This window comes from Pongo pygmaeus, chromosome 13, assembly GCF_028885625.2.
Source record: "Pongo pygmaeus isolate AG05252 chromosome 13, NHGRI_mPonPyg2-v2.0_pri, whole genome shotgun sequence".
NCBI classification, from domain to species: domain Eukaryota; kingdom Metazoa; phylum Chordata; class Mammalia; order Primates; family Hominidae; genus Pongo; species Pongo pygmaeus.
Genome location: NC_072386.2, coordinates 35,336,075 through 35,397,719, shown reverse-complemented (window position 1 = coordinate 35,397,719; position 61,645 = coordinate 35,336,075). Strand labels below are relative to the sequence as shown.

The 61,645-nt window shown below is 38.3% G+C and overlaps 2 protein-coding genes and 1 long non-coding RNA gene across 3 annotated transcripts; 1 reads left to right on the top strand and 2 right to left on the bottom strand.

Moving 5' to 3' along the window:
* Window positions 1-3,358: 3,358 nt before the first annotated feature.
* On the bottom strand, window positions 3,359-10,561 carry CDKN2B (cyclin dependent kinase inhibitor 2B). The gene is made up of 2 exons (XM_054500591.1): window positions 9,278-10,561; window positions 3,359-6,704 (listed from the first exon to the last, which is right to left on the bottom strand). The coding sequence occupies exons 1-2, from the start codon at window positions 9,428-9,430 to the stop codon at window positions 6,444-6,446; spliced, it is 414 nt and encodes a 137-aa protein (XP_054356566.1). The 5' UTR covers window positions 9,431-10,561; the 3' UTR covers window positions 3,359-6,443.
* Window positions 10,562-10,592: 31 nt separating this feature from the next.
* On the top strand, window positions 10,593-13,294 carry LOC129043709 (ubiquitin-like). Its single transcript, XM_054500595.2, is given in 2 exon segments — window positions 10,593-10,731; window positions 12,576-13,294. A coding segment is annotated over 1 exon segment (387 nt). The 5' UTR covers window positions 10,593-10,731; window positions 12,576-12,602; the 3' UTR covers window positions 12,990-13,294.
* An 11,881-nt stretch (window positions 13,295-25,175) lies between these two features.
* LOC134737996 (uncharacterized) lies at window positions 25,176-58,966 on the bottom strand. The gene is made up of 3 exons (XR_010123471.1): window positions 58,860-58,966; window positions 56,941-56,994; window positions 25,176-25,359 (listed from the first exon to the last, which is right to left on the bottom strand). It is a non-coding gene; the product is annotated as an uncharacterized LOC134737996 (long non-coding RNA).
* Window positions 58,967-61,645: the final 2,679 nt, after the last annotated feature.

Here is a 61,645-nt window from a genome sequence, read left to right as displayed (position 1 = left end):
ATATATGGATAGATTTTATACCCACAGACACATTTAGATATGTAACTTCAGCTAAAGCAATTCACTCCTATATAAATTGCTACAGATAACTTGTATAAGTATGCAGAAATGTTTCTTTGTAGCAGTGTGTATTAGCAAACAAAGTGCAAGAAAGAGAAAAACGATTGACATGCTTGTGAGGAGACTGTTTTTTTTGTTGTTGTTAGGGCTCATTCACAAAATATAAAACTGTGCAGCCATAAACAATAATGAAGTACATCTATATGCACTGACAATGGAAGTTGTCAAAGATCTATTGCTAATTAAAGAAAGCAAATGACAGAATAGTATGATCCCATTCATGTTTTCCAAATATGCATGCTGGGGGAGAGATGTTTGCAATTACATGTACTTATATTTCTGGAAGGATAATTAAATATTTGTAATAGTGGTTACGTTTGGGTAGTAAGAATGAGGGTGGGAAAAATTTCAGATTTTTGCTTACTACTTTTTGCTTTCTGGACTGTTTGAAAGTTTACCATGAGCAAGAATTATTAAATAACAACCACAGCAATACTGGGGCTCAAACCTAGAGATTCTAATTTTGTAGACCTGTAGCTGATCAACAAGTCTAAATGTTAAAACATCCTCATGGGTGATTCTGACATGGAGCCAGGATTGAGAAACAATTTTCTCAAATGGAAGGGGTTTTAAACTTGTTGCCCTCAAATGACTACTGAGGCAAACACCATTCTTATAGACATAAAACATACTTGGGAGCAAATGTATAATAAAGTGATATGCTTCCCTAGAAAGGGGACGATCTTAAATCTGTTTATGGTGGTATTTAAACATATTAGAAACTATTAATTTTGGAATAGTCTTACTGTGATAAGTCTAACTATCAAAGGCGGTCCAGAGATTAGCAAATAATAGAGGATGATCAAATGTTTTTCAGAAAATATTATAGGTGGCACTTTGGCAGGAGATTCTGAGAATGGTGTAAGGGCAACTCTGAGCCCTAGGAAAGGTGATAGAGCTTAGAAACTCAGAACTCAGATGGAATGAGGAGCCATGCCATATACATCTTTCCAACAGTCACCCTCCAGAAGAAAACTCTGTGTTGACAATAATCTGCTGACTTGTCTGTGGGTTTGTGAACAGAATAAACTGTTTCTTCTTTTATGTTTGTGTATTATTGCTTATAAATATATTCTAAAATATATAATAACAAACAATAACAGTACTTGCAGCTTAATTAAAGAAAAAATGCAAGTATCTTATTTATACTGAGAGAAGAGAGAAACCTGAAGAACAATGGATTATCCTTACATATTTGGTTTGGGATTACATTGAGAGCTACCTAAATACCAGACACTCATTCTTGGTCCTGACTCCTACTCTGTTATCCATAGCTCAGTACCTAGTATCTGGTGCAGAAAGAAGTGGACTGGAATTATCAGGAAGACCCAGTTTTTAGCCAAGACTAAAAGGTTTTAGCCAAGGGGATGGAAGAATTTGTGCATAGATAGAAGGCAGATGGGAATTTGTTTAAAATGGAATGGAGACCCAGAGGTCACATAAGACAGGGTTCAGAGGAAGTAGCCCCAGCAGCATAATAATAGAGAACATTGATAATGAGAGGATAGATAGATTATGCATTTGGGGAGGAGGCCAAATATAAGAAATAAGACATGGTTTACTTACTGTAATTGGTCTTAAAGTTTTGAGTGGAACTCTGTTGTAAAATATTTTCTGTGCCAGAGCTGACTCCATATATCTACTGGAAGTCTAATGCCAGGGGCTTCTGAGTGTGAAGTGGATTAATAGGTGTTTGGGGTCCTTTGTAAACTTCTAGTGTAATGTGAATAGCTGTGAGGTAGTCAGCGTGTCATCTTAATACATTGTTCTTAGTTCTTTTTCCAGCAAACTATTTGTTTTACATTTAGTTCACACCGCAAATTAGTAAGTCAGGCTTGGTGCTTTTTGACCCATACATTAATTTACATTACTGTGCTTAATGTACAATCCGTGCCAATTACATATTATTAATTAGTGGCACTAGTATTAGTTCAAATTTTCTTTTATTATGTAATTAATAGGGCCTATATGTGAAAGTTACTGTGTTTCTGTAAAATGAAGTATTTTTTTCCTTATGCAAAGAATGACATTAAAATCTTCTGAGTAGGGAATTTAAGAGGCAAGAAAGGAGTAATTTCATTTGGATAGCTGAAATTGAGAAAAGTTTTATAGCAACTTTTCAGGTATGAAGGATAGTAGTAGAGATGTTACGTGAGTTAGCACTCATATATTGAATTAGTTAAGGAACCAATGTGGGAATCTAGGTCTTCTATCTTCCAGTCAAGTCCTAGTTTCACTTTTCTTCATTCCCTGTTTCTTTCCTGTCGTTATAAGTAGAATAGGAAGATATGGAAAGTATTGAGGCTCAACTGTTGTTGCCCCTTCAAGTAATTTCTAAAATTAAAATTGTCTTATTTTCATATATATGTGATTGTGTATCTAGGTATCTCTTTGTAGCTTAGTAATTGAACACTGTGAACTACACCAACCTAAGCATTATTCTCCAAGTTTTCCTCAAATAACTAGACAGTTTCTGTTAATACTGAAAATCTAGTAAACGTGTCAGAATTTGGTTATGATTAGTTGCTGACATAAAACATGAGGGCAGACCTCACTGTACTTGCTAAGATACTGGCTTTCACATTTGCCCCAGAAGGCAGTTCACATGAGTGCTTCTTCAGATAATGTCTGTAAGTTTTGCATATCATTAGTTCTACTTGCTCCACTTTTGATAGAGTGGCAATGTATTGAACATTGTAAAAATTATGCTCTATGATTTAAAAAATCCATCTCTGGTAAAGCATAAAAAGAAAATGAGTATATGTTTCACTGTTTAAAATAATTGAGGGAGTAATTATACAATCAGCAAAAAGAAAAAAAGAACCCTACTGACTATTACATATCAATGCACACAGTGTGTTAATATTTTCAAAAAAGGGAGGGCAATCTCAATGTAAGTGTAAATGAAATTAGTTTTTGTATGTATTTGCTGAAGATCAGTTACCTAGCTTCATACGATAAATTATTTGGTGCTGGTCACAATATTGTGCTTGCCATATTAGGGAAATAAAATATCATGAAAGTATTCCTAAGTATACATTTTCCCAGAGGCGTTTGGAGTTTTATCAGTCTTGAGCTCTCCTCTTGAAACTGTTTCATTCCTTAGTTATGAAATTACTAATTTTAACCATTTAAGGCACAGGAAATTTTACATAGATTTTGCTTTAACAGCAAAACATCCTTTAAAAAATTCATCCACTTAGGTGAAAAATAAAAGACAAAAATGAAGCCAAATGAATGTTATTAAATTTATAAATTTATTTAACTTTCTAGATCTTCTTGGAATAAAATGTCAGGTAGTAGAATTTGTACAAACCTTGGTAATGTCTTAGGTTTAGATACGAACTTAACAGGTATATTTAATTTTCTGTAATTCCACAATGGAGCCAGAAGCAGGACTCATGAAATAGTAACTATATGTTTTTGCATGTATCCTTCAAAGTGAAATCCTTAACAAATTTAACAGTATATATTAGGCTGCTGATGAAACAGCTAAACCTGTCTGCCAGGTGGCTTCGAAAATGGAATTAATTTTTACATGGCACTGGTAAGTTACTATTTCAATACAACCAGGTGGTAATTGATACCCAATAATGTTTTAGGTTTGCTTTATATCAAAAAAACTAACAAAAACAACAAAAAAAAACAGTGTAATATAGTACTGCGGGATCCACAATAACATTTTCTTTAGTTTCCCTTAATATCAAGTTGTCATTAGGAAAGATTCCACAAGTTATTTAAACTAGAAATGAAGTAACATGTTTCATATCTATTTCAAGGGATAATTTTTCATGACCCAGTATAATGCAACTAGCAAATTTAAACATCTTGGAATTTAAGATATAGAGGTCAAATTAAGGGATTTTATAAACCAAATGGGAGACTTTAAATTATCAACTGACTTCTTTTATATAGAATGTTTTCTAGTAATTGTAAAATACTAGAACTTTAAAAATATTATTCTTGTAGCCTCTAATGGTTGAGTGCTTAAGTGATAACTAGAAATATATTTTCTGTCCCTGTGTTTCAGTTTGAAAATGGAGGTTCCATTATCTTTGTTCCAAAAATTTGGGTTTTTATAGGTGTGTTGGGGGGGGGGTGTTATTCTCCATATTGTTGACATTTTAAAATAGTTTTCAAACAAGCTGTTTACATTTACTAGAAGTTAGAGAAAGAAAAGCCACCTTAGGAACTTACAAGGGAGATCAGTGTGTATTTCTGCTTTTTTTTTTTTAAAGTTATCTTCATGTGTATCATTCATGATTTTGGAGGACAAGCTGGTGCAATGGGAAGAAAAGAAAGACAACCATAATCAGCTTTGGAACTAGATGCACTTACTTTGTGCATCCATGGAATGAATATCTTGTAACCTTTGGCAAGTTACTTGATATTTCTTTGCCTCATTGTCCTCATCTGGGAAACAATAGCTATCTCTCAGGTTTAAATATTAAATTAACAAATATATTTTAATGCATACCTGGTACAGATTATGTGTCAATAAACATATCCTTTCCCCAATAACATATGCTCTGATTCTCAACGAATTTTCCCCAGTAATATGTTCATTTTGGGAATAGGAATTGGTGGAGAAGTAAAGATTTGTGTATTCAACTCAAATGTACTCCTTCTTATAAGTCTCCACTCTCAAATTACTTGTTTCTGTTCCTTTTTTCTCTTTTAAATGTGTATCTAGTAGAATGAGCATTTAGAAGCATAATATATGTATACATTTTGTGTTTAATTTTCTATGGCATAAGTAAGCAGTTTTTATGAATTGCTGGTATTGCTTATGAGCAATTATTACAAACGTTGAGAGAAGGGAACCCCTGTGAACTTTTAACATTTTTCAGGAGTTAGTGGTAAATCCATGAACATGTATTTTTAAACCAAATTACCCACCTCTTGGAGTTCAATCTCTGTTAATTCTTTATTAAAGCAGTGAAGTATCAGTTGTTCCAATGATATAATGATCAAGCAACCCTGGAAATTAAATCCCAAAGCAGTGCACCTTTAGTTTGTTCAGTGATAGTAGGACATCCCATGAGCCATCATATATTTTCAAGTTTTTATACTCACTCTATTTTTTCAGCAATCTTTTGGGAAATATCCCAAGATAATTTACTGCATAAGTGCATCTATCTTCTAAAAGACATTTGGAATATTTCTTAGTCTGACCTCTGCACCCTGAGACACTCTATAAAGAAAACAATCAGAAAAATTTAACAAAGAAATAAATAGGTTAAGAAGAAAGCAATCTAGGCGTTTGCACTGAGTTTGCAACAGTGCCACTGCTACATTTAAGAGCTGTAGTTCTTCACATTTTAACTGAGAGCCACTAGTTATAATGTTACCTAAAATCTCCCCATTAAATAAGACAGTTGCTGAACAACTAAAAAGTACAAAATATCACAAAATCAAAAAGTAGCAAGTCATAAGGGGATTTCCGCATCCTAGCATGTGTATGTGTGTGTGTGTGTATGAAAGAAAACGTTACAGTTAACCGTTACAATTGCTCTCACTCCACTCCACCACCTCATCCTGTGTAGTCTGCCTCCGGAACCGGCGGGAATCTCTCCTCAGTGTAGTAAGAGCAAAGGCCAGCACCCTGTGCAAAGGTGCTCTGCAGTGTCGTGATCCAGGGATTTTAGCATCTGTCGTCGCTTGCACATCCTCTCTAACCCCTCTGCTATCTGGTGGAGTTGGGCGCGGGTCTCCAGGGCTTCCAGAGAGTGTCGTTTCGCATGTGACTTGCCATGCGCTCAAACTAAAGCGCCGCCGGGGACTTACTGAAGCCCACCTCGGCCCTCGTCCACTTTGCCCTCAGTCTTCAGGTTTTCCTTTCTGCCGCTAGGGCCTAAGTTGTGGGTTCACCATAACTCCTCAGCAAACATTGGAGTGAACGCATCGACTGCCCTCACCCAAGTGCTAATCACTGCCTTCTCCCACTCAGCGCTGGAGTGGGAGATTCATCCATCGGAAGATTTGTAGCCACCAGGGCCGGTCAAGGATTTCCTATGCACTTTCCCTCAGAAAACCCTGAAAAGCAAACGACCCCTGGAATGTCACACACTCCTAAATATCCCTGGAAATCCGCTTCTCTGTGTTTCGCTTCATGGTGAGTGTCGAGGGCCAGACAAGACAAAGAAAAATATGTATGGAAGGTTATTCCCGGTCGGCTCCTCCTTCCTGTGAGTCTCAGACAGGCTTGCAGGCTTACAGGCTTTCCGCCACTCCCCGTTGGCAGCCTTCATCGAATTAGGTGGGTGGGAGTGGGAAATTGGGTAAGAAAATAAAGTCGTCGTGGGCGGCTGGGGAACCTGGCGTCAGTCCCCCGTGGCCGCCCGCAGGTACCCTGCAACGTCGCGGTGGCCCCGCTCCTCAGCCAGGTCCACGGGCAGACGACCCCAGGCATCGCGCACGTCCAGCCGCGCCCCGGCCCGGTGCAGCACCACCAGCGTGTCCAGGAAGCCCTCCCGGGCAGCATCATGCACTGGTCGGGTAAGAGTGGCGGGGTCTGCGCAGTTGGGCTCCGCGCCGTGGAGCAGCAGCAGCTCCGCCACACGGGCGCTGCCCATCATCATGACCTGCCAGAGAGAGCAGAGTGGTCAGAGCCAGGGTGGGGGCAGGTATGGGAGATGCCGGCCGGGGCAAGGCAGGTGGAGCCATTTAAAGAAACACCTATTTGTAAAGTTTTCACCCAGTGCAGAGGTGTTCAGGTCTCTGGTGTCTGGTGTTTCTTCATTTGCTGATGCAGTCCGTTTTCCCACCCCACCTTCAGGTTATACTCTACTCAGTACAAATTAAATGCCATTTTATTCTCTAAACGTGCAGAGACAAGAAAGTTGATGGTAAAGTGATGATCATCATTATGGAAAAACGAATCTTGATTTCCATTGGAACATGGGAATCTATTTTGTTAAATGATTTATGGGCAGAGTTAAATTTATTCGGCTTTTAAAGTTTTAAATTATTTGCCTTGCTGACCCCTCCTCCATAATCCAGGTCTACAGATATTTATTAGGTAGTCAACTACTGTTTTTTAGAAGTTGGGAGTAATGGTTTAGGGGAGAAAATAAACAACTAAGTTTTTTTTTCTTTCTTTCTTTTTTTTTTTAATTTATTTAGTTCTCATAGCAAATCCCGTGTGGAAGGCTTTTGTTTGTCATGTGTCTGTGCTCATAACTGGATTGTAGTGTGATAATTTGAGCCAAAGTTGGAGATTAGAAGGGGAAAGTAAATTAAATCATGCAAAATCTTATAAAATTATAATAAATGATTTTTCCTTAACAGTTCATTTTAAATTTAGACTGTAATATTTTTAATGTAACATAAAACTAACTGTATTTATACACTACAGGATTTTATAATAGCTAAGATTTAAAAATGTTAAACAGTAAATATTTTGCTATATAAAAAGAGCTTGGGCCAGGCACAGTGGCTTATACCTGTAATCCCAGCACTTTGGGAGGCCAAAGCAGGCAGATCACCTGAGGTCAGGAGTTCGAGACCAGCCTGGCCAACATGGTGAAATCCCTCTCTACTACAAAAAAAAAAAAAAAAAAAAAATTAGCTGGGCACAGTGGGGCGTGCCTGTAGTCCCAGCAACTCAGGAGGCTGAGGCAGGAGAATCGCTTGCATGCTGGAAGAGGTTGCAGTGAGCTGAGATTGCACCACTGCACTCCAGCTTGTCCGACAGAGTGAGGCCTCATCTCAAAAAAATAAAATAAAATAAAATAAATAAATAAATAAATAGAGCTCAGATGTTAGCAGTCAATCAGGATGATACATAACTTAGAAAAAATGATGTTTTGCAGGAGTAATCCTATAGCAGCCATTTGTGTACATGAACATTATGAAAACATTTGCTGTCATATTTTAAGTTAATTATAAGACAATTTTTGGTAACTAAATGTCTAAAATCGAGTTATCTGTTATGGGTTTATGTACTTTAAAATATACCATTTAATTGAAAGGCAGTATACTTCTCATGTTTTGTTGGCTTGTTTCATTAATATTAGAAATGTTCATTTCATCTCTTAAAAACCATGATAAGTTATATCTACTAGTGATGTAAGGATATTTTACATAGAAAAAAGAGGGGAAAATAGCTGTTCTTAGTATTTCAGAAAATGGTGAATTACATATATAACTTGTTTTTATAATTATTAATAGAATTTTAAGTTTTTTAAGAAGCACTTTACAATATTTTTGTTCCTTTAAAAATCCCTTGTTATACCATTATTCTAAGAATTCAAAAGAAATGAACACTTCTTTAAAATCTACACTATTAACAAGATCCCTTAATATTAGCTTAGTTTTGGAGGGTGATAGTGAGGTGAGTACTGAATATGACCAATAGCCAACGGTAAAGTACAAAAGCGTTGTCCTAGATTGTAAAAGAAATAAAAAATATCAGTACTAATTAAAGCAGGATTCATAGTTAAACTTGAGTAAGTGTATTTTAACAGTGAAGATAAGGATGCATTATTTATGAAGATCCTTTGTCATTCAAAAAGGACCTAACAGTTGCTGCAGGAATATTTTTGTAATCTGGGCACTGAGTATGATAATTAAAGAATGAGAAACCTATAGAACTATATATTTTTTCTCTTCTGCATCACTCATAAGACACTGCTAACATAAAAGGAACTAAGTACTGTGGTTGAGGAATCCCGTCTCATTCTCAATTAGCCTCTATGAGAAAACAATACAACAGATTTCATATAGTAGCTTAGAAGTTTACATTGATTTTTTCCATGTACTATGATTTTGTAGAATTCCTTAAATCCAATCTAGAATGTGTAACTTATAGTTTACTTATCTTTATCGTTGAAAGCAGACAGACAAGATAATCTTCCTCGCTAAATAACCTTTCCTTTTCTCCTTTTCTCCCCAATTCAGTCTATTCCTTGCATCCCTGATCATGAGATGGCAGAACAAAAACCACTAAAAAAAGCTTAAAGAGTGGGTTTTTCAATGTCTCTCTTTAGGATTTTTGCTGGGTCAAAGCCTGTTTTACGCATGGAATGCACACCTCCGGCCAACGGAGACTCCTGTACAAATCTACATCGGCGATCTAGGTTCCAGCCCCGATCCGCGGAGGCCGCGCCCCGCATTCGCGCGCCCCCTGCCGGCGAGGCCCTGGGGCCCCAGCTACCTGGATCGCGCGCCTCCCGAAGCGGTTGACTACGTTGGGATCCGCGCCGGCTTCCAGGAGCTGTCGCACCTTCTCCACTAGTCCCCGCGCCGCGGCGCTGGCCAGGCCCTCATCGCCGCCCCCACTGGGCATGCCCTTGTTCTCCTCGCGCATTCCGCAGCCCCCAGACGCGCAGCGGCCCGGATAATCCACTGTTGGCTGTAAACTTAACGACACTCCTCCTTCTTTCCCACGCTGCTCCGGCGCACTCTCTCCTTCCTAAGAGAGCTGGGCTCAGCTTCATTACCCTCCCGTCGTCCTTTTGCGGCTTGGGGCCCCGTGCAATGGCCGAGCGGCCGGTCGTTAGCTCCGGGCTTTTCCTGGCGCTCAAGAACCAGCGGGCGCGCCTGGATTGCTTCTGGGAAAAAGCGCCTAGCGCGGCCGCAGCCGAGCCGCTCTGGCCGCAGGGTGCGGACGCGTCGCGGAGTGCTCACTGCCCCGCCTCGCTGTGGCAGAGTGGGGAGCCAGCCGGCAAAGAATTCCGTTTTCAGCTGGGCCAAGGGGCCGGCGTCTCCCCACCCCCTTAGGCTCCGCCCCCTGTCCGCTGTGCTCGCCGGGAGGCCAGGCCCTGGCCGACGCGTCACGAGGGCGGGGAAGCCGGCCCAAAGGTGCTGGGACGCATGCGCCAGAGACTGGGCCACTGAGCCGCCAGGAATGCCGGCTGCACTTCTGGCTGGATGTCCAGTAAAGCCAAGGATAATATTTTGGGAATGTTGACCACTGCCCTCAGCTCCTAATCCCCAGTAGGCGGAGCAGAGGATTTCTGTTCCTTCAGCCTTAGGCCAGTTGGTTTCACTGTGGAGACGTTGGTGGCTCCCTTGTGGCCGAGAGAAAGGCATTCAAAAGAACTCCGTCTTTCTTAAGATGTCTGAAAGCGACAGCTCTGCACCTGTCATACAAGTTAAATTCATCCCCAGGCGGAACTTTGGCTTCACAAGTTTCATAAGTTGTATCAACCTTAGCAATTTTCTCTTGGATGTGTCTTTCTATTTGAATTAGTCAACCATAAAAATAGAGAAAAATCCCGAGAATCATGTTTTGCATGTGCTTTTTAATTCTTTCCATTTTTGCATTATGGATACAACCCTTAAAAGAGAAAAACACTAGTTCGAGATTGAGAGTGGCAATCTGGCGCACATAAGACAAAAAAAATTATACTTTAAGAATCTGAGATCCCAGTTTCATCATATTTGTACAGTAAATCTTTGTTTGCACTCTTACCTATTTAAACCCACTTTGTCAAGTATCTTATTTTTATTTATCATGAGTAATAAAGCAAATTTATGCAGTAATAATGAAACATCATAAGAGAGGGGTGTGGTGCTGCGCTTGTCATTAAACAGGCTGAACCTGTCATTAAATTCTCTTCTGAAGATTAAATGCCAAGTGCTTTTTTTCCTTCCTAATCTTCCTAGGTGAGTTTGAATCAACATTTATTACTTTAAATACTTAAAACATTTCAGCGGATGCTACATTGGATAGAAAGAGAACCACAAGTTACGGATTTGCTGCCTAAAAACTTTGGTGAGGAACTACATAAGTGGACCTCTCCTAAAAGTGAACAATTTTTGTTTACAGAATCATTTTGTTTCGGAGTGCTGAGGAAGACAAAGTCTTAACAGGAGGGCAATTGCTTGTATATTGCAAAATGAGAGTCTTCACATGTTTTTTTTTAGGATACCTTAGCTCTGACTCCTCATCCCCCAAATCCCTGTAGAATTAAAAAAAGCTCTTTCTTTTAAAGGCAGTGGGGCCCATGGAAGTGGTGGTTAGGGCTGAAAATCTACTGACAGAGCCTCAACAGAGCTGAAATTCACCTGGACAGGGAAGGGAACCGGGTAGCATTAATAACAATTTCTTTTTCTTTCCTCTCCAACCCCCATTTCCTAGTCTTCAGTTTCTTAATTTCTCTACCTTTTACTCTTATGCTCTTGCTTTGACCTTTGAGTTTCTCTGAAATTTATCAGAAAAGTTAGGACCAGATAGTCTGAGCCAATTCCTGAGCCATTTTCTTAGGTAGTAAATATGTCTGAAAAATGAAAGCTGTTTGGAGTTGATAAGGAAATGGAAGATAATGTTTTTCTTTGAGGGGGACATAAAGAATGGTGATAGGGAAAGAACAAATGACTAAGTAGAATGACTGAGAATCTTCCATGAGGCAGATGTGTGCGCTTCGCGAAGCAAGTTGACTGAATGAAAAACAACTTTGGGTAGGGAAAATGTTGCTGGGGGCATTCGCGCTTACTAGCACCACGGACAGCGCTTTGCTTATACGCATGCCTGGGTGGTCCTAACCAGCTCCAGACAGAATTCTAAAGCTTCACACTTGATCTTCCAAAGCCCCTTTTCTCCCTTCAAATAGAAAGGACATTGTGGAAGCTCAATGAATTTCTTTGAAAAACCAACCTGCTCAACCTGGTTTTCAAATATGATTGGATTTTATCTAATATTCTCTGTATAAAGAATATTATATAGTCTATATTTGGAAGAAGAGAAATCAAACTTATTGTGTACTCTGTACCAAGTGCTGTACAACTGTTGTTTCATTTAACACTCATAAAACTCCTCTGTGGCATGTGTCCATATTTCAATTTTACAGACAAGCCAAAAGGATCAGAGAAGTTGAGTGACTTGTATACTAGCTAATCATTGTTGGAGGTGGGTATAACTTTTGCGACTTCAGAGTCTTTTTACCCTTTATACTACATAGTGGTTTTTTTTTTTTAGCAGCTGTCATGGTAGGCTTAACTGGAAAAAAGTAATAAACTGGCTTATAATTATTTTTCAGTCTACACTGTGTTTTCCAGATGGCTCACCTCACAGCACACCCTTAACAGACTTCAAAGATGACATTTCACATGTAATACAATAGCACATTTGTCTTGGACAATAGAGTGAGATAATGAAACATTTTACCTCTCTTTGAAACCCAGCTGTCTCTAGGGTGAAACACAACCTGTTGTTAATGCTTTAAACACATTTAAAAGACGAAGCGGATGGGAACATAGTGGGCAGCTGAAACTTGGAATTGTCAGAGCCATGTCTTTTAATAAGGTGGAGAATTTATAATTGAGAAGAAAGAGAAAGTTAATGGTAAATTGGCATAGAATTTTGGAGGTCAGTAGAAGGGAATGAGTGGTATCCATTCCAATGTTGCACGTAACTCAGATCACTAGTTTTATATTCTAGTTGGTGAAATTGTCTGTATATGACCTTGATATAAAAGTATGAATAGATCCGCCATCCTCTTTTTCTTCAGCGAGGCAGCCAAGCTGCAGACACAGAGATGCAGATCTTTGTGAAGACCCTCACGGGCAAGACCATCACCCTTGAGGTCGAGCCCAGTGACACCATTGAGAATGTCAATGCCAAAATTCAAGACAAGGAGGGTATCCCACCTGACCAGCAGCGTCTGATATTTGCTGGCAAACAGCTGGAGGATGGCTGCACTCTCTCAGACTACAACATCCAGAAACAGCCCACCCTGCACCTGGTGCTGTGCCTGCGAGGTGGCATTATTGAGCCTTCACTCTGCCAGCTTGCCTAGAAATACAACTGAAACAAGATGATCTGCCATAAGTGCTATGCTCGCCTGTACCCCTGTGCTGTCAATTGCCGCAAGAAGAAGTGTGGCCACACCAACAACCTGCGCCCCAAGAAGAAGGTCAAATAAGGCTCTTCCTTCCTCAGAGGGCAGCCTCCTGCCCAGGCCCCATGGCCCTGGAGCCTCAATAAAGTGTCCCTTTCAGTGACTGGAAAAAAAAATGTATGAATAGAACTAGTTGACTGGCCAAGAGAAACAGCGACCTAAACTTGCCCTCATTTATGTGCACTTTTGCATATGGTTAGGTCTAAGATAGTATTTATAAGTGAGAAGAGAAGGAAATTCATAATCACTTTTGGGGCTTTTTCAAATTTTTTATGACACATCTTCCCACCAGGAGGTTTGATTTTCTCCATTTTATGAGTTGGGATTTATTGCTCTGTGATCCACAGTATATCCACTTCTAAATTCCCATGTGTTTTTCAAGATTAATTAAATGGTGGACTTGTTCATCATTTTAGTATCCATATTAGTTTGCTAGGACTGCCATAACAAAATACAACAGACTGAGTAGCCTAAACAACAAATATTTATTTTCTCAGAGTTTTAACTTCTCCTGAGGCCTTTCTTCTTGACTTGCACATGGCCATCCTACTGCTGCCTCTTCACATAGTCATCCCTTTGTGCACACATGCCCCTGGATCTCTTGTGTGTGTCCAAATTTCCTCCTCTTTTGAGGACACCAGTCAGATTGGATTAGGGCCCACCCCAATGGTCTTATTTTAACTTAGTCACTTCTTTAAGGGCTCTATTTCCAAATACAGTCAAATTGTGAGGTATTGGGCTTAGGACTTTAACATAAAAATTTTGAGGTGACAGAATTTAACCCATAACAACAGCATCTTAATTTTTACACATTTTACTTTTCATTTCTTTTAAAACTGTTATTAATAATTTATTCATTTGAATAAGGATTAAAATAAGGCTAGGACATTGAAATTGGTTGAAATTGCTACCAGTCTCTTGTATCTCTCTCTCTCTCTTTTTTTTTCTTATAAGAGACAGGTTTCATTCACCTTGTCAACCAGGCTGGAGTGCAGTACTGTGAGCAAGGGTCACTGCTGCCTCAAATTCCTGGGCTTAAGGGATCCTCCTGCCTCAGCCTCCAGAGTAGCTGGGACTACAGGTGTTGACCACCATGACTGGCTAATATTTTTGCTTTTTTGAAGAGATGAAGTCTTGCCATCTGGCCTAGGCTGGTCTCGAACTCCTGGGCTTACATAATTCTTTCACCTCAGCCTCCCAAAGTGCTGGATTGCAAGTGTGAACCACTGCACATGGCCCCTTGTTTCCTCTTAATCTACAATTTCCCCCTTTCATCCTTCTTTTTTTTTTCTTTCAATTTATCTATTGCAGAAATTAGCTTTATCTGTAGTTTTCTAAAGCTTGGATTTTGCTGAATGCTTCTTTATAATGACACTTAACATTTTTCTTTGCCATTTGTATTTCTCATAATTTATTATTTAGGCCTAGAGTCTGTATGTGATTCAGGTTTGATATTTTGGGCAAAAGTACTTAATAAGTGGGATTATGTACTTTCACCAAGAGACACATAATATGGTTGTCTCTTTCTATGATTCTAGCAGCCATGGATAATTATTTCATAGATTATTATTTTCTTGGGGATGGCAAAATGGTGATATTCTAATTTTACTATCCCTTCATTTACTAGCTGGAATATCTTTTTAAATTATTTATTTATTTATTTATTATTTGAGACAGTCTTGCACTGTCACCCAGGCTGGAGTGCAGTGGTGTGATCATAGCTCACTGCAACCTGCAACTCCCAGGCTCAAGTGATCCTCCCACCTCAGCTTCCCCAATAGCTAGTACTACAGGCACACATCACCTGGCTAATTTTTAAATTTTTTGTAGAGACGAGGGCCTTGCTTTTTTGCCCAGGCTGGTCTCTAACTCCTGGGCTCAGCCTCCTAAGCTCCTCCTGCTTCAGCCTCCCAAGCTCCTCCTGCTTCAGCCTCCCAAAGTTTTGGGATTACAGACATAAGCCACTGTGCCTGGCCTGGAATATTTCTATATAGAAAGTTCTCTTCATTATCTACTTCATTGCTTTCAGGTATATGTAAGAAAGACAGGATAAACCACTAGATTTTGAAATGTATTTATAAATTTTCAAAATAATGAGTTGAGTCTCTAGCATCCTTCAAAGGTGACTAATGATTTTAACATTATTACTATAAACCTATAGATTTAAACATAATTGCTATGTTTCAACCCATTATAGTTAGTATTCCTGTTGATGATCAAGCTCCATCTTTGGCCAGTGGGAGCCTCTGCAAATTAATTACTGAATCTTTTTGACATGGAACTATTAGTCTTTGACAAAATCTTTGATTTCTGGTATGACAATATATTCCAGTTTTATCTTATACACTTCCAGTCCTATACATAATATTAACTATTTTTCAAAGAATTACTGGTTTTATTTTTAGTGGGAAATGGCATTTAAAATAAGGAAGTCGGCCAGGCACAGTGGCTCACGCCTGTAATCCCAGCACTTTGGGGGGCCAAGGCAGGCAGATCACAAGTTCAGGAGTTCGAGACTAGCCTGGCCAATATGGTGAAACCCCGTCTCTACTAAAAACAAAATTAGCCGGACATGGTGGCACATGCCTGTAGTCCCAGCTACTCGGGAGGCTGAAGCAGAAAAAAATAAATAAAATAAGGAAGTCTGCCTATATGGGTTATCCACCTCTTTTTTAGGGCTCAACCTACCCCTTTCACACAAACCCAACTGAATTGGGACTCTATATGTGCTAGGCAAGTTTGAACTTTTTCAGGTGTACACACAGGGTTTACTGAACTCTGGTGTATAATAGTTTATTTATTCATTTTATCAAGTTTTGTCCTATCATTGAAACTCACTCTTGAATAAAGTTATTATATATAGTTCAGTTACAGCAGACACCCCATTTTGAAAACATATTGTCAACATTGGCTTGTGTACCTTGTCACATCAGTAATGTACAGTTATCATTTACCAGAAATTTTTATATGAGCACCATTTTGAAGTTATTAAGTTAATGAATTCTGCCGAGGTATTGGTATATATTTGTTTATTATAAGCATTTAAAAACAAAGGAATCTTTTAAAGTTGAAGATAATTTAATGGACCATTGCATGCAAAGAGGTGTTGCATTAGTAACCAAACTTAAGCTACTGCTGAAACAACTTTATGCTTGAGTTAGATATGTTGATGGGAGCCAATAATTGTGAAATTTGTGTATCCAGACTCTCTTCTGCTCTGTTTTTAATGGATCTAGTGTTAATGTTAGAATCTAGTACATTTCACAACTGTTGCTATTATAGATGGAATATCAGGAGGCGTAGTGAGGTATTGAGATAGATGAAAATATTTTCTAAAAGTGGCTCACGCCTGTAATGCCAGCACTTTGGGAGGCTGAGGTGGGTGGATCACCTGAGGTCAGGAGTTCAAGACCAGCCTGACCAACATAGTGAAACCCTGTCTCTACTAAAAATACAAAAATTAGCTGGGGGAGGTGTCAGGCACCTGTAATCCCAGCTACCTGGGAGGCTGAGGCAGGAGAATCGCTTGAACCCAGGAGGCAGAGGTTGAGTTTTCTCCACAGCTTTGGATCCTGATGACTTTTTTTTTATTGTTACTTTCAACTTCCTTGCCTTGACTGAAGCCATACTGATAACATATGCCATGGGCCGGGCGTGGTGGCTCACGCCTGTAATCCCAGCACTTTGGGAGTCTGAGGCGGGCGGATCACCTGAGGTCAGCAGTTCAGACCAGCTTGGCCAACGTGGCGAAACCCTGTCTCTACTAAAAACACAAAAATTAGCTGGCCTTGGTGGTGGGTGCCTGTAATCCCAGCTACTCGGGAGGCTGAGGGAGGAGAATCGCTTGAACCTGGGAGGCAGAGGTTGCCTGTGCACTCGGGCCACTGCAGTCCAGCCTGGGTGACAGAGCAAGACTTCATCTAAAAACAAACAAAGAAAAACGTAATCCATGTATGTGATGTGAAGAGCGCCAACATGTTTATATCCTTCTATTTCAATCTACTTTTACTTCATCTACATTTTTAGCAATAATGTGAACATGAAATATTGAATAATTAGCTATCTGTAATATATTTACTCATCCACTCAAAATATTGAGCCCCCCCCAATAAATGTCATACACTATATTCTAGGTACAGGTGATAAACAATTCAGAGAGATTAATTTCAAAACATGGTAAATGCATAGTGAGAGAGCTGATCTGGTCTGGTGGTTGAGGGAATCAAGAGATATTTGAATTGAGGTCTGCAGTAATATAGAAAATTAACTAATCAAAAGAGAGGCAGTCATTCCAAGGAAGGGCATGGGAGTCAGAAGAAACTGCATGTGGCAAGCTCTGAGGTGGGACAAAGCAAGGACACATTGAAGGAATTGTGACTGGAGCATAGGGATGGAGGAAAATATTGTAGCTAGCTGAGAAATAAGCATGGAAAAATGTTGTAGAGCTGTATAGGCCATGTTAAGGACTTTTGTCTTTATCTTAAGGAAAAGCCATTGATGTGTTTATGAAGACACATGATGTGATCAGATTTTCAGTTAAATTTAAAAAATACTTGGAATGCATTTTGGAGAATGGTTTAGGGGAGAGGCAAGAGTGGATTCTGTGGGCCAGTAGTTCAGAGTATAGGTTATGGTAGCTTGGACTAAAGTGCCTGAGCCAAGATGGAGAGAAGTAGATTGCTTTAAGACATATTTAAAGAATAACATCAGTGCTTAGCAATGAACTGGAGGTGGAAGATGAGGGAAGGGAAGGTGTTAGGCAGGTTTTTACAATGAGAGAGGTTGGTGATCGTGGTCACCAAGGTAGGGAATGCTGGATGAGGATGCAGTTTAAGGTGAAGATTATGAGTTCAGGTTCAGCAAAACTGAACTTGAGACATGGTGAACTATCAAGGTGAAGATATCCAATGAAAGTTAGAGAGAGGGGTCTAGAGCTCAGGGAGGAGTGTGTATCCCTAATTTAGACTAATTTACACTAACAGCTGTAGTAATGCAATTTTCTCTATACTGAAATGCAGACATTTGAGTATAGAAAATCAGCAGACATTTGAATATAGAAGAAAGATTTACTTTTTTCAGAAAAAGAATAGTAGAATATAAAGAATAATATTTAATCCTAGGAATTAATTCCAAACCCTTAAAAAAAAAACTTTTAAGTTCAGGGGTACATGTGCAGGTTTGTTACATAGGTTAAACTTCTGTCATGGGGGTTTGTTGTACAGATTGTTTCATCACCCAGGTATTAAGTCTAGTACTCATTAGTTATTTTTCCTGATTTTCTCCCTCCTCCCACCTTCCACCTTCTGATAGGCCCCAGTGTGTGTTGTTCCCCTCTGTGTGTCCATGTGTTCTCATCATTTATCTTCCACTTAAAGTGAGAACATGTGGTATTTGGTTTTCTGTTCCTGCATTAGTTTGCTAAGGATAATGGCTTCCAGCTCCATCCATGTCCCTGCAAAAGGACATGCTATTTTCCTTTTTTTATGGCTGCATAGTATTCCATGGTATGTATGTACCACATTTTCTTTATCCAGTCTATTACTGATGGGCATTTATGTTGATTCAACTTTTTTTGGCTATTGTGAATACTATTGCAATGAACATACACATGCAAGTGTCTTCATAATAGAATGATTTATATTCCTTTGGGTATATACCCAGTAATGGGATTGCTGGGTTGAATGGTATTTCTGTCTTTAGGTCTTTGAGGAATCATCACACCATCCCCCACAATGGTTGAACCAATTTACACTCCCACCAACAGTGTCTAAGTGTTCCTTTTTCTCCACTACCTCAACAGCATCTGTTACTTTTTTTGACTTTTTAATAATAGCCATTCTGACTTGTGTGAGATAGTATTTCATTGTGGTTTTGATTTGCATTTTTCTAATGATCAGTGATGTTGAGCTTTTCTTTGTATGATTGTTAGCCACATGTATGTCTTCTTTTGAACAGTGTCTGTTCATGTCCTTTGCCCATTTTTTAATAGGGGTGTTTTATTCTTGTAAATTTGTTTAAGGTCTTTATAGATGCTGGATATTAGACCTTTGTCAGATGCATAGTTTAAAGAAATGTTCTCCCATTCTGTAGGTTGTCTGTTTACTCAGTTGATAGTTTCTTTTACTGTGCAGAAGCTATTTAGTTTAATTAGATTCCTTTTGTCAATTTTTGCTTTTGATGCAATTGCTCTTTGTGTCTTCCTCATGAAATCTTTGCCTGTGCCTATGTTTTGAATGGTACTGCCTATACTGTCTTCCAGGATTTTGATAGTTTTGGGTTTTACATGTAAGTCTTTACTCTATCTTGAGTTAATTTTTGTTTATGGTGTAAGGAAGGGGTCCAGATTTAATCTTCTGCATATGGCTAGCCAGTTATCCCAGCACCATTTATTGAATAGGGAATCTGTTCTCCATTGCTTATTTTTGTCAGGTTTGTTGAAGATCAGATAGTTGGAGGTGTGTAGTCTTATTTCTGGGTTCTCTATTCTGTTCCATTAGTTGATGTCTGTTTTTTTTTTTAATTTTCTTAACTTTTATTTATTTATTTATTTATTTATTCATTTATTTTTACCAGTGCCATGTTGTTTCGGTTGCTGTAGCCCTGTAGTATAGTTTGAAGTCAGGTAATGTGATGCCTCCAGCTTTGTTCTTTCTGCTTAGGATTGGCTTGGAAAATTAGGGCACTTTTTTGGTTCCATATGACTTTTAAAATACTTTTTTCTAGTTCTATGAAGAGATTCAATGGTAGTTTCATAGGTATAGCACTGAATCTATAAATTGCTTTGGCCAGTATGGCCATTTTCACGATACTGATTCTTCCTATACATGAGCATAGAATGCTTTTCCATTTGTTTATGTTATCTCTGATTTCCTTGAGCAGTAGTTTATAGTTCTCCTTGTAGAGATTTTTTTTTGTATTCTGAGACTTTGCTGAAGTTGTTTATCAGCTTAAGAAGCTTTTGGGCTGAGACAATGGGGTCTTCTAGATATAGGATCATGTCACCTGCAGACAAAGATAGTTTGACTTCCCCTTTTCTTATTTGGATGCCTTTATTTCTTTCTCTTCCCTGATTGCCCTTGCCAGAATATTCAATACTATGTTGAATAGAAGTGTTGAATAGAAACTAATGCTGGAAGCATTAGTTTCAAAGAACTTCTTGATTTCTGCCTTAATTTAATTGTTTACCCAAAAGTCATTCAGGAGCAGGCTTTTCACTTTCCATGTAATTGTGTGGTTTTGAGTGAATTTCTTAATATTCATCTCTAATTTAATTGTGCTGTGGTCTGGGAGACAGTTTGTTATGATTGCAGTTCTTTTGCATTTGCTGAGGAGTGTTTTACTTCCAATTATGTGATCAATTTTAGAGTATGTGCCATGTGGTAATGAGAAGAATGTATTTTCTGTTGTTTTTCACTGGAGAGTTTTATATATATCTATCAGGTTCATTTGATCCAGTGTTGAGTTCAGGTCCTGAATATCTTTGTTAATTTTCTGTCTCGGTGATCTGTCTAATATTGTCACTGGGGTGTTAAAGTCTCCCACTGTTATTGTGTGGGAGTCAGTCTCTTTGAAGGTCTGTAAGAACATGATTATGAATCTGGGTGTTCCCGTGTTGGGTGCATATATATTTAGGATAGTTAGATTTTCTCGTGGAATTGAACCCTTTACCATTATGTAATGCCCTTCTTTGTCTTTTTTGTTCTTGTTGGTTTAAAGTCTGTTTTGTCAGAAACTAGGATTGGAACCCTGCTTTTTTCTGATTTCCATTTGCTTGATATATTTTTCTCCATCCTTTTATTTTGAGCCTATCTCATTGCATGTAAGATGGATCTCTTGAAGACAGCACACCAATGGGTCTTGGCTCTTTATTCGGCCTGCCACTCTGTCTTCTAATTGGTGCATTTAGCCCATTTACATTTAAGGTTATGATCCTGTCATCATAATGCTAGCTGGTTGCTTTGCAGACTTGTTTTTGTGGTTGCTTTATAGTGTTATTGATTTGTGCACTTCATTGTGTTTTTATAGTGGCTGGTAATGGTCTTTCCTTTCCACATTTAGTGCTTCCTTCAGGAGCTCTTGTAAGGCAGGTCTGGTGGTAACTAATTCCTTCAGCATTTGCTTGTCTGCAAAGGATCTTATTTTTCCTTCACTTATGAAACTTAGTTTGACCAGATATAAAATTCTTGGTTGGAGTTTCTTTTCTTTAAAAACGTTGAATATTGGCCTCCAATCACTTCTGGCTTGTAGGGTTTCAGCTGAGAGGTCTGTTGTTAGTCTGATGGGGTTCCCTTTGTAACCTGGCCTTTCTCTCTGGCTGCCTTTAACATTTGTTCTTTCATTTTGACCTTAGAGAATATGATGATTATGTGTCTTGGGGATGAACTTATTATGGAGTATCTTACTGGGGTTCTCTGCATTTCCTGAACTTGAATGTTGGCCTCTCTGGCTAGGATGGGGAAGTTCTCATGGATGATATCTTAAAATATGTTTTCCAAGTTGGTTCCACTGTCTTCCATTTTTTTCAGGTACACCAATGAATTGTAGATGTGGTTCTATATAATCCTATATTTCTAGGAGGTTTTGTTTATTCATTTTTATTCTTTTTTCTCTATTCTTGTCTGCTTGTCTAATTTTGGAAAGGTAGTCTTCAAGCTTGGAAATTCTCTCCTTCATTTGGTCTATTCTGTTATTAATACTTGTGATTGCATTATGAAATTTTGGGGGTTGGGAGTGGTGGCTCACACCTGTAATCCCAGCACTTTGGGAGGCTGAGGCGGGTGGATCATTTGAGGTCAGAAGTTTGAGACCAGCCTGGATAATGTGGTGAAACCCCACCTCTACTAAAAATACCAAAAAAAAAAAAAAATCATAGCTGGGCATGGCAGAACATGCCTATAATCCCAGCTACTGGGGAGACTGAGGCAGGAGAATTGCTTGAACCTGGGAGATGAAGGTTGCAGTGAGCTGAGATTGTGCCACTGCACTCCAGCCTGGGTGAGTTGAGACTCCGTATCAAAAACAAACCTACACATTTTTGTGGTGTGTTTTTAGCTCTATCAAGTCAGTTACATTCTTCTGTATTCTAGCTGTTTTATCTGTAAGCTCCTCCAATGCTTTATGATAATTTTTAGTTCCTTTGCATTTTGTTACAACATACTCCTATAGCTCTGTGAACTTCATTCCTATCCATATTCTGAATTCTGCTTCTATCATTTCAGCCACCTCAGCCTCAGCCTGGTACTGAACCCTTGCCAGAGAGGTGATGTGGTCCTTTGGAGGAAAGAAGGTACTCTTGCTTTTTGAGTTTTCAGTGTTCTTTTGCTGATTATTTCTTATCTTTGTGGGCTTATCTACCTTCAATCTTTGAGGTTGCTGACATTTGGATTATTTTTTCTTTTATCCTATTTGATGACCTTGAGGGTTTGATTGTGTTATAAGGTCAATTCAACAACTGGCTTTGTATCTGGAAGATTTTAGGGGGCCGTCATTCACCTCCCAACTCCTGGACTGCATGCTCTAACTCTGGATGACTTATATTGGGCCCCAACTTTGTTCTCTGCTTCCTTGAGGTTTGGAGTCTACTTTGCTAGAGGACCAAGTTGTGGCAGCTCCAGCTGAGTGCTAGCGGATTCAGGGGTGCCTGCCTCCCTGCGGGCATTCACCATGCTAGTGAAGGCAAGGCGTTTTTGTGGGGGACAGGGGGCTCCTGCTATAGACTCTCTGTGCTTTTGCACTGGTGATGGTGTTGGTTTGGGGAGAGGCACTGACCAGTGCAGATCTGAGTGCCTTCTTGGTCACCTGCAAGCAGGAGAGATTGCTCAGGGTGTGGTAGGATCCTCTGTTCTCCATGCAGCATTACCACAAGAGTGAGGCACTGGCAGCAGCAGGGCTTGCTGGCTGTGTGCCACTAAGGTTCTGTCTGCAATGGTGGTTGACAGAAGTCAAGGGGCATACTTCACTCCTGTATGCTGGTGGGGCAAGTAAAGCAAAATCCACCTGTGCAGACATGTGCCTGCAAAGTGATGTGGGGAGTTGCCATGGGCTCACGGGAAGCTGCAGTATGGGGAGCAAACACCTGGGCTGGTGTATGGCAGTAAGGGCTGTCTTGCTGGAGTTCTCCACTGGTCAGGCATGGCCCACTGGTGCAGAAGCTATTCTGTGGGCCACCACAGCACCCAAGATGGCCCTGGAAGAGGCCAGCAGACCAAGGAGTGCTCAGGTTGCACCAGCCCTGACTGATGTGCAAGACCACTCTGCAGAGATCAGGTCTGAAAATTCCCCTAGGGCCAAAGTCTATTATGGGAGCAAGTTGAGCCTAGAGGGATCGCCATCCCTGTCCATGCTCTGCTGTGGACACTCCTGCACTAAACCCTCTGGGCTCCACATCAGCTGGCTTGCTGCTCTACCACTTTGCTTGTCTCTTGGGGGCTCCACCCCAGAGAGATGTGGGTCAGCAATCGTTCAGTTCAATCAGCCCAGGATGGAGAGTCTGTGCTGTGGGCCCAAGCCAGGGGCTCTCTGTCTGGTGACGAGCAGTTTGGGGGTGGGGTGGGACCTGTGGGAGATGGACTGGCCTCCTCTCCTTGAGTCAACTGCTGCTTATTGGAGGTGTGGATAAGACACTTAGGGTCCTTGCTCCTTTATTAGTCAGAGGGTAGCAAGGACAGTTCCATTGCAGAGGTAGTGGCAGAGAGGCTTTCAGTTGTCTGTGGAGGCTCTGTCCAGGGAGTTGCTGAGTTGCTATTGGCTTGATAGCTCTGGTGGGGTGTGGCTAGAGGTCCAGGCCTGGAGGACCTGCTCATTGAGGAGATATGGGAATGGGCACCCACATAACAGTCTGTTCACTTTTCCACAGGGCTGCTGTAGTATGCTGGGGGCCAGCTCCAGTCCCTAGTCACTTTAGATTTTCCAGTAGCTGGAGGTATCACCAGGGAAAACTGTGAAACAGCAAAGATGGTGGCCTTCCTTTCTCTCTGGGAGCTCCATCCTTGGGAAATACAGGCCTGTTGCTGGCCCAAACACACCGGTAGGACATGGCTGAAGATACTAGTTGGGAGACTTTACCCAGCCAGGAGGAACAGGATCAGGGACCTGCTTTCAAAAGTAGTCTTGCCCCATTTTCATAGAGGAGTTGTGCCATGCTGGGGATATGCTTTAGCCCCTGATCGCCTCAGACACTCTGAAGCCCAAAGGCTGGAATGGCTAAGTTGTTCTAACAGCAAATATGGTGGGCTGCTCCTCTCCCTGGGACAAAGGTCCCATGGAAGTCTGAAACCTCGGTCAGTCAGAGAACACCAGTTGGGGTAGCCGGAGACCCCAGTTGGGAGACTCTACCCAGTGATGAGGAACGGGATTGGGGACCTGCTAAAAAAAAAAAGCAGTGTGGCCACATTTTTGTCGGGCAGCTGTTCTGTGCTGGGGTACCCCTTCCACCCCTGCTTAGGCTCTCCAAATCCTGAAGGCTGGAATGGGTAAGTTGCCCAAACAGCAAAGATGGCAGCCTGCCCCTCCCTCTGGGAGCTCTGTCCCAGGGAGTTTTCAGATCTCTGTCAGCTGGAGAATACTGGCAGGTGTGGCTGGAGGCCCCAGTTGGGAGGTCCCACCTGTAAGGATGAATGGGATCGGGGACGCACTTAAAGCAGCAGTCTGGCCACATTTTAATAGAGCAACTGTGCTGTGCTGGGGGATCTCTTTTGCCCCTGGTTAGTTTGGACTCTCCAAAGCCCAAAGGCCATAATGGCTAAGTTGCCCAAATAGCAGAGATGGGGGACTGCCCCTCCTCCTGGGAGCTTTGTACCAGGGAGGCACAATGTTGCTACTGGTGGCTAGCTGGAATTCCAAGCCAGTGGGTCTTATCCTGTGAGGCGCTGTGGAAGTGGGGCCTGTAGACCTTCCCTGCTGATCTGGCTGGATTCAGCCTCTTTTCTGGGGTATATATGGGAGTCTAACCTCCTGGGGTATGTTTGGGGGTCTAACCTCCAGCTTTGCCAGAGTCGCAGCTACTTTTGCCCAGACACCCAGAAAGCTGGAGTATCTAAAGCTCTTGGGTCTCCGTGCATGCTTGAGTGGCTGCTCTGCTGAGACTCCACGTAGCTGTGTTTGTCAGACTGAAGGCCCTAATGGAGTGAGTTCACGAGGGGATCTCCTGATATGAGGGTTGCAGAGATCTGTGAGAGCAGTGTGGGTTCCCAGAGTTGCGCATTCACTTACCACTTCTCTGGGAAGGGGAGCTTCCCTTGACTCCATGTCTTTCCCAAGTGGGCTGTCTTCCTGCCTTGATTTGCCCTGGTCTCCGTGGGTCCGTGGGTCGAGTTGTTTCCTTGATTACTTCCAATGAGAGTACCTTAATGTTTCAGTTGAAGGTGCTGTATTTAGTCACCCGTTTCTTTCCTCCCTGTGAGAGTCACACACATTAACTGCTTCTAGTTGGCCATCTTGGCCACTCCTGCCCTAAACCTTTCTAGCAAAAACAAAACAAAAAAAATTAATTACATGTTGATCTACCGCTTCTCTCTTTAAATTTATTTACTCATTCTGAATTTTTTTTTACATTTCTTTACATTGTTAAGCTGTTTTATTTTAAAAATTCTAGGTCCAACTCTTCCTGGATTGCTTTTATATAAGGAACATATCTCAAGAAATAAATAAAATTCACATTCAAATGCAGAAGAATCTATTGGAAAAAACTCAGAGGACAGGATAAAAGCACTCAGAAAAAATGCCAGAAGAAGGCGTTTATCACATAATATCGCCGATAAGAGTCTCTCGAAAATTTTTCTCTCTATTCATTCTTACCAAATATAGAAAGTGAACAAAACAGTATTAGTATTAGAAAAAACATCTAAAAATAATGACCTTTCTGAATGAAGACTGCTTTTTTCATGGTTACTCTTTTTGGGGTACAGTTCTATGTTGATTTATCCAATTTATCAAAGCCATTCAGCAAATATTTATTGAGTGTCTGTTATGTCACAGGCACTCTTTTCGGTTCTTAAACTACATCAGTGACAAAGAGTAAAAGATTCCTGTTCATGGCTCTTACATTTCAGGTGGGATAGCAATTTCTTTTGTAAAGTTAATCACACAACAGAAATGTGAAATAATATTGATGCTGTAAGGAAAGGAAAAATAAACGAAATAAATTAAAAAAGAAATGTGAAGGGATAATTAAAAGAGGCTATATTTTATTGAATAAAAATAAAAGAGGCTATGTTTTATTGAATATGCTCCATGTTTTATACTATATCATAAAACATACAAGATCTGGCTTTTAAGAAATCAATATCTTCATCAATATCTTCGTTCAGACTCATCTAGATTAGATTACTCTGTATCTAATCACATAGAGACTTGTCTGACAAATCCAGATTTTTTGGATGTTCTGCAGGACTGTTTGTCAGGATATTTCACAGAATTCCAAGAAATAATATTAGTGTCCATGCTATGATGATTCCTCAGCTCCTCTCATCTGATAAAATATTGATTTCTTATACATATAAAACATATAAAAACATTTAAAATATTTTTTGTTATATGAGTGAATCAATAATAAAACCACTATCTCAATAATCATAAACTGATTGCAAAGTGATTGTTCATCTCAGAAAAACCTTGGCACAGTTAAAATAAAAGTTTCAAAATACAGAACTTAGTACCAAAATTAAGGCAGTGTTAGGTTTCTAATTTTGCTATTCACATATTAAATGAATTTTCAAAATTCAGTAGCTAATACTAGCTAGGGTTTTAAACAAGACATAGTTAAAATGAAAGTTTAAAAAAAGAATCATAAACTTCAGTATCATCATGATGGCAGTTTTAGGATTTTAATGTTGACACCCTAGTCTCAAATTTGTACTTAATGTGGTTATATAGCTAGGCAGTGCTGAAGTGAAAGTTTCAAAACAAATTAAAATCAAAAGTTAAGAAAAAAATATAAAGGCAATTTTAAGATGTTTAATTTGGCACTGTAGTTTCAAAATAGTACCTGAAACTTAACAGCAAAGTATCAGATTCATTTATAAAACAATGTGACTGATCTTTATGTATGGTTTGTGAAACATTTATGCAGTGTCATTTCAGAAAACTCTGCCATTATAGACTTGAATTGATTAAGGATATCCACTCCTTTCGTTGGCATGATACAAATAAATTACTAAAGTATAATAGTAACAATGATAAATATAAGTGACAATACCACCATATTACTATGAAACAGAGATTGATTATGGTATAATACAATTTAGCATCTCCATATTTTTGAAAATGAACTTGTTTCTCTGGCTTAATTTGGGACAATTTGGACATCAAAAAGAATGATGATGCAATTTAAACCATACAAAAATTAAAAAAAATATAATCCAAGGGATGGTAGTGAAAGTCTTCTTTCTAGCAGAATAGCAGCTAATATACATAGAACGAATCTTAGAATTAGAAAATCACTATATTTTGATCCCCTTCCCCAAAGGGTGACAAAACCATTGGTAGACAGTGGTTGGGAAACAGAATAGTCTCAGGATATCACTCCATAGATTTATTCATTAATTAAAAAGAGAAAATGTGCTTTGAGAGAGAGAAAGCTATTACCGTCTTTATCAAATAGGAGAGCCTGATCATGTGTGGGCTGAAGTTTATCTAAATGTGATTCCTGATGGAATGTTGAGTCTGAATCTAATCACATAGAGACCTGTCTGACAAATCCAGATTATTTGGATGTTTTGCAGGACTATTTGCCACGACATTTCAAAGGATTCCAAGAGAGAATATTGGTGTCCCTGCTATGATGATTCCTCAGCTCCTCTCATCTTATCTCCATCCTGGCCTCCATGACTTTCTTTCTTTGTGGTAGTTAGGGTGTGGTATGTGCCACTGAGGCCCACACTTACTGCTGTATGTGCTGTTTGGGAAACCATCATCTTTCAGGGCTGTGTGATAAAAGAAGAGCCATGGGGAAATGTTCTCTTCCAAATTTAATCTTTACATTATTAGAAAATATTCTGATGACCTGTTTTCAAATATTTTCTTATAATTTTCCATTTTCATGTATTTATTCTGACAGTTTATTTTATCTTGTATTTGTAATCACTAAGGTGTTAGTATTGTAATATTAATATTATATGATTTAAATTAGGAAAAATGTGTTTTCTATTACAAAATGGATAGTGGATAATTTAAGTATAGAAAGTAATATTTTCTATATGGGACTATTTCACTCTCTGTAATCTCCTGAATTCTAATTCCCACTGTAGTGAGCTATAACTTTACTAATCAGTTTTCTTACAATCGATTTTAAGTCTATTTTGCTAGATCTAAAGACATAAAGCTAAAAGTTCTTCTTGAAGAGAAGCACATTTCAGTTACGTTTATAACTTGAAATATCTGGTTTTAGTCAAAACTCACATGTCATACTGAAAAACAGAAGGGAGATGTTGTCTTTTCTTGAGGAGAGACTTCTCTGCAGTTAAACAGCTCACCACATGTTTAGAGTACATAGACAATACACTTCCTCTTTTGTAATGTAGATTTCAGCGTTTTGCTTGTAGAATTATCATTGGCATGGAGGTTATACAGGGGAAGTAGTGAAAAATGTAGCTAATACCAGGAACCTTAGGAAGTGTCTGAACTTCATCTTTTCTGTTGTTCATTTGCCCTTAGGGGGTGAGTGTAAAAGAGTTTGGGCTAGGAAGAGATTGCTTCTTTTACTCTATTTAGTTTGTACTTCCCATCTGGGTGTTTGGCAATAAATGACTCATTCTCTTTGTTTGCCCTGGTGTTGAAAAATTTTCCCATATGCCAGAGAAAAAAATGTTACAATGACACAATGTAAAATTGTAAGAGGTGGAAAAAGATGAGGTATGGACATAGTGAATGGAAGTTCAGCCCTTTAAAACTACTGGCAGAGTAGATTTTACACAGGCTTCAATTAAGCAGACCTGAATGTAAATTCAGGTCTAACTCTGCAACTTACTAGGTAAGTGACTTTAGTCCTCTTTAAGATTTAGTTTCCCCATTATAGGATATAATAATACTATTTTTCTTATGAGGTAAGTATTAATTGAAATAGTATATGTACATTCTAGCATACAGTGATCCCCTAATAAATGGAACTTATCATTAATACATTGCTAGGAAAAGAAAAACACATCAGGGAGCAAAAGATATAACTGTCTTATTAATAACAGGGGATGGATTCTTGTGGACAAAAAAATTTAGAATTGAATTTTCAAGGGGTCATTTCTTTCACCAGGTATAGTTAGGTTTGCTCTTATGGTAACAATGAATATGTTTGTTTAGCTTCTTAAACCAGCATCATGGAACGTTAATTAATAAACAGAATTCAATGTATTTCTGGGGCATTTTATTTTTTATGCAATCATTTGTATATATCACCTTCACAATGCATGCCACATTCTCAGACCACCTATTATGTTATTTTCTTAACATTTTTCTTCCAATTCACTCACCTTTTTAAAAACTTTACTGAAGTCTCACTTAAGCACATAATTTCTAAAATCATGGGTTTGTTGTGCAAGTTATGTTTTTCTAATACACTCTAAAACAAATACTTTAAAAGAGTTACACCTACAGTCCATATACCACCCATAATCATCTCAAGTACCTCCAGTGCTTATTACTGCACTTTGGAAAACACTAACATACATTATTCTCCTTAGTTTTTATAATAGTTATATGAGGTGAATAGAGAAGGCATAACTATACCCATTTTAAAGAAGAGAAAAGCAGGTTCATGGATAAAATTTCATAGTAAATTGCTAGAATTGGTCCTGATACTCATGCTTTCTTTAGATCAACCCAGTGCTCCTACTGTAATTAATACCAAATTCTTTAAGGAAACTTAGTGCTAAAACTAAATTTTTTTTGTATTTAGACCTGATTATTTTGTGGTAACTTGAATATAGGTCAATATGAAAAAAAATAAAAGAGGAAACAAAGAAACTGAGAGCAGATCACCAAGTTGCAGTAGGTTAGCCTAAGATAGCTTTTGGTTTTCTTAGCCTTCTACTATTCACAGCTTTGTGTAATCCCCTCCACTTGAGTAACTTGCTCCTACCAATGGAATGTGGTAGTAGAGTAGATGTCACCTCTCTGATAAGTTTACAGACGATTGCGACCTCCATCTTGCCAGAGTACTTCCTGTCTTGCTGGTTTTGATGAAGCAGGCTGCCATAGGAGAGAGGCTCACATGGCAGGGACCTGAGGGCAGCCTCTGGCCAACAGCAAGCAGTAAACAGATGCCCTCAGTTCAACATCCCTCAAAGAAATGAATCTTACCAACAGTCAGTTGTGTTAGCTGGGAAGCAAATCTTTCCCTAAGGGAGATTTCAGATGAGGCCCCCAGCCTTGGTGAACACCTTGATTGCAGTCTTGTGAGAGATTGTGAAGCAGAGCTATTCTCAGAATTCATAGGTGTTTTAAGCTATGAGGTTTTTTTTAGGGGGAGAGTGGTCATTTGTGATTCAGCTATACATAAGTCTACAAAAGTCATTCCAGAAGTGATTCAGTGGAGGTAGAATCATGTGGCTGTGAGCCCCAGGCACTTGGAGTTCTGATAGAATTGTGACTTCTAACACTGGACACCTTTTCTTTCTCTCTTATTCTCCCATTTTTCTCCTTTCCCCTTTTCCTCCCTTCCTTCCCTTCATTCCTTCTACTTTTTCCTGTACTTTTAATTAATAGAGCAGTTGGAAACACAAAGCAATGTCTGTATCTACAAAATGTCATTATTTATACTTTGTATCCACAATGCGCTGCCTAGGGCTTCATGCCTGAGGTGCATCTGTAGAAGGTGCTCAACAACGTCTTAGCTGTTGGCATTATTGAATCACTGTGGAGTATTCATTGTTGTCCATGCCACTTTGAGTTTTCATTGTTTTATTTATGGGAGTGTATTCTTTTAAAGAGCTTTGTTTGTATACTCATTTTCTCTCTCTCTCTTTTCCTCCACAGGCAATTTATAGCACTGATCTGTCATCAATACCACTTGCTGTCTTGGATGTGAAGATGATTTTTCCTGTAGGGATTCCCTCTACAAAATTAAAAACACTGGGCATGAGGAAATAATATTCATGCTTTAAATTGTCTTTTCCTTTAAATTGTCTTTTCTCTTCACTACACCAGGGGTCCCCAACCCCTAGGCCACAGACTGTGGCCCTAGTGTAGTGAAGAGAAAAGACAATTTAAAGCATGAATATTATTTCCTGGTGCCCAGTGTTTTTAATTTTGTACTGGTCTGTGGCTTGTTAGAAACCAGGCTGCACAGCAGAAGGTGGGCAGCAGGTGAGCAAGCATTACTGCTTGAGTTCCGCCTCCTGTCAGATCAGCAGTGGCATTAGATTCTCATAGGAGCACAAACCCTACTGTGAACTGCACACGCAAGGGATCTAGGTTGTGCGCCCCTTATGAGAATCTAACTAATGGCTGATGATCTGAGGTGGAACAGTTTCAACCCAGAGCACACCCCACCCACCTGCAGAAGAACTGACTTTTACAAAACCAGTCCCTGGTGCCAAAAAGGTTGGGGACCACCGCTGCACTACACTACCTAAAAGATTTTCACTTTCACAGTGTTGCTTGCTTCTGTTTTACATGCACAAGTAGCTAAAGCTAGCCTTCTGGTAAATGGAGGGGCAGAGCAGATGGTGGGGGAGGAGTACATACGGACAAATTTGAATCACAATTTCCTCACTGTATGCCAGCAAAATTTAATAATAGTACCTAAACATACACATGCATATGTAAATGAGTCACACTTTACAAACTTTTAACAAGTACTGGCAAGTCAGATGGCAGACTTACCCCGAAACCTGCCACTCCAATAAAAACCTCATAATTAAAAACAAGGCTGTCTATAAAGCATAACATATAATAACAATTATTTGCAACTGGTACAAGGCTAGATTAGAAAGTTGAAAGTTATCTTTCTTAGGCAAAAATGCTTTTTCTATACAGTATGCAGCCAGCAGATTATCATCCATAGTTTGAGTAGTGAGATGCCACTTGCTCCAACAATCAACACCTGCTGACTTTGGTCCAAGAAGAGACTGAGGTGATGCAGTTTCACCTGTTTTGTAAGAACAACACTGGTGTTTGCCATCTATTGACAGAGTGCCTACTACGTGCCAGATGCTTTGTTGGCACTGAATGTGCTATCTCATTCCAGTTTCTTTATACTCAATGAAAAACCAACTACATTTATATTGCACTGAGGCTTAACATGGTTTACTGACTTGCTTAAGATTATAGAAGTAGTAGGTGGATACAGCAGGGTTTGAACCCAAGTATGCTTGATTCCCCAAACCATGCTTTTTAAAAAATCAAAGGTGTAACTTCGATAAAAGACATGAAGTTAATGAATATATGAAAGCTGGTGAATAGATACAATGTGGCCTTAGGCCAGATCATGTTGAACATGTGGTGGGATAGATAAGAGAAGGTTCTTCTTTGTTGTTACCTGGTTCTCAATTGGTTATTACTTTATGTGCTTTCCATATTAAAATTCTATTGTTCTGGCCTATAAATTCACCCACCCAGGCTTGCCTAAACTAATTAAACCCTGAAATTTGGCATGTCTTTTTTTCAGGGTGCCTCTATGATAGTTGGTGGAAATGAAAGTGGAATTAAAAGTTTTGTGAAGCTATAGCACTACTTTTTCATTGTGTTCCTCCCTGACTTTCTGCCTTAGGTGTTTACTTTGGTGAGATATCCTGGGAGAAATTGAGGTGAAAAGAAGCCCAAGTTAGGATTGGGGAAGAGATGAAGTAGTCAATAAAATTCAAATTCTTGTATTCTGAAATGCAACTATTCTTTCTCCAACTTGGTTTTGGACAGAATGTCTTAGGGTAGCTGTTAACAAAGAAATTGATGACAATTAACTCCCATTTCTCAGAATTTCAGCATTCTTTGAAAGTGTTTATCATACTCAATCTTCTAAAAATCCTTAAGGCATACTACAGTGTAGAGGTTGGCAAACTTTTTCTATAGAGGTCCTGATAGTAGCTTATTTCGCTTTTGAGGGCCATCAAATTTCTGACACAACTACTCATCTCTGCTGTTGTAATAAAGACTCACCCATAGACAATACATGAATGAATGAGTATTTATGTTCCAATAAGACTTTTAAAAATAAAATTAGGCAGCAAGACTGATTTGACATAAGGGTCATAATTTGCTAACCTGTGGTATAGTGAAAGGAGTTCAACTAGAGTTTGATTATGGCTGTGCCATTCTAGTTGGGTAGTTTTAGGAAAGGTATTTAATTTAGATTTGATGTAGTTTTCTTATATATAAAATGGGGATAATAAAACCTGCTTCACAAGACTACTATGAAGAGTAAGCTATGTAGCTAAATATAGCAAAATATCTGGCATCTAATAGATGCCTAATAAATGGTGACTATAATGATTCTTATCATTACTGTAGTATTTTAAACATTTATCTTAGTTGTTTTTAGGTTGTTTGTTGTCTAACTAATGTATTTAGAGAAAATAAGTGCTGCTGAGGGCAGCTGGAACTGTTTTGCTGGTTCGTCATTGAAATTCTCGTTCTTGTTGGTGCTTATTTCATAATTATGAAACTAATTCTTTTGAAAAGAACTTGAAGTAGAGCAACAAGAACTAAGAGAGAACTAATACCATTCTCTCTCACTTCTTATTGCTCTACTTCAAGTTCTTTTGAAAAGAATTACATAGATATGGGTGCATGTGTTTATTTATTTTCCTTGTCGGGTAATCGTGAATATGTTGATTGGTGTCAAACATGAGTCTCACCTATCCCCATGGCAATAAGCTTCTATTGATTTGAATTCAGACTAGCCCTGGTGGCCCTGTGAGTGGGAAAGTCTAGGTGTGTCTAGCTTGGTCTGTGGTTCCAGGAGGGGTTGGATGCACCTGTTCTACTTGTGGGATGTTGGCACCAATATAGTGGCTGCTTCTCTGAGTATTTGCCTTTGTCTTCTTTGTGAAAGGTCACTGGCTGGTTTGAGCTATTGGGCTGTTTATGCCACATCCTGTGCATGCCACACTGGCTTTCTTTCTGTGTGTTTCTAGAGATAAGTTTGCCTCATAGAAGTCAGACTCTGTGGCTTTTTATCATTATAGATTTTTCTAGAAGGAGAAGAGGCCATGATCACATCTGAGGATCCTGAGTCATTGTAGACATGTACTGAATTAAAGACAATTTTTTGACTAAAGGAGAATTGCATCAATCACAGTGAAGGAGATGCCACAGGACAGGGCCTGGGGTGTTGGCTTAGCCACAGATGTAAGGGCTACAGTTAACAGACAACTTTCAGTTTCCACTATTGGAAGGGATGATCAGTCCTTCCCTCCTCTATTTTCTTGAGCCTCGTTTTTCACCCTTCTTTTTCTGTCTCCTTTCTTATCATGAAGAATAAAGACAAATGATAACAGATCTACCTTAGGCTGATATAGGGCAGGGAATCCATTTAATAACAAAATGTGGGTCAAAATTCACTTTTCTCCTTTTGAATTGAAATTATATTGTGCATGGGCTAATTAGATTGAATGCTGTAAACATGAAGATAATGCTTGTAAAGTAGCTACAGAGAAAGAGAAAAAGCCTAAAACAACCAGTAGTGCTTAGGACCAATAGTATATGTCTTTACACACTACATTTGAATAATACTGTAAGACACAATTTTTTGATAGGTTAAATAGCACATCTAAGCCCCCCAAAATTATTAAAAAATTGTCATTATAATTCTAGAGGTATAACAACAGTGTGTAAGTTGCATCAAATAACAAAGTTAGTCTACAACCTAAATTGTTTCGTCCTGCTTTTTTCACTTCTATGCGTATTTTTTTACTTCCATGCTAGAGCTACCTCATTCTTTTAAAATTGTGAGATATTCTATAATTTATTTGTATTCCCCTATTAATATATTTTTAGCTTATTAGTTTACTTAAAAAGATTTATGTTTGCCTTCTAATGTCAAAGTTAGGAGTCGTGTCCATTTAACAGGTGGTGTTTTCTTGTGTAACTCCTCTGCCTTCATGCAAACCTTTGAGAACCATCTCTTGAAACAAGGCTAAAATGCCTTTGGAGAGGTATTATAGATGATCATATCTACTTTGTGCCTATTTCCATGACTTAGCTGCATTAGAGGCCCAGCTGTATACGTGTAACTCAAAATCCACCAAAAGTAATACTGTGGTTAGATTCTGGTCAAACAAGTTGCCATTAATCCAGATGTAGGATGGGATTGAAAGGTGGCTCTTCCACACCCTGACATCAATGTACCAATTTGGCTCTGTGCATTCTTTCTCCCCTTCTCCCTTTACCACTGTCATATAATTGTTTGTGTACATGTCTGGTTTTGTCACTATGCTGATGGCAAGGATCATGCATGCCTTATTCATATTTGTGTTATTCAAGGATTCTACTCTGAGTTCTATTATGGGGCCTGGCCTAAAGTTGTTGTTCAAGAAATGTGTGTTAGAGAAATCATACATAAACTAGAAATTCTCATTTGGATTCCTGTATCTGAACAACTAACTTTCAGCTTCTTCAGTGGGATAAAGAAGAAAAATGGGGTTTAAAGTACATACTCTTCAGTATTAATGTAGAATTTAACAGCTGCCATCCAAGTGCAGAATCCTCTGTAGTTTCCCAGTGTTAACCTCACTTCTATCTCTAGCCGTGTCTCAATGCTGGGTGACTCTCTCCTGGCATGTTCTGGCAAGACTACCTGTTTTGCGTAATCTACATCGGCTTCTAGTTTCCACAAGAATTGTTTATATGCATTTAATTTTAGCTCTTGGGCTATAACATGTCATTGTTCTTTTTACTTATCTCCTCTTACTTTTGGAAACAGGGCAGGCATCTTTAATACTTGCTGTTCCTGTTTAGTGTGCTCTTAGATTAATTTTAGCTTTGCTCTTCAGCTTTCATGACACTTCAAGACATTTTCCAGTCATATTTCCTGTACAAGAAAATACAGACTATGTCACCACAAAGGGAAGTGGAGATTGGGGGGCATAATTTAATTAATTCAGGGAACTCATATTTTGGTGTGAATAGAAGTTAAAGCAAGATATTTGGATTAATTTACCTCATTTGGTTCTATATTCAATTTAGAGGATAACACATTAAGCTTTTATTCAATTTTATCTGTTACGGTCACAGTGAATCTGGAAAAAAATATATCTGTGTCTTAGTTTTCATATTTAGGGGAAAATGAATACCCTAGAGAATAATAATAAATGTTAGGGAAAATAATGTTTTCCTAAGAGTAGGCAATGAAAACCTGAAGGTACTCAAAGCAGTCTTGCACAAGTGCTTTGAAAAGCCTCTTGCACAATTTTATTTCTTTATAGTACTTACACAATCATATTTCATAATGACTTGCTATAAACAATGTTCTCGACAAGAAGCTTAAAGATGCAAAACTGAAGGAAGCACTTTTGGGAGAAAATACTTTTATGTTTGCTTACTTCTACACTACAACAGACATAAAATTATGGATTTTTTTTCAGTGCAATTTTCATATGTCAGTTCTAGGAGACAGGAAATGTGAAACACTGTAGGAGGTATGAGTTTGCCACCTAGAGGAGAGAGGTGAAATTCAACTTTTCTCCAATTTTTTTAGTATAATTCATTAATTTGTTTGATTATTTACTCATTTAATTATTCAAAAATAATTATCTACCAAGCTTAACTATTTTGCCAGCGCAGATTTGATAAATCTGTTCAAGATTTATGAGCTCAAAGAAACCACAAAGTGCATCTTACTTTAATTGCTCAGCTGCCTCTTTTAAAAATCTTTTACTTTTAAGAAAGTATAGCACAAATATCTGAACAATTCTAAATATCCATACTTGGGATGGATATTACTTTGAGCTCTTGCACTATAATAAAACTTTATTCTTTTGTACTAATTCAGTCCTTTTACTGTTTCTTTTTTAATGTTTAAGAAACAAGTTGGATATGGACAAAGAAGTAATTTCTTCTGTCAAGGAACCCACAGGATAATAGGTTAGTGATAGAGACCAACAATGCTGATGCATTTTTAATGACGGAGATAATGTCTAGAAAAAAAATCCATTATTTGGTAAAGACAAAGTATGCATATATATTCTTTTGTTTCAATTATTTTTAAAGTTAAAAAACAATTATTTATCTCCTTTTGTACTACAAGCAATATCTGGTATAGTGTATGCATAGTAAGTATTCTAGAAATAGTAATTTCATTGTTAATTTGATTATGTTGGAGTGGAACTTACTCTGGAAGAGATCCTAACTTTCATTTATCTGAGAAAATTTCCAATTAGGACATGGAAATTTTTTCCTTGTCAATATTTATTCTTAATGGGTTTAGAATTTTAGAAAATGGGTTTAGGGATTTAGAAATTTCTTTACTAAATAATTCTACGGAACAGTACCTTAAAAATATTCAAAATGACAAAAACTTAAAATGACATCTAATTTTTTGAGGCCAAGAATCATTAAAAAGGGATCCAAAGCTTTAGACTTTGTTGCTCGGTGGAACTGGAATCATTAATATCTCAGTCAGGGGAAGCCATGTCAACTTAGTGGCTTAATTTCCTGTGAGCTTCCCATGTTCTCTCCCTGCAAGGATCACCTCAAATCCCTCAGTAGTCCTGTCTTTATGAAACTGGTATAATTTTTCTTTTCACTCTTGTCCTTCACCTTCCTGTGGCAACAAGAGTCAATTCTCCATATATAAATACTCGGCCCCTGTTTTAGCTGTGTCTTAATTGTGCAACATCTGTTTACTCTGTGTTTTAACATCTGTGTGGATAGCATTGTTGTTGTAATATTTTGACTGTAAGCTTCTAGGAGGTAGAGGCCAGCATTATTTTCTCCATTTTTGGAATGAGAAAATACAGATCACCACAATCAAAGTAGAATGGCAGCTTATAGTAGATATTTGGATAATTTATATAGTCTCTTAAAAAAGCTTTTTATTATATTATAGTGAGAAGTGGCTGAGCAATTAGCTATGGCACACTGCGTGGTTTTTCTGACCTCTCAGCTCCTAAAGAAACTTTGCCAAATCTTCAGGCCCTCAAAATTTTTTCATTCCATTTGTTATGGGCTGAATTGTGTTCCCTCGAAATGACTATGTTGAAGTCGTAACTCCTAGTGCTTCAGAATGTGACCTTATTTGGAAACAAGGTCATTGCAAATATAATTAGTTAAGATGTGATCTTACTGACATAGGAGAAGCTCCTAATCATGGTGTCCTTATAAAAAGGAGAATTTTGGCCATAGAGACTTGCACTGGGAGAATGCTGTCTGAAGACTGGAGTTATGCTGTTAAAAGTCACAAAATTAACAGAAGCTAGGGAAGAGACCTTGAATAAATTCTTCCCTGTAGCCTTGAGGGAGAGGATGGCCCTGCCAACTGCTAATCTCAGACCTCTAGCTTCCAGAGCTGTGAGACAATTTCTCTTGTTAGGCCACTCAGTTTGTGGCACTTTGTATAGCAGTCCTAGCTGACTAACACACCACTCTAACTGTTGATCAAGGCAAGAGCCTGTGATCATGTATTATCTTGCTTATTCCTTATCAGCATTCTATGGTGTGGATATTAGTGCCATCTATATACAAATTAGGAAATGGAGCCTCATAGAAATTAAATGACAAGTTCAAGGTGTCATGGCTATTTCATTATAGTGCCAGTGTTTGAACTCAAATGAATTTGACTCCAAAACATCATTACTCTACTCAATTCTAGTTCAATCCAGATGTTCACAAACAATGAGACTATAGTGGAGATGTGGGTGGTGGGTTGAGAAGGAGATCATAACCAGCATCAGACTGTCAATGAAGCAGACTGGGAGAAATTTTATGAAGCCAAGCAGCTGTGCAAGGTACAGTAGAGATGGTCAGATTGTTCATGTATATGGATTCTGTCTTCTGAGGAATGAACTCCTTGATATTCCTGAGTTAGTCCAGTTTAGGCAAGAGTAAACAGAAGGTAAACAGAAGATTGGAGACTGTGTATGTGCACGAGTGCCTCCTTTGTAGCTGGATGTCTAACATCATGATAGCCACACTCACATGAATATAGAGATATACAATTTACAAATTAATGTAACATAAAACTCTCATGCAGTCTGATTTCATCTTATTGACATTTCTGTCAGACAGTCAGTGTTAGCATCTTAATTATATAAATGTGGAAACTGAAATACTCAAGAAGTTCCCTGACTTCTCAGGCCACACGGTAAGCTTTGGTGCCAGAATGTATCTCTAGGCTTTCTCATCTCAACCCAGCATTCATTATACTATTGCTCACTGCCTGTAGAATCAGATTTGATTTCTCTGACTTTTCTTAGTCACTTCTGTGGTTTTGTACCACTCCCTCTCTTACTAAATAACTGCCTGCAAAAGTAAAAATTTCCATGAAAACAGAAAATAAATGTACCAGAAATGTTGATGGTATAAGAGATAAAACTGGGATAAAGAGAAAATGTGTTGGAAAGTGGTGTCCTTTAATGCAACAGAAAAGTATATTGGGAGAAAAAGAAAAGAGAGAAAAGTAGACAATCTGAAGTGGTGAGAAGAGCAAATGCTACAGATGTACCTGAACCTCTTCAGTAGGTGTGATCCTGAAGAGTTGTGTATAACAACAATGAACAAAAATAAAATGTACTGTGGAAATTGTCTAGCTGTTGAGATCCTACTGTGCGATATTTTTCAAAGTGAAAACTCCAATCAACCCTAGCTTGTTTATGGAGAAGACTTTGCCCCACTGTACCCAGAAAGTTTCTTGACAATATCACACATGCATAATAACCCTGAGACAATTTTTGTTTACCAGGAAAACATATAAAAGGGAACGTTAAACTTTGTCTAGTTCTACTGCATAAACATGTGATAATGTGCATGGTGACCTTCTGTTGTAAATGGAGAGTTAAGCTCTCTGAATCTACTGCTGAAAGGTGAAAACACTTTCTTAGGGCTTTGAACTTCAGTTGAAATCTTACTGAAAAAACACTACAGACTGTATTTTCTTTACATTTGAAGATACTTTACATAAAAATCTAAAGCAATTTGACTTATGTTTTCATCTACTTGAGAAGGAAACTCACAGACTCCAAAGCAACTGTTGTCTGTTTTGAAAAAAAATTCAGAAATCACCAGAAGCAATAGGGAGTGGCCTTGATTCCTGTTCTTTTATTTATGGGTAGCTAAAGTTCATATTTCTCAACATACCATAATCTCTGTGTAATTGGCCAAATTCCATGGTGGATAATTAGATCTAGCTTACCAGGGCAGATTTGGATGGTGAGAGCAGTCACACTGTTCTGGGAATATGTTAGCCAAGTTTACTGTGTTTTACATGAGTTGACAGTCTCACCTCACTTGCTGAAGGACTAGCCCAGCAGGTTCTACGGGTGAGATCACTGCTAGCTCATTCACTGCTGGGCCTGGTAGGCACAAGAGGCCAAGAAATAAATAATGTGAATTTGGGCTTCAGAAGTTCTCTTTCCTGTTTTCTTTCCTAAACCCTTTCTTCTACCAGCTGTCTAGGGGCCAAAACATTTATTCATATGTTTATTAACTAATTCAACAAATATTTACCAACCATGTTTCAGGCACTGGGCACTAGAAATATAATAGTGAACTAGATATTTTCTGCCTTCAAGGGTCTATGAACAAACAATTATAATATTCTGAAAAATATAACAATTCACAGAGCTCAGTAATCCAAATCCTTATTATTTCTGTCTTCAAAAAGCAGAAAGTGAAAAATGTCTCCATTCATGCTGTCTTTGGATGTCTTCAGAATGTTGTTTCACAAGTACTCAGACCCAACAGTGAGATTTTAAAAATTGTCCATAATATTAACCTTGGCATTATTATGTTAAAGAAAGCAAAACAGATATCACTGAATTTACTTCTCAAAAAAACCTTACGTTCCTGCAAAAGTTTCTTGAATTCTGACTCTTGTCACGCAATCACAAGAATGGCTATACTTAAACCCTTCTAATCAATTATATCCTTAATATGTATGACTGAATGATGTGTTTTCATGACTATGAAATGTATACATGTTTGGAAAATCTATTCACAATAGAGTTTTATGATATTCCTATTAACAGGCTGTCATTGTAACACTGTTTATGCAGGAATTGTAATTCTATCTGTTTTTATTTTTAGCATCTTTTCTCTCCATCCCCCAAATTGTAAGGAACTATCAGGTCTGTATTTTATTGGGTTTTGAAGTTTTAGGTTATTTGTAGTTATAATAGCCATATCAATTATTCATTGAGCAAACATGTATTGAGTGCTACTATGTGCTTAGATTTTTCCAATGTTGTGAAGGATAATTGGCTAAAACTTTTCCACTTTTATTAGTAATTTGAGAGTTTTTTTTCTCCACAGATTTTAGTCACTGGTAAAGGCTGTTTCATCCTCATAGATTTTTTTTCTACAGTAAGAAACATATGATGTTGAATAAGGTATGAATTACAAATTAAGGCTTTTCCACATTTGCTGCCTTTATAAGATTTTTTTTCTTCATCAAAATCTATTCACACACACACACACACACACACACACACACACACACGTGCTGTTTTGATTATCTTCAAATATATCCAGTGTTCAGTTCTTGGGCACATATTAATATACTTGCCTAGATGAAGACTATGTGTCCTCAGGAATTTATAATCTAGCAGGTGAAAGATTTTCTTCTTTCAAAATGTGACTCTGCTTCCCCACTCCTTAGTTTGTGAAAGCAGTTGTTTACGCTTTATTTCATTGTTTTCCAAACTTTAGTTATTTATGTACCATCTTCATGATTATGCTATTCACATACCACCTATACTATTATGCTTCTGAAAATATACTATGATTTTCAACTTAATTAAATTTGTTTAATAATAACAATATCTGTTACATCACTAGGTTGATGTGCTAGTTAAAAGTTTTTAAATATACTTTAATATAAATATGTTACTACTAAATTATTTTTTTGTCTGTATGCACCCAAAATCTTGCCTTTAGTAGTACTACACATATCATGCTTTGGGAAACTCTATCCTTGAGATTCACCTTCAAGCGTGAGGAATGGCAAAAGAAAATACAGAAATAATGATAGTAACCATAGCAATGGTAATAAGAGCTATTATTTATTGAGGACTTTAAGCATGTCATTTAATTTTATCTTATTTTATCTTCACAACAAATTTTAGACATGAATATCAGATAAATATGAAGCAAAAGGGCAGGAAAGAAGGAACAGTGGAAGTCAAACTTTTTTTTGCCTAGGTCAACTATAATTAACACGACCAGATGTTTTAGTATTTGTACTTTATTTTTAGTCAGCTCAGATTTCACATCTGACTATTTTACAAAAATTTGGATGTGATGGTGGCAGATTAACATAATTACTTTTAGCAATTATTATGGGACAAATTAGTTAAAGATTGTAAAATGCCTAGAAACAGAGTAGAATATCCTAGTAGGATATCCTAGAATATCCTATAATTAAGTTATCAAACAATTACTCTGATTATTTTTCACAGTAGTTCAATTAAAGTGTAACTTTGGGTCTGTTAGTATACATGAGTGTGAATGCTCTGGAGATTTATCTTTGACTTTCCTGTGTAAGTTCATATATATTTTTGTTATTATCCTGTAAATAACTGAATTATAGTACAGTGATTCTGTAAAAAACACTTTAATTATTAATATTCTTTGGTGTGAAGTTCACATTAAAAATTGTTATATTTCCAGAACCTGGTTTTTACCTGTGAAAGTCAATGCATCCTTCTTTTAATCCTCTGCATTGGTTTTGTATAGCTTGATGAAATATGACATGCTTCTCCTCCCTCCCCCTCCTTCCTGTGCCTGTATCCCCACCATTTTTTTTCTATTCCTCTTGGTATCTGGACTTCTTTTTCTGCCAAATGAGTCAGTAAGAGAGGAAATGTTAAACCCACATTTGTCATCTTGGCTGGGAAAGAAGTTTGAAGGCAAAAGGTGCCTGAATATGTTTCACTAGGATGCTGACACAACCTTTTTGACTCTTTCCTGAGAATACTACTCTATATTCAAGTTATAAAGTGCTAAATGATCCATTTCCACCATGCATACATTTCACATGATCAATACTTATTTTATAACTTTTTTCTTTGAGGAGAAGTATTTTTTTTTGGAAAAATATTATTTATTTGTGTGTGTGTGTGTGTGTGTGTGTGTATGTATTTATTTTCTTTTAATATGTGGTCTCCCTACACAAAGGATTTGATTTTATAAACAGAAGCAATAAGATTAAGAGGATAAAGGAAAAATAGGAGAAGGGGAAATATGAGTAACATGATAAGGTAAAAATGAATTACTTGTATTCTAACATAGAAAAGCTACTACCTGTTGAGTGTTTATTATATATTAGACATTTAACACTAATCAAAATATCTAATCTAATGAAGTAATCACTGTTTTGAATTTGTTTAGATTTAGTAGATGTAGAAACTGAGACTTAGAGAGGTTTATTTACTCAACTCCTCACTGCTAATTACTGGTGAAAGTAGAATTTGAATCCTCTGGTTTTCTCATCCAGCACATCATCACTATAACCCTTATAGTTTGCTTTTGGCACAAGTATTCATTATTAATGGAAATGCATAGTATTATCTCAGCAAATGTACAAATAGTTTAGCTTCACTAAACTAGTCAATTTTTTTTCTAAGCATCAATGCTTAGGAAGCAAAATAGGCTGGGGGAACAGTAGTTGTACTGGTGGCAGCTGTGGTGCTGATGGAGGAAGTGGTGGAATGCATAGGCTGCTCATGCTTTTTGTCACAATGAAGGTCAAAAAGTAGATCACTTAAAGTCTAAAGTTATCCTTGGGGGTCATATTCTTCACCAAAAACTAAATAAACATATAGAGTTAGCAGTATGCTATGAAAGTAAAGATATAGCACTATAAAATTCTACCATAAAGTAAATTGTTGAAGAATGTGATCCGAGCTCTTCAAAATGCTCATAAATCAGAAGGTGCATTTATTAAACAATATTTTATATGTACCTATAATAATACAATACTATACTACACAAATTGGCCTAAAATGAATTCACTTGCTATATTAAATATTAAACATTAAACAGGCAGAAACTTTGTTTGCACTGGTCTTAGAATATAAGAAGAAAACTTGGCACAACCTGAATAGTTGAGGTCTCTTGAGAAACCCTTCAGCTTCTTTTCCTCCAAATAAATTTCTCTGTAGCAAATGGAAGCCATCCAAATGATTCCCTGGCTACCTCAAAGTACTGTAATTTGTCTACTTCACAAAGTAGAGGGCTATATCTAGCAATAATTCAAGAAAAATGCAGTGACTCCCATTATGTCTTAGGCACTATGCTAGGAACTTTATGCATATCATTTTGTTTGATTTTAATAGCAACTTCATGAAATAAATCATCATAATAAATCACTATTTCAGATATTGAGAAACCACAGAAAGAGAGAAGTTAAATAATTTTCCTGTCAAAGACCACATCAATGATGAAGCCAGAATTTGAGCTCGTGTACTTAACCACTGGACTGCCTGTCTGCCCTGTCAAGGAACTGCTAAGGTTGTCATAGAGTCTTGACTGTGTATAGCTAGTTCTCTGAAGAGAGAAAAAGGGCAGGAGGATCTGGGGCATAGGTTTAAATCAGGCATTGGCATCTGTACTAGAACTGAAAGGTGGAACTATTATTGTGTTCTAGAGTATAGATATATCATATTCAATGTATTTCTCTGCTTCATACACTATCCAAGGTGATAAAAGTGTTTATGAAGAGGGATTAGGAAATATCTGCTGTGTTTAGGTCATAGTCCAACCAAAGGATTAATTAACGTTTGCCTCTTTTTTCTCCTACATCCAGTCTCCCTTTTGATGAGAAGAGTAAGTCTCATTCTGATTCAACAGCAGAGATCAAAGAAAAGACTTCTGTTTTCTGGCCACCAGATATATGTTATCTGTGCTTAAAGAACTGAAAAACACACATCAAAGGAGAATTCTCTTGGAAAGAGAGGTAATGAGATAACAGTGAAAGAGAATGGAGATTCTTTAAATCACAGAGACCTGGGATCAAATCCTGTGATTAGCACTTTTTAGTAATGTAGCCTACTTCATTTCTTTGAGCACTAGTTTATTTTTCTGAAAATGAGGGTGATCTAAATTACGTCTGGAGTAGTAATAAAGATTAAATCCATGTGATACAGGTAAACTCATGACAATAATAGACATGAAACAAATAGTCTTTCATCTCCCTCCTTTGCTCAAGCATTGCTCTGCTCTTCTCACCTCCTTTCCCTTCCTTTTTCTTTTCTCCTCTTTGTTTTGTCTGTACCCAATAGCTTTTCCCAAGCCTTAAAACTATGTATAGGTATATTGTTGCAGCAAAATGTATGAAGGAGACACTCATTATTTGCATCCATTTATATGCTGATATAAATATTTCATCCTCACAAGTTTCAGAGGGAAAGACCAGATGCTGGTGATTTGGTGAGAAAGAAGCAACTATTTCTGTGATTTAATTTCAACCTGAGCATTAAAGAGGCACCCTTTCACTACTGTTGGTAACTCCATGCTTCCAAGAACTAATGAGCTGAAGAACTTAGCACTTGTGATGGATTAGTCAAGCAAAAATTAGGAAGTGAGTAATCTATAACATTATAGTACATTACAAATGCTGAAATATATTATTATTTATTATGATTCTTATAGCTCATTTATGCTGTATAAAATTCCTTCCGTCATTTTATGAAGATGTTACACATATACATAACAAAACTTAGCTAATTAGATACAAAGAATATAGAACCAAATAACTCTTTTCTAAATATTTTCCCTTTAAGGAGGTTTTGCAATCCAGCTTTGCTGTGGTCAGACACTGTTGATGAGAAAACTTTCTTTTTCTTTCTTTTTTTTTTTTTTTTTTTTTTTTTAAGACAGGGAATCATTCTGTTGCCCAGGCTGTAATGCAGTGGCACAATCATGGCTCATTGCAGCCTCAACCTCTTGGGCTATAGTCGTCCTCCTGCCTCAGTCTTCTAAGTAGCTGGGACTACTTGGTGTGCACTCCCATGCCTGGCTAATTTTTGTATTTTTTTTTTTTTGTAGAGATGGGTTTTCAACATGTTGCCTAGGCTGGTCTCGAGCTCCTAGGCTTAAGGTATCCACCTGTCTCAGCCTCTCAAAGTGCTGGGATTACAGGCATGAGTCAGTGCGCCTGACCTGGATGAGAAAATATTGAGTTGGAAACCCAAAATATGACATAAATAATTGGTATATTTTAGAGCTGGATTTCAACAACTTTTCAACACTGTCATCCTGTAAATGTCTTTCCATCCTAATCCCATTGCCCATGCACTCAGCAGAAGTGTGTGCCTCTAAGGTGGATGCTGGTATGAAATATCTCAGCTGGGGCAGGCTCTGAAAGGGAGAGATCTGGTTAAAGTGCTCATACCAAACAAAGCTCCTCATCATGCTGGCCTAACTCTCCCAATCCTGCATTTCTCAACAAAACTTTTTCTTCTTCTCTTTCACATAACTCCCGTGGAATAATTTCCATTGAATTGCATGGAAGAGGCTGTTCATGGGGTTAGTCTGGCAGTTGAGAGGTCTCCATTGGATTTTTTCATTTTGCAATCAGTTTCATACATGTACATACATACTTTTCTTGGAGTCATAGTTCATTCTCAGGTCTTTTAGAGTTAAATATCTTTCATTTCTTCTTTTAAGGTCTTACTTTCTTTTTTTTTCGAGTTTCATGGGAGATAACCAGTCACCAATCCAATCCATGTCAGGGGAAAAGTACAACAAATGAATGAAATTTGTAACCACCTTGGATGATGGAATAAGACATTTGGGAGAACACAGGAGAAGTGGGGAAGTTAAGGAGGGATGGCTCTGTGAAAATTTTTCATTACTCTTGCCTGAGGTCTACTCTTCCTTGTCATGTTGGTGGCTGTTTTGACAATGAGAAGTATTTAATGGCAAGCTTAGTCTTCTTATTTGAAAATGGAAATCATAACAGTTCTTGCCTCATAGGGATAGTGTGAGACAAATGAAATAATCCATGTAAGAGGTATAGTACTATGCTTGCCATTCTTTAAGAGCTCAACAAATATTTGCTTTTTACCTATTAGTATCAATCTTAATTCTAAAATTCTATTATTTAAATATTTTCCAGTGGTGTTTCTAAATAATATCTAATGACTAGGCTAATACACTATGTGGTTCTTCTAGGGTTCAAGCATTATTGTTAGGTGTGCTGGAATCCTTTCCCGAGTCAGTACTGCTTTCTAGAACAGAACCGGGGAGATCTATTTGGAATGTATCTAACTCCAAAGAAACCATCAGAGGTAATAGGTAGGGGATATGAAACAACCTTTTAGATATGAACCCTAATTGAATAAAAGTTGCCAAACAGCTATTCCCAAACATCTGAAGAAGAGTTTTAGTCTAAATGGAATGGCTGGAGAGTACAGGAAGAGTTCTTTCCTACTCTGTCTAAACACAAGCCTCTGTGACATTTATCAAAGTAATGCAGCCCTTTAAAGCTGGGTGTAAGTCCCAAAGGTGCTTTCCTCATGAAGCTTCTTTTGTCCTCTGCTTTTAGAACTCTTTCTGCACACTGCATCCTCTATGTCACCCTCCAGTACATCTGCTCTTACACAACGGGCCCCACAGGGACTGGCCCACACACCAGCCAGGGCACATGGGCCAACTTCTAACAGCAAAAGGAAATGCTAAATCCTAGAGTAGGGGCAGATGAGAAAAATGGCGTTCTTCAGAGAACTAGGATGACTCACATTAAGATCAAGGGCCCTGAAGTAAGACAGACCTGAGTCTGAATCTCAATTCCAACAATAAATTTGTTTATACATTTAAGGCATCATGTATAGTATTGTTAAATAGATACTTTACAAGATTGTAACTAAGAGGAATCAAAATAATGTCTGTAAAGTGTTTCATAGATTGGCCAGCATATAGTAAACATTTAATAATTAGTAGCTATTATTAATTTTCCTTAAGATATTTTTTTCTGGCTTCCTAGCAATCATAAAATTTAGTCTTGTGTAGACTCCATGGCTAGGACTTGCAGAATTAAAAATGGTCTGAACAATTTAGACATTGCCTTTTTTTCCTCAAACCAAGGGGTGAATTTTTATTCTAAACTATCCAGATTGTCCATATCACTTAACCAGTCAATTGCTAAGTCTGTAATTCTCTTTTATGCAATTGGGAAACATTAAAAAGTTGAATGTATATGCTGTACACATACATGCACACACATAGACTTAAGTACATAAATGTGTATATACATTTTATAGCACTTAGCTCATCTGTTCTTTCCTATGACCTTTTCTGTAATCCTGTGAGGTAGGTTTTATATTATCCTATTTTATGATTAAAGGAGAAGGGAACACAGAAAAGCAGCCTGGCTTGGCCAGAGGCCTTGCAATTGACTGCGTATAGAGCCAGGGAGTCCTGACCCCTTTTCAGTTTTTCTTCCTCTGTACTGCTGTGATGACTGTGGAAGTGAAATACTTCTTTGGCTGCCAAGGAAGTCCCAGCTGAAAGGTAACCAAAGGAAAGGAGTATTTGGGAGCAGCATAGCTGAAATCCAGTTAACAGTTAAAATCCCATTGGGCAATTTCTCCTTAATTGGCAACAGGAATTGCTGTCACTGTCCTGTCTAGCCACTTTCAAACAGTGGGGATGTTAGCAAGAGCTCCCAATGAATGCTTCCTAGGGGAGCAGTGATTGCTTTGGCTAGCTTCTGCTGTAGCAGTTTTCTGGCGGTGAAAAGTCTGTACTAAGACAATTGGAGGTGGTAATCATTTTCTAATAACCACCTCAGGCTTTTGGCACCTAATTCGCTGGCACTGTCTAGGGAAGCTCCTTATGCTACCTCATGCTTCTTGTCATGTCAATCTGCTTATCTAATTTTGCTGGGAAATCTGGTATCACCCTTCAAATAATTCACCTCAGTGGGATCCAGTATGTGCCCTGCAAAGTGCTCAAGGAAGAATCTGATCGGCTCTGACAAGCAAACAGCAGAAAGAAGTTTGAAAAAATGGCTACCGTTTTTGCAGCTTTTTCACTGTGGTTCCATGGTGTTTGAAATCAGAATGTAATATTGAGTTAATGACACAAGGAAACACTTGGATGTTCATATTGTCTACTTGGTTTTCATGAACCTCACATGGACTGGCTTCATCCTGTTTCAGAGTCCATTCAACTGTAATTTCCAGTCTACTTCCTGTGCAGGCCTTCCTCTGGTTTGTGGGCTGTACATTTCAGCCTGCTCCTTTAAGGGGCCCCCTGAGCTGAAAATGAAAGAGACTTTGTGTTGCTTCTGCTACCTGCTTACCGTCCAATCCCAATCTCAGGTTTTCTTTTTCTATTTTTTAAACCCGTGTAGCACTTTTCCAACTAGTGTGTAGTTTTTCTTTCAATTCTCTGCTCTTCACAGTAATTAAACAAGAGCTAGCCTCCTTTTCCAAATCTTGTTTTTGTAATACCTTTATTCCCAAAGAGTTATGCTTATAAGAATAACATAAATGTGTTAAACTTGGTATTGATTTGATGATTTCATAAACCCCAGACTCCTTGAAATTCTGCAGGTTTTTGTGAAAGGACTTGCTTAAAATCTTTGCTAATCTACCTGAATTTTCTTCCAAAGGCAGTTATATACAATGTTCCTTAAAACTAATTCTCTAAATTTGCAATTTGGCAGCATCCTACTGGGACTCTAGAGGGTTGATAAATCATGGAGAGTAGGTATTCATGTAGGAACTATGAAAGCTTTATGTAGTAAACACTACTTAAGAAGGCCTTACATTTCATAAAAAGTTGGAGATTTTTGTGGAGACTCATAAAATGCATCCTTTATGTCAGTGAAGTTTTTGCTTCTAGGTATATTATACTCACATCGAAACACTCCAGAGATTTTGTTTTCAGCCTGCATATACCATGTATATTTATTATCTGTATAGATAAACTAGACGTATACATTTAAAGGAGTTTGCATCAGCTGCTGCTAGGAAGTTTTTCTTGTGTTAGTTAAGATCCTGTGAAACAACCCTTGACATTTCACTAGCTGCACAGTTTGTAATAAAATCTATTTTAGCCTGAGGTTAAATGATGATTGTGGTCCTCACATCATGGTGGGGGATCCTGGTGGCCAGATTAAAGGAAACTCCACATTCTCATTTCTGACTTCCCTACAACCTTGTATTAAGACCTTAATTGAAAAACTTATTGCCTCTCTCGCCAAAATATTGCAAATTTTAATAGTTTCCCCTAGTGAAATTACAAGCACCATATTACTTTTATCAGTGCCCTTGAAATTTTAAGGCTGGATGGGGGGGCTTCAATGTTTGACTCATTAAGTTTTCTATATACAGAGCCCTACATGGTCCCTGGAGCATAGTAGGCATTCAGTGAATGAAATGAGTGAATGAAAAGCTAGGGTCACATTTTAGTGACCTAACTGTATATTTTCAGAGTAATGTAGTGTTTAAAAAAGGACAATGATAACACGTTTCTACAAAGAGATGCATGACAGATAACACTTCTCAAGAAGAAGGAATTTAGCTTCTGTCATTTGATCTAGGTTTTCAATTACAGAAGCATTGAGAATTTCCTGTGGCTGGATAAGGGCGAATCTTTAAGGCAAGTTGAAGACCCAGGCTGCCCATGTGGACATCAATACTCCCACAGAGCACTCTTCATGAAGAAAAGTGCGGGCTTGCTGTCTTTTCATCAAAACTCGTAGAATTTGGCTGACTGCCTGGTTTATCCCAGGACATTAGTCAGCCCACAAATCCCGCATTTGTTTATTCAGTCCAGAGCAACTGAATGCTGCCATTCTCTCATCTCCTTTGTTGGCAACACTTTGTTAACCTGAATTGAGTTCTGCAACATAAAATGAAGTGACTAATCTTTTGGGGGGTTCCCCCTCCCAGGTTCTTGTATGAGCAACTAAATCTATACACCACAAAGCCCCATGCTGTCATTTTTTTTTCATCCTGCCCCTTTATTTTGATGATTCCACATTGTAGTTCATGAAACCAATACCTTCTAGAGTGTGGCTGAACTGGCGCCAGCATTAAGAAAAGGAGGTTCCAAACTTTTTAGTTTTGTGAGAAAATGTTAGAGGAAGAGGGAGGTTAGGTTGATTATTTATACTTATGTAATCTTCTGTGAATTTGCAGTAGTTATCACCTTGTACTCTCAAAAGTTTTCTAGCTCTGAGTATGTGAGTCTGAAAGTGCAGGAAGTAGGAATCTTAGCACAAAACAACCAGTTTGGATTATCACACAATTAATATGGGACGGAGCTGGAGTATGGACCTGAACAGAATGTATATTCTTTATCACGAGGTTATTTATCTATCTACAGATGTCTGGAAAGACCTGGGCTTTTTTAGCAAAAGTTTGAGAATCTAGGTTTCTAAGTTTCCATTGACCATGAAAGAGTGATTAGTTTTAGAAGACAGTTGGGGGCAACATTGTGCAAGACAGAAGAGGGGATGAAGAAAATCATAAAGCTGAACATGTTTGCCATAGGCCCAGGCTGTTTTTCAGCATGTTTCACCTAGCAGTTTGGCAGATAATTCTCAGTGATCATTAGGTCTGTGGAAATTCTATTTGGTTTATAAAGTTTTGGCCCTGACTATGTGTACCATTGATAACTTGTTTTTCTCTCTCTTTCTTCCCTTTTCCTCCAACTCGTAGCCAGAGCTACCTTCCAGATGACTTATTTCTACCACTTTATTTCTTTCCAATGTAAGAGAATGCAAGTATATGCTGATGTTTGGAGCAAGAACATTCAAAAATTTTCTTATTAACGTAACTTCTAATGGAAATACAGTGTACTACTATGGTGTGTACAAAGAAGAAATAGCAACATATATTTGTTTTAGACCTGATTGCTGTCTTTTATTCCTTAGGTCCTCCTTGATGTCTTGTAGACTGTCACTAGCTAATTGTTACAGCCACCGAAGGAAAAAATAAGGATTTTTACTTAGGACATACATAACAGAAAAAGAGATGGTTTAGCAAAAAAGCATAGGCTTTGCAATAAGGCAGCCTTGAATTAAAAAAAAAAAAAGTTAACTCATAACTAACTGTGTGACCTGAGATAAGTTACTGACCCTCTTTAGGGCTGAGGGTCCTAATCTGTAAAACGGAAATTATAATAATAACCTTAGCTAGCATTTATTGTGCACATACTATAAGCTGGTGATAAACAATTTATACACACTATCTCATTTAATCCTCACAACAATCCTGTGAGATACGTACTATTATCATTTCTATTTTACAGATGAAGAATCCAGATATAAGAAGTGAAGTTAAGTAACTTTCTCAAGGTCGCACAGCTACCATATGATGGAGCTGAAATGTGAATCTCTGCAGTTTGACGCCAGAGTGCATGCTCTTAGTCGCTACATTTGTCTACAAATCTAAAACACATAAGACACATAGGAGGTACTCAGTTAGTGGTATCTATTATTAAATCAGACTATAAATAATCAGCAGGCAATACTTGACAGGCTGCAAACAATTTCTTAGGATTTGTGGCAATACTAATAATTATAACTGATTATGAGCGTACCTTGTGTCAGGCATTTCTTTTCATAGTATTTCAGTCATTGTTTAAGAGATTTATTCTTATTTTTATTTTTCTAGTGAGAAAACTGAGGCTCAAAAAAGCCAACAAATTTGTTTAGGATTACAAAAATATCAAATGATAGGATTGAAAATCAAACCCATATCCTTCCTATGTGAAAACCTGTGTTCTTTCTGCTGTTTTTATTTTTTATTTTTATTTTATTTATTTTTTATTTTTATTTATTTTATTTTATTTTTATTTTATATGCCTTTTTATTTTTATTTATTTTACTTTATTTGTTGTTGCTAGTGTTTTTTTCTTGAGACAGAGTCTCACTCTGTCTCAGCTCACTGCAACTTCTGACTCCCGGGTTCAAGCAATTCTCCTGCCTCTGCCTCCCAAGGAGCTGGAATTACAGGCACCTGCCACCATGCCTGGCTCACTGTTGTATTTTTAGTAGAGATGGGGTTTCACCATGTTGGCCAGGCTGGTCTCGAACTCCTGACCTCAAGTGATCTGCCTGCCTTGGCCTCCCAAAGTGCTGGGATTTACAGGCATGAGCCACCACACCCGGCCTGCCTGATTTTTAAAATTATCAAACTCATATTTGTTATTTATCAGATGCCTCTGCCACTTTATTTTTTAAAAATTTATTTATTTTTATTAAGGTATAGTTAACAAATAAAAATTCTATATATTTATTGTGTACAGTGGAATGTTTTGATATATGTATACATTGTGAAATGGTTAAATCAAACTAAGATATCTGTGACCTGATATGCATGCCATATTTTTGTGGTGAGAACATTTATGATCTACTCTCTTAGCAATTTTTAATATTCTGCTGTTTGACTTTTAACCCAAGGCTTGGATTAGGAGAGTCTTTGTAGCTTAGTTTTAGGTTCAGGGATAACAAAAGTTGTTTTATCCTTTGGGCTTTTGCAACTTGCCATTTTCATAATGAAGATCTGGGGGAAAAATTAGTTTAAATGGTTTTTAAAATAGCCATTAGCTCAGGACATATTCAGCCAAGGCAGGATGAGTAGTTTTGCCAGCATTCTCCTGTAGGTAGGTTGGTTATTTTTTGTTTTTGTTTTTGTTTTTTTGCCAGAGTCTTTTTAAAAAAGATAACTTTTAAAAAACCTTTGTTTTCTGTGATTGATCTCTTTCACTATTTTTTGTAGAGGGCCAGGAATATGAGTAAATAATTCTTGGGCTTGGGTGCAGGTGATCCACGTGCTGGCAGACAGAAATCTAAAGGGACAAAAGAGGTTGTCCTTTGAAGATACTTTTCCTGGCTTGGGTTTTATATTTTTGGATTTGATTTAGTGAAAATTTTTATTGAGGACCTACTGCATACCAGACACTCGGCTACATTATGAGAGGTTTGGGGGGCCTATAGTGGCATATAGGGAGGATGAATAAAGAATACAAACAATTATAGTACAAATCAGAATAAAATTTGGCATGCAACGGGCTATCAGATAGTATGGAGGAAGACAGCATATTTTATTAGTGGAGCTAGGAAATATGTTACAAAGTTGATGGCATTCTTGATGGGTCTTGAAGGATAGATAGATTTTTTTTTTCTTTTTTTTTTTTGAGATGGAGTCTTGCACTGTCGCCCGGGTTGGAGAGCAGTGGTGCAATCTCGCCTCCCGGGTTCAAGTGACTTTCCTGCCTCAGCCTCCTGAGTAGCTCAGATTATAGGCTCCTGCCACCACGTCCAGCTAATTTTTTTTTGTATATATATATACATATATATATGTATATATATACACATATATATATACACATATATATGTATATATATATACATATATATATATGTATATATATATATTTTAGTGGAGACGGGGTTTCACCATGTTGGCCAGACTGGTCTTGAACTCCAGACCTCATGATTCGCCTGCCTCCGCCTCCCAAAGTGCTGGGATTACATGTGTGAGACACCACACTCAGCGGATAGAGAGAATTTTGACAGGGGAGGAGGTATTCCAATGCAGAAGAATAATAGGAGCAAAAGCACAGTGGTGAGAAATTGGAGGGGAACTGTGAAAATTGCCACATAGATTAGAGGCAGGAAAATAAAGGACGGCTAAATTTATATAGTGAACGGTGAGCCACATGGACACAGGTGACTGTTTTCTCCTTTTTGAACCCCAGCTTACTCCAGAGTCACCACCTCTCATGGCTTTCTGCCAATCTTCTTGGCCACTGTTTCTCAGTCTTCTTTTCTGACTTCTCTTCCTTGGCCTGAATGCTACATGTTGAGTGATGTCAGCTTCAGTTTTCTTAACCTCTCTTTTCTTAAGTTGCTATCATTTAAATATCTTTAAATATCATCTACATCCAAGTGACCTCTAAACCAGTAATTTTATCCATGACCCATCTCCTCAACTCCAATTGTATATAAAACTGTCTACTCAACATCTTCACTTTTGATGTCTAAATCTCTATGTCCAATTTAGAATTCTTGATTCTTTGCTTTCCCTCTCTCCGGGAAATCCTGCTCTTACCAGTCTTCCCCATCTTAATTAATGAACCTGACATTCACCTAGTAGCTTAGTCCTCAAAACTAGGGATTAATCTAGATTCAGTCATTTTTCTTACTCTTGCCATATAATAACATATTATTCTGCATTTACCTCTACCCGACCCCAAATAGGTAACTGCTGTTTTTGTTATAAGATAGTAATATTTGCCTCTGAGTGTATATGAATTATTTTGATAAAAATAAATATTATTTTTAAAATATTAATTTTACAGGGATTGTCTCTTGATTTCTTTCCAAAAGTTAACTCATAAGTTGTTCAGCAGAGCTATGTATTCTTCAATATGTTATAATTTTGTTCCATCTTCCAAAAGAGCCTCCACAATCTCTTGGCTTACAGACTCAGATGCTATGGATTAGATACACAAGTACATGTTCCTGTATATCTATTATATAGTGAACATAACAATTATGATTGTGATCTTCCAAAGCTCATATTTTTAATCAAAATTAATTAAATATTCTAAGCCAAAGAATAAAGGTAGTTGCAACATCTAGTCAAAAGGATATTTCTGCTGGCCACACTCAGGAAGACATAAAGATATAGTTGTAGAAAGTGATATAGTATTGGCCAGGTGTGGTGGCTCACACCTGTAATCCCAGCACTTTGGGAGGCCGAGGTGGGCAGATTGCTTGAGCTCAGGAGTTCGAGGCCAGCTTGGGTAACATGGTGTAAACCCCATCTCTACAAAATACAAAAATTAGCCAGGTGTGGTGATGGGCACCTGGAGTCTCAGCTACTCAGGAGGCAGAGATGGAGGATTGCTTGAGCCCATGAGGTGGAGGTTACAGTGAGCTAAGATAGTGCCACTGCACTCCAGCCTCGGCAATAGAGTGAGACCCTGTCTTAAAAAAAAAAAAAAAGACAACCCAGTGATAGGCTGGGCAAGGTGGCTCATGCCTGTAATTCTAGCAGTTTGAGAGGCCAAGGCGGGTGGATCACCTGAGGTCAGGAGTTTGCAACCAGCCTGGCCAACATGGTGAAACCCTGTCTCTACTAAAAATATAAAAAATTAGCCAGGTGTGGTGGTGGGCACCTGTAATCCCAGCTACTGGGGAGGCTGAGGCAGAAGATTTGCTTGAATCCGGGAGGCAGAGGCTGCAGTGAGCCGAGATTGCGCCATTGCACTTCAGCCTGGGCAACAAGAGCGAAACTCCATCTCAAAAATGAAAACAAACAAACAAACCCAGTGAAAACCAGTATTGAAAATAGATTGCCTCTCCCTTGCTTCATGGTCTATTCTTATGTAATTTTCAAGGTAAGTTCATTTTGGCGGGTACTGACAAATTTCCATTTATTTACTTTTTTCCCTTACATTCATTTCTTCTCAGTCTCCCAATGAATGCCTTCACTGATATCCAAAGCATGAAGAGACACACCAGGGAAAAACATAGACCTAACACAGGACAAATGGAATTATTAGAAACATTTTCTAGCAGAAGAACACTATTCTGTTGCCATTTGAATCTTTGCTTCTTTCTAGGTTTGACAATGAGCCTGTCATATAAGCCCAAATGTAAACAGAAAGAGGTTGAATGAGTCACGATAAACCCAATTATGCTGTGGTAACAAACAACCTCAAAATCTCATTGGCTTAAAATATACAGAATTATTCTTACTCATGGCACATATCCATCAATCATCTGCAGGGGATCTGCTCACTGAAGTCACTTAGGAATTTGGACTGATGGAACTGCCACTTTTTGGTCACTATATGTATTAATCTATTTTCATCCTGCTGATAAAGACCCAAAACTGGGAACAAAAAGAAGTTTAACTAGACTTACAGTTCCGCATGGCTGAGGAGGCCTCAGAATCATGGTGGGAGGCGAAAGGCACTTCTTACATGGTGGCAGCAAGAGAAAAATGAGGAAGAAGAAAAAGCGGAAACCTCTGGTAAACCCATCAGATCTCACGAGACTTATTTCACTATCAAGAGAATAGCATGGAAAAGACCAACCCCCATAATTTAATTACCTCCCTCTGGGTCCCTCCCTCAACATGTGGGAATTCTGGGAGAAACAATTCAACTTGAGATTTGGTGGGGATGCAGCCAAACCATGTTATTTCACCCCTGGCCCCTCCAAATCTCAAGTCCTCACATTTCAAAACCAACCATGCCTTCCCAATAGTCACCCAAAGTCAACTCATTTCAGCATTAATCCAAAAGTCCACAGTCCAAATTCTCATCTGAGACAAGGCTAGTCCCTTCTGCCTATGAGCCTGTAAAATCAAAGCAAGCTAGTTACTTCCTAGATACAATGGTGGTACCAGTATTGGGTAAATACAGCTGTTCCAAATGGGAGAAATTGGCCAAAGCAAAAGGGTTACAGGGCCCATGCAAGTCCAAAATCCAGTGAGGCAGTCAAACTTTGAAGCTCCAAAATGATCTCCGGTGACTCCAGATCTCATATCCAGGTTATGCTGATGCAAGAGGTGGGTTGCCATGGTCTTGGGCAGCTCCGTCCCTGTGGCTTTGCAGGGTACAGCCTCCCTCCAATCTGCTTTCACGGGCTGGTGTTGAGTGTCTGTGGCTTTTCCAGATGAATAGTGTAACCTATTGGTGAATCTACCATTCTGGGATCTGAAGGACGGTGGCCCTCTTCTCACAGCTCCACTAGGCAGTGCCTAGGGACTGTGTGTGGGGGCTCTAACCCCACATTTCTCTTCTGCACTGCCCTAGCAGAGGTTCTCCATGAGGGCCCCACCCTAGCAGCAAACTTTTGCCTGGGCATTCAGGCATTTCCATACATCTTCTGAAATCTAAGTGGAGGTTTCCAAACCTCAATTCTTGACTTCTGGGCACCCACAGGGTCAACACCACGTGGAAGCTACCAAGGCTTGGGGCTTCCACCCTCTGAAGCCACAGCTTGAGCTATACATTGGCCTCTTTCAGCCACAGCTGGAGCAGCTGGGACACAGGGCACTAAATCCCTAGGCTGCCCATGGCGCAGGGACCCTGGGTCTGGTCCATGAAACCACTTTTTCCTCCTGGGCCTCTGGGCCTGTGATGGGAGGGGCTGCCATGAAGTTCTCTGACATGGCCTGGAGACATTTTCCCCATGGTCTTGGAGATTAACATTAGGCCCCATGCTACTTATGCAAATTTCTGCAGCTAGCTTGAATTTCTCCCCAGAAAATGGGTTTTTCTTTTCTATTGCATAGTCAGGCTGCAAATTTTCTGAACTCTGTTTCCCTTTCAAAACTGAAGGCCTTTAACAGTACCCAAGTCACATCTTGAATGCTTTGCTGCTTAGAAATTTCTTCTGCCAAATACCCTAAATCATCTCTCTCAAGTTCAAAGTTCCACAAATTTCTAGGGCAGAGGCAAAATGCCACCAGTCTCTTTGCTAAAACCTAACAAGAGTCACCTTTGCTCCAGTTCCCAACAAGTTCCTCATCTCCATCTGAGACCACCTCAGACTGGATTTTGTTGTCCATATTGCTGTTGGCATTTTGGACAAAGCCATTAAACAAATCTCTAGGAAATTCTAAGCATTCCCACATTTTCCTGTCTTCTTCTGAGTCTTTCAAACTGTTCCAGTCCTTGCCTGTTACCCAGTTCCAAAGTCACTTCCACATTTTCGGGTATCTTTTCAGCAAAGCCCCACTCTACTGGTACCAGTTTACTGTATTAGTCTGTTTTCATGCTGCTGATAAAAACATACCTGAAACTAGGAACAAAAAGAGGTTTCATTGGACTTACAGTTCCACATGGCTGGAGAGGCCTCAGAATCATGGCAGGAGGTGAAAGGCACTTCTCATGTGGCAGTGGCAAGAGTAAAATGAGGAGGAAGCAAAAGTGGAAACCCCTGATAAACCCATCAGATCTCGTGAGACTTACTTCACTATCAGGAGAATAGTACGAGAAAGATCGGCCCTCGTGATTCAGTTACCTCCCCCTGGGTCCCTCCCACAAGAAGTGGGAATTCTGGGAGATACAATTCAAGTTGAAATTTAGTAGAGACACAGGCAAACCATATCACTATATCACAAGTTTTTTTTAAAAAACCAAACTTTTGAGAATCTTGTACTGATAATTAATATCTGGTCTGGAAGTAAAGCACATTTCTTTTTCTTGCAACTGATTGGCCAGAAACCAGCTAGATGGCCCCACCAAGCCAACATTGGGGGAGAACTGAAATATTTGGCAAACAGCACCCATGACCATCACAGCTGGAAGTTCTCAGTCTGGAACTCTTTCCCCAGGCCTCCCATTTCTGGAACTCTGAGAACAGCAATCCAGGAATCTGATGACATCTTTTCCTTTACTAGCCAAAATCTGATGACATTTTTTCCTTTACTAGCCAAAAGGGAGAACAATAAGCAAATAAACTCAATTTTCTCCCATTTATACTTTTAAATTTGAGAACGAATTGTGTGTTTATAAGAAAGTGAGGGTTGAGCATCATGAAGAAAAATATAAAGATCTTTAAAAAGTATATAATTGGGCCTATTAGCTACAAACATGGATCATTATTAATATGTGTCTGAATGACATTTAAAATGCATAATCATAATCAAGCCTGTTAGATACAAAATTCATCCATTAATGGCAACTAAATTTCATTAGGTAAGTAGTAGTGCTGTGTTTAAAAGAGTAATCTATTTGGAAACAGGAATTAATACTCAGAATATTATTATTAATATATTTGAAAATTACATGTGTTTATTTGTCCCAGCCCTTATAAGGTGTGTGGTAATGGTTAAGGTATTTCTCCTCTATATGCCTAAGTTTTCTTCTTTATAAAAGGGGGGAGGGAATAATAGCACCTGATTTTACTTTTGTTGTAAAGATTAAATTTGCACATACATATATATCTATATATGCACTTATATATGTATGTAAAATATTTAGGCTTGTGCCTGACCTTAAATACTAAAAAATACTAGCTATTATTTTTATCCTCATATTATCAGATATGACACGTTCATAATTTAAACAAAAGCCTACAAAGAACTCATAAATTAAAAGAAGATAATCTTTTCACAAGGTAACACATTTTGGAACAATTTTTTAGAGGCTCTAGACATCTGTTACTGACGTTGTGAGTGAAATGGGTCTGTGAAGGGAAGATACAGGTGGAACTGGGCCAGTGTTTGCAGAGGACCGTGATATTTCTATATCTCTGCTGGCTCCCTACCAGTTCTAGAGCTAGTTCAAGTGAAGCCTCCATAACCTCTGGACAATAAAAATGCACCATGCTATTATTAGCATGATGAATGAATTTATTTTTGTTTAGCTTACAAAAAGTTAATAGTTTTCAAAAGGGTCTTTATGTATACAATTGAAGATACTACATTCTTGAAAAGCAAATCTTTACAGCATACAGGTCCTTGGCACTAATACCTCATTTCTGGGCACAGCTTGATATGGAGGTATAGTTTGTGTTTTATCTGAGGAAAATTTAGGTTGGTGTTATGTTTTGGGCTAGCTCTGCTGGAAACATTATTCTCTTTTCTTTTAGAGCCAGGGCTGTGGGATGTGTCACTTGTGACTTGGCAGCCCTTACTGGGGCTACATGAGGAAGACATTTCCTTACATGATTCCAAGAGTCTTTCTTTGGGGTTCTGAGGTAGTCTCTGTGTTTCTTGGAGATATCGTTGGCTCTAAAATTACCCCTAAGTGAGATTATATTCTGTCATCTCATGCATGGGTTTTGGAGGCTGAGGGTGTCTGGGTTGGCTCCACCACCTACCAGTTGGGTGACATTGTGTAGTTTTTTTTTTAAACTTTTCTCAGCTTTAGTTTCCTTATTTGAACAGGGTTAAAAATTGGGCTTGAGAGAAGGATTGGAGATAATATTAGCAGATATTGTTGATGAATTGGGCGAAGCAGAGGGAGGGGACAAGTTTGACTACCTTTGTTTCTATCTCAAACAAGTAGGTGGTGATGCCTTTGAGGAGATAAGAAAAGTGACTTGTGTGTGTGTGTGAAAGACAGACAGACACACACACACACACACACACACACATATATATATAGAGGGAGAGATTTATAAATTTTGGACATATGGTTTCAAGGCACTTTTCTGGATGCATAAGTGTAAATGTTCAGTTGAAGTTTTAATGGTGCTTAGGAGAGAGATCTGAACTGATAATAGAGATTCCAAAGGGCTTTACATCAAGAGGATAACTGAAGCTATAGGAGCAGATAAGGCATACCTGTAAAGATGAGGAAAGAAGAAAGCCTAGGGTAGCTCTGAGAACTTTGCTATTTAGCGTCCTCATAGAGGGGATGGAGGATCCTTCACAAAAAGTTCAGTTTTATGACACCACATTCCCCTGATTTTGCTCTTACCTCTTGAGACACCAATTTTTTAATGAAGAAGAAAATTATGTTGTCTGCTTAAAGTAAGGAAGGCAGATGTTGGTGGGATTCCTTAATAGAAATATAGAGGTTTAAAATACCTACAAGAGTAGGAGATAGAATTGATCAAGTAAAAAATTTGAAGAGATTAATTGAAATCTTAACATCAGAGACCATATGTT

Coding starts and splice junctions, on each gene's coding strand:
- CDKN2B (XM_054500591.1), bottom strand. CDS start 9,430: ATGCGCGAGGAGAACAAGGGCATGCCCAGTGGGGGCGGCGATGAGGGC. Junction 6,705..9,277: donor TCGGGAGGCGCGCGATCCAG/GTAGCTGGGGCC, acceptor TCTCTCTGGCAG/GTCATGATGATGGGCAGCGC.